General features: G+C 48.3%; 3 protein-coding genes and 1 pseudogene across 3 annotated transcripts; all 4 read right to left on the bottom strand.

Annotated features, from left to right (window-relative positions):
- Positions 1-10,629: 10,629 nt before the first annotated feature.
- On the bottom strand, positions 10,630-18,354 carry LOC142432168 (sialic acid-binding Ig-like lectin 10). Its single transcript, XM_075537277.1, has 11 exons — positions 18,315-18,354; positions 17,850-18,230; positions 17,474-17,758; positions 17,133-17,180; positions 16,757-17,014; positions 16,507-16,554; positions 16,132-16,389; positions 15,743-16,033; positions 15,380-15,473; positions 15,149-15,260; positions 10,630-11,353 (listed from the first exon to the last, which is right to left on the bottom strand). The coding sequence occupies exons 1-11, from the start codon at positions 18,352-18,354 to the stop codon at positions 11,093-11,095; spliced, it is 2,076 nt and encodes a 691-aa protein (XP_075393392.1). The 3' UTR covers positions 10,630-11,092.
- Positions 18,355-31,215: 12,861 nt separating this feature from the next.
- LOC142432638 (sialic acid-binding Ig-like lectin 14) lies at positions 31,216-34,846 on the bottom strand. Its single transcript, XM_075537858.1, has 6 exons — positions 34,807-34,846; positions 34,359-34,733; positions 33,574-33,648; positions 31,625-31,882; positions 31,391-31,526; positions 31,216-31,258 (listed from the first exon to the last, which is right to left on the bottom strand). The coding sequence occupies exons 1-6, from the start codon at positions 34,844-34,846 to the stop codon at positions 31,216-31,218; spliced, it is 927 nt and encodes a 308-aa protein (XP_075393973.1).
- A 13,300-nt stretch (positions 34,847-48,146) lies between these two features.
- LOC142432636 (protein Mis18-beta pseudogene) lies at positions 48,147-49,692 on the bottom strand (annotated as a pseudogene).
- A 10,616-nt stretch (positions 49,693-60,308) lies between these two features.
- Positions 60,309-64,921, bottom strand: LOC142432466 (sialic acid-binding Ig-like lectin 6). Its single transcript, XM_075537704.1, has 8 exons — positions 64,873-64,921; positions 64,413-64,784; positions 63,974-64,252; positions 63,737-63,784; positions 62,480-62,734; positions 61,740-61,827; positions 61,335-61,416; positions 60,309-60,482 (listed from the first exon to the last, which is right to left on the bottom strand). Exons 1-8 carry the CDS (start codon positions 64,919-64,921, stop codon positions 60,309-60,311), a joined length of 1,347 nt encoding a protein of 448 aa, XP_075393819.1.
- Positions 64,922-70,717: the final 5,796 nt, after the last annotated feature.

The following is a 70,717-nucleotide window of genomic DNA, read 5'->3' as shown; positions in this document are numbered from 1 at the left end:
TTATACACTAGTGACTGGACTTTTACTACAGACTGTTGCTTCCCTGAAAGATCAAGATTTTGGACTTGTCAATGCTACAATGTGATTGGAATGTAATTGATGTCTCTGTAACTCCTTACTGATACAATGTAACATTGCACAATTGGGATTTGATTAAGAAACATTTGCAAGGGTTAAAAAAAAGACAGAGGGGAGGATGGGGCTTGGGAAAGCGCAGTAACCAATAAGTTTCAGGGGGTTGCTCTCTGCAGCCTTGCCTGAGAGTTGGAGGTAAAGGGTCCCTTTCTCTGTATCAGGAAGACATACCCAACAACCACTTCCGTCAGCTCCCCTGGATGAGCTGTTATCATCCTTCCACAACCTTGAACCATGGGATGTGTTCGTCCTGTCCCATTTGCCTGAGGAAAAAACAGCTGTCCCCCCACCCTGACCCCCACCCCACAAACCTACTGCCATCAAGTCAATGCTGACTCATAGCTGTGGGAAACTACCACGGAGGGAAATGGGATGCAGAGTTTAGTCCATGTATTAGTCTGGGGACTTTAGAGAAACAAATCCACAGAAACTCATGTATAAGAGAGAGTTGTACATAAAGGTTAAGTGTGCATCAAGAAAACATCCCAACCCAGTGCTGTCCAAACCCACAAGTCCAACATTAACCCAGATGTCCAACACCAGTCCACAAAGTCCTCCTCCATCTCACAAAACAGACACAATGATGCTGACTGCAGGAGGAAAGCTGAGTCAGTGAACCTGTAAGCATCTCAGCACTGGCAGGGGTCTCCACAGGGCTGTTGCAGCACCCAGGGCTGCATCGGGGTAGGTCCATGCGGCTTCTCCTTGGGGATGTCTTGCAGGAAGTGAGCCTTGCAAGCTGAAGCAGGGAACTGGCTAAGGCAGCTGCACCCTGGTCTGACTACCAGAAAGCAAGAGGCCCGAGAACTAGAAAGGCGAAGCTCACTGAACCATTTATCCCTCCGCCTTTCAATTAACCCCACATGTGTTTATCAGCCAGGTTGACACAATAAACTAACTAACTCATTCCCTACCGTATAACAGAGGGAATCTGGAAAGCAGGTTTTCCATGGTAAGAAAGTCCCCACTTTGGTAAGTTACAGGGAAAGTCCAAGTACATGATCCTGCTTTAAATATTGTTGCCACAGATTCTCCCCCTGAACATCTGTGCTGTCTTAAAATGAGCACATGGTTGATTTAATCTACCTACAGAAGCAGACATGGTCGTTTTGTTCTCTCTTCCTGCCGTGACACCCAACCCCTCTTGTACCTTCCCCCAATGCAGGTATTAGGTTTCCTCACCTGTGAGCTCAGGGACCTTAATGTAGATACTGTCCACCTTGTGACGCAAGTAACCACTGAATATGCATGTATTCAGGCTACCTGTAAATGTCCCAAGACAGTAAAGGTTCTCTCTCACTTCTCCCAGTTCTGCGTGGTCCATCCAGAGGAGCTGAGGTGAGCACATGACCATGTAATGTGTCTGATCCCATTATTGTAATGTCTCTTCTATTGCTCATGCACTCGATGATTTTAATATAATATTTATACATCTCAACCACACAATTGTGCTTATTGAACCCATGATTAGCGGTGGGGGGGGGGGCCGCTGGCACCCCAACTCATACCGCAGGAGTCAGAATCTTAATACACCCACATTTTGCAGTCATTGACCCTTGGTTGCCCTAGCAACAGCTCTTTGTCATTTCCTCCCTCACGCCAAAAGTGATTCAGAGTGGAGGGAAGGAAGCAGACTCACTTGACCTTTGTACAGCTTGCAGGGAGTTCTCTTTTTAATCGGGACTCTTTCTCAAATGCACCCCACTCAAAAACAAGCAACACCAATGGAGTAGGTGCTGACTCATCTGGGCACTGCAGGACAGAGGAGAACTGCTCCCTGGGGTCCCTGAGGCTGTAGCTCTGTACTTGTGGGAGCCAGCCTAGGGACGGTGGTGTAATTGAAAGGAATAAATACATTTAAAAGGCAGAGAAAGGTGTTTAGGCGCTCACCTACCTCCACATAGCCAGGTCGGAGAGGGAGAGAGGGAGAATGGCTTCTTTCACTAACTTATATAGTCATGGAGCCTGCAAGCAAACCACCCACCAGCACCAACCACAGACACCTACCTACATAACAAGGGGGGGCATTATCTGGACCCTAGAGGTCCCTGAGCTCACTGGGGGTGTCACCTAACACCAGTGCTGGGGGCAGGTACAGGGGAGTGACAGTCCCCTGAGCAGGGAGAGCAATAGCAACCTGTCTGCTCCTGTGGCTAAAGCTGCCGGCTGGAGAATTTCTAGCCAGGTGCTGGTAAGAGGTAACATGAAGGCAGCGCTATGATGGGGGATAGTGATTTGGGGGATAGTTTTTAATTAGGAGAGTGTGTCTGGGACTCTCCTCCAATTCACCTATGTGAAGTCCTCCCTCCACTCCGGACCCTGGCCTCCCAGGTTTCCTCGATCATGAAACTAGAGAATGGGTCGGTAGACAAACTCTTCCTGGCCCTCAGTTTCCCGCCTATACCAAAGCCAGTATACAAAATAGTTGCACTGCGGGTTCTTGGAGTGGAACCGACCAATAAAATCACCTCTTTTTCTCCTGATGGGACATCAGAGGGGGACAGAGTCATGTTTAAGGCTCACAGAGCAAAGTAGCAGCATTGGGTTTCAAACCGCCACAGACCCAAGGATGGATGCGCGGGGCAGGACCTGCTACTTCCTATCACGGGAGTGGAGTCCGGATGGCGCCGTGGGTTGAGTATCAGGTGGCAAACCACAAGGTTAGTGGTTCAAACCCACCAGCTGCTCCTCAGGGACCGGATGGGACTTTCTACTCACTTAATGTGTTAGTCGTCTCGGAAACCCACAGGGGGCAGTTCTACCTTGTCCTATCGGGCCACTCTGAATCTGAATCAAGTCCAGGGCAATGTGTTTGCTTGTTTGGTCTGGGTGAGGTGGCTCTAGGGACTTGGGTGTCACATTGGGCCAAATGACAAGCGGGTAACTGAAAGGTCAGTCATGCAAACGCACCGGTGGCTCTATCTTGTTTGGAGACCTGTAGGCCTATTTTTTAAATACTTTTATTAAGGGCTCTTACAATCCATACATTCATCCAGTGTGTGAAGCACATTTACACATATGCCGCCATCATCATTTTCAAAGCATTCTCTTCCCACTTGAGCCCCTGATATCAGCTCCCCATTCCCCCCCTCCTCCGCCCACCCTCTTTCACGAACCCTTGGTAAGTTATAGATTATTATTTCCATATCTTACATCGTCCTCTGTCGCCCCTCATCCACTTTCTCATGATTCATCTCCCTGGGAGGGGGTTCTAGATTGATCCTTGTGATCAATTCCCCCTTTCTCCCCACACCCTCCCCTAATCCTCCTGGTATCTCTACTTTCATTGTTGGCCCTGAGAGGTTTATCTATCTTGGATTCCTTGTGTTTCGGGCTCTTATCTGTAGCAGTGTGCGTGCTCTGGTCTAATCCAATTTGTAAGGTAGATTTGAGGTCATGGTAGTGAGGGGGAAGGAAGCACCAAAGAACTAGAGAAAAGGTGTGTGTTTCATTGGTGCTATACTGCACGTTGACTGGCTCATCTCTTCCCTATGACCCCTCTGTGAGGGGATGTCTAATTGTCTACAGATGGGCTTTGGGTATCCACTCCATGTTGGCCTCTTTTTTGAAATGCAAAGGCCAAGTCCTTCGGTTCTGGGCTTCTCCAGCTTTCTGCCAGACAAAGAGTAACTGTCCCCAGCAGAGCTTTCTTTGAGCCAAGTAGGGCTGTGAGCTCTGGAGTGGGAGGCAACCCAGCCCCAAACCAAATTCACTGCTACCCTGTCAATGCCAACTCATCGTGACCTTACCGGGCAGGGTAGAATTGACCTGTGGGTTTCCAAAATGGCATGAGATCCAGCCTCACATCTAAATGGGTCCTAAGAGATGGATGTGTAAGTGAAGTGTGTTAGTCTGGGTACTTTAGAGAAACAAATCCACAGAAACTCATGTATAAGAGAGTTTTATATAAGGGTTAAGTGCACATCAAGAAAACATCCCAACCCGGTGCTGCCCAAATCCACAAGTCCAACATTAACTCATATGTCCAACACCAATCTACATAGTCCTCCTCCATCTCATAGAACACGTGTAATGATGCTGAATCAGTGAATGTATAAGCATCTCAGCGCTGGCAGGGGTCTACACACGGCTGCTCCAGCACCCAGGGCTGCATCAGGGTAGGTCCATATAGCTTCTCCTCAGGGATGTCTTGCAGGAAGTGAGCCTTGCAAGCTGAAGCAGGGAACTGGCTACGGCAGCTGCACCATGGTCTGGCCATCAGAAAGCAAGAGGCCCAAGAACAAGAAAGGCAAGGCTCACCAAGCCATTTATCTCTCCACACTTCAATTAACCCCATATGTGTTTATCGGCCAGGTTGGCACAATGAACTTTAACTAACACATGAAGGAAAGAAATTAAGAGACAGACAAAAGTTTTGGGGTTCTAACCTCCGACTTGGTTTCAGGAACCAGGTCTGAACAGAGAGAATGTATTCTTCACATCAACTTATATAGTCTCAGGCATGCAAGCCCCCTAATAACAGATAATCACATATGCACATACATAACAATGTGGGCAATATCTTAACCCTAGAGGCCCCTGAGCTCATTCTAGGAGTAATCTAACAGTGGCAGGGGTTGGGGGTGGAGTGGGGAACAAGGAGCCACAATAGCAACATGTCTGCTCCTATAGATAACACTGCCAGCAAGATAGCAATCAGCCACATGCTTGTAAGAAGTAACTGTATGGAAGAAGCACACCAGCCAGTGTGATCACGAGGTGCCAAAGGGACCAGGTATAAGGCATCATGCAAAATATATATATATATATATATATATATATATATATATATATATATATATATATATATATATATATATATCCCATATTGAATGAAGGGGGAAGTGCAGAGTGGAGACCTAAGGCCCAAGTGTTGGCCACTGGAGATCCCCTCATAGAGGGGTTTAGGAGAGGAGATGGGTCAGTCAGGGTGCGAGGTAGTACCGATGAAGAGCACAGCTTTCCCCCAGATTCTGGATGCTTCCTCCCCCCAACTACCATCATCCGAATTCTACCTTGCAGGGCTGGATAGGGCAGAGGTTGTACACTGGTGCATATAGGAGCTGGAGGCACAGGGAATCCAGGGTGGACGATACCTTCAGGACCAAGGGTGTGAGGGGTGATGCTGGGAGAGTGGAGGGTGAGTGGGTTGGAAAGGGGGAACTGATTACAGGGATCCACATGTGACCTCCTTCCTGGGAGAGGGACGGCAGAGAAGAGGGGGGGAGACTCTGGATAGGGCAAGATATGACAAAATAACGATGTATAAATTACAAAGGGCACATGAGGGAGGGGGGAGCGGGGAGGGAGGGGGAAAAAAAAGAGGACCTGATGCAAAGGGCTTAAGTGGAGAGCAAATGCTTTAAGAATGATTGGGGCGGGGAATGTATGGATGTGCTTTATACAATTGATGTATATATATGTATGGATTGTGATAAGAGTTGTATGAGTCCCTAATAAAATGTAAAAAAAGAAAAGGAAAAAAAAGAAAGAAAGAAAAGAAAATGATTAGGGCAAAGAATGTACAGATGTGCTTTATGCAATTGATGTATGTATATGTATGGACTGTGATAAGAGTTGTATGAGCCCCTAATAAAACGTTTAAAACAACAAAAAAAGAAGTAACTGTAAGTTAGCACTATTAAGGGAGGATATGATGGGGATTGATTTTAGTTATGAGAATGTGATTGGGACTCATCTCTAACTCACCAGGGTGAAGGCCTCCCTCCACCCAGAATGCTGGCCTCCTAGGCTTGCTATTTATTTGTTTGTTTGTTTTCCCCCGGGCTTCTTAAAACATGAGAAAAAAATGTGCCTGCATGCACTCTCTTCTCAGACTTCAGCTTCCCACAATATTCTTTACTTTACGGGAGTTGAATGCCCCATCTTTCTCCCAAGGACCTTCTGGGAGTCAGACTGCTGACCTTGCGTAACAGCTCATAATAGACCTTACTAGTCTCCCCAGGCATAACCACAACACCACTAGGGCTCTTCCTCTGGGCACAGAGGAGACAGGAAAGTAGGGGATAAGGAGCAATCTCCCCTTTCTTTCCCCGGATGACATTCACTTTCCGTCTGGTAAGAGCTGAGTCATTCATCCAGTGGCTAATGAGTGGGTTCTGACTCAGAGCTGGGTACAACTGTCCCTGCTCCCTGCGGGTCCTCAAGGCCGTCAGTCTTCATCTCTGCAGCTTCACCCTCACCAGTCTTTAACCCGAGTCCCGTGGACAGGCTGGTTGCAACCCGACATACCACCAGGGCTCCTTGGCTTATTCACAAAACCTAAAAAAAAAAACCAAACCAAACTTATTGCTATTGAGTTTATTCTGACTCATCCTAACCCTACAGGGCAGGATAGAACCGGCCTTGTGGGTTTCTAAGGCGGTAACTCTTTCTGGGAGCAGAGAGTTTTATTTGAATTGCCGGTCTTGTGGTCTGCATCCCAACTCCTAGCCACTGCAGCTCACTTCCGGGAGGGGCCTACGGGGGTGGGGTTTGGGGGGTCTTGTGTACTTGAAAGGCAGAAATTAAAGAGACAGGCACAAGCTGAAGGGAGTTCACCTCTGCGGTGACTTCAGAAGCCAGATGGGTGCAGACAGAGAGATTATATTTCCAATAAGAGTGGTTATACCCTCGGGGCAGGCAAGCACCTCCAATTACAGGCCGTACCCTAAACTTAAAGGTCCCTGAATTTACTGGAGGAGTAACCTATCACCAGTGCCCAGGGCAGGTAAGGGGGAGTGGCTGTCTTCAGAGCCGAGCACACGTCTGCCCCTCTAGTTAAAGGTACCAGCCAGAGCAGCATCAGCCACATGATTGTACGAGACAACATTATTATGAGAGGATAGGGTGGGGGTTCACTTTAGCTATAAGAATGTGATTGGGATTCTTCTCCAACTCACAGATGTGCAGCCCTCCCTCCACCCCAGAATTCTGGCCTCCCAGGCTGCTTAACCTAGGAGCACAAAGAATTCATGTGTCCACACACTCTCCTCCCGTTTCTCAGTTCCCACCCTGCACCAGGGCTCTTTACTCATAAAAAACCCAAAACAAAACTCAGAGACGGTGGACAATGTAAGATATGACAAAATAATAATAATTTATAATTTATTATCAAGGGTTCTTGAGGGAGGGGGAAGCAGGGAGGAGGGGGTAAAACGAGGAGCTGATACCAAGGGCTCAAGCAGAAAGCAAATGTTTTGAGAATGATCAAGGCAACAAATGTACAAATGTGCTTGACACCGTGGATGGATGCATGGATGGTGATGTGAGTTACACGAGCCCCCAATAAAATGATTTTTAAAAACCCAAACTCAATGCCACCCAGTCGATGTCTGCCAACTCATAGCGACGTGATAGAACCGCGTAGAAGGGGCTCCTGCTCCGAGACCGTAGCTGATTTAGAAAGTCCCGCCTTTCTGCCTTAGATGGGCTGGTGGTTTCAAACTGCTGTCCTTTGGATCGTAGCCCGATGGGTCACCACCAGGCCCCCAGGGGTCCTTGTTCACAGAACATTATACATCTGTTCTTCACTCCATCTGGAAACCACACCCACCCCTGGGTGTCTTTGGCTCTTTCTCACCCCGGCTGTGAAAGAGTCCCAGCGGGACAGTGGTTAAGCACTGGGCTTCTAACCGAAAGCCTGGCGGTTTCACCCACCAGCCACTACCGTTTAGGAGTGACAGGGCTGTGTGGACCCCAGGGAAAACTAGATCCCACTCATAACCCCCTTGTGTGCAACCGAACAAAACTTCTGTGCCTTCCTGGTCTGGGGGTTACAGAGTTGGGCTGCCAACCACGAGGTCAGCTGTTCAAAACCACCAGCCTCTCCCAGGGAGAAAGCCAAGGCTTTCTACACCTGGTGTGTGGGGTTACAACTTGATAGAGTGGAGGGGTGGAGTTTAGCCTGTCAATCGTGTTGCAGCTTGATGACCTCGTGTGGAGACTGGACAAGATAAATAAATTTCTGTTCCTCACCCATCTGCTCCCACCCTGACCCTTCTCTGCCTTTACCTTCCTGTTGAAGAGCCACACTGGGAGCTGCCAGTCCTGTGATGCCGCCACCACCCTTGGATCCACAAGACTCTGCACCCACCAACCAGTGATCATCCTGCATTCTGCATCATTGCATGTGGTTGCATGGGTCTTCTGAAGAGGGACTTGTGGACTAGGATCAGACTTGTGGACTTGCTCTGGACTGGGCAGCGATGTTTGCTTGATGTATAATTTCTTCTTAATATAAAGCTATTTCATATATATATATGTATATATATATATATATATAATATGAGTGTGACTGGATTTGTTTCTCTAGTCAACCTGGCCTAACACATCTAGTAAAGAGTTACAGTCTCAGAAACCCACAAGGGCAGTTTTACGCTGTCCTATAGGGTCGCTCTGAGTTGGCATCAATTTGATGGCAGAGAGTTTGGTTTTTGTGAGCATCATGGTTATGTGTTGGGTTGCTAACCACAGGTCAGATGTTTAAAACTACCAATGGCTTCTAAGGAGAAAGGTGAGGCAGCCTGCTTCCCATAAAGAGTTCCAATCTCGAAACCCCGGAGGGAAGGGTTTTGTCGGAGGAAGCCAGCCTCTGACAACGGAAGAGTCAGTAGGCACAATTGTACGGTTATAATATGTAAAGATTATAGTAAAGTCATCGAGAACAGGAAAGATAGGAGAGCGAATGAAATAAAGGAGTCAGACACGTTTTAGGGTAGCTTGTTCACCTCAGCCCCTCTGGATGGTCCACATGGAACTGGGAGAAGAGAGAGTGTCTTTACTAGCTTGGGACATTTATAGGTAGTCATAACACATGCATATTCAGTAGTTACATCATAAGGTGGGTGGAATCAACAGTAAGGCCCCTGAGCTCCCAGGTGAGGAAACCTAATACCTGCATTGGGGGAACGGGTGAGGGGGGCTGGGTGACGTGGCAGGAAGAGAGAAAAGGATGTCTGCTTCCATAGGGAGATAGAATCCACCATGTGCTCACTGTAAGGCAGCACAGCTGTTAGGGGAGGGTCTGTGGGAACAATATTTAAAGCAGGGTCCTGTACTTGGACTTTACCTCTAACTGACCAAAGTGGAAGCTTTCCTACCGTGGAAGACCAGCTCTCTGGATTCCCTCTGTTAGAAATTAGGGAATCGAGTCCCGGCCCTGTTTCCCTCAGTGTTTGTTTCCCACAGGGTCTGATTCTCCCCTTTCCTGTAGGGTCCCTATGAGTCTGAATCGAATCCATGGCCATACGTTTGTCTGTCTTTATGGAAAGAGGGAGGGAAGGACAAAGGAAGCTGGGGGTGGGGGTGGGGTGTATCGTGGCTGTCTGCTTCTGTAAAGATTGTCTCTGAAACCCTCTGGGGACAGTTCTAGTCTATTCAGTCCTACAGGGGGGCTAAGAGTCAGAATCGCCTCAACAGCAATCGTTTGGGTTTGGTCTCTCCCCTCCGCGCCCCCTGCTCCCGGGAGTCCAGCTTAGTCCAGGGTCCCAACACTGCATGGGCCCCCAACCTCATGGGATCTTCTTCTGGACCAGTCCTCCTCGTCACCCAGCTAGTTCTTCACCTCTTGGTGACCTCTTAGCTCTTTCTGGACCTCTGCCTCTCTTTCCTCTCCGCCATCACTTGGGCGGTTCTACTTTGTTTCCGCCAGGCAGGGCTTGGCAACGTTTTCTCTGTAAAGTACCAGGTGGTAAATATTTCACGCTTGGCAGGCCAGTGACTCAACCCAGCCACTGTAGGGGGAACACAGAATCCCCGGCCTCAGCCCCCAACACACACAAAATCCCCAAACCGTTGCTGTTGATTCTGATGCAGGTCCACCTGGTCCCTTACAGAGCAGAACAGAGCGGGCCCCGTGAAGTTTCTCTGGTCTATCTTCTTGACAGAAGGGGATCCCCAGGCCTTTCTTCTGGGCCACCACCAAGCATTTGCCATAGCCAGGAACCCCAAGCGGCCATCCAACCCAAACCCCCCACCGCCAGTTGAATCAATTCCAATTGGTAGCGACCTTATAGGACGGAGTGGAATTCTTCTGTAGGATTCCTGGCATTATAGATCTTCATGGAAGGAGACCTCCTCGCCTTTCTCGCCAGAAGACCGTTACCCTTTACAGACTAGGAAACCTCCTCTTTCTCCCACTGAGCTGCTGGTAGCTTTGAACTGCTGACCTGACTGTGGGCACCCCAACAAACACTATGCCGCCTGGGCTCATGAAAACAACCATTAATCACACACACACACACACACACACACACACACACATGCACACACACACACCCTCAATGCCATCGAGTTGATTCCACGGTGACCCAAAGGATAGAGTAGAACCGCCCCTGTGGGTTTCCGAGATTGTAACTCTTGATGGGAGCAGAGAGACTCATCTTTCTCCTGTGGAGCAGCTGGTGACTTCGAACTGCCGACCTGGTGGTTAGCAGCCCCAAGCGTCAGCCGTTACATCACCAGGGCTCTTTAGAGCAGCCGTGGGTAAGGTAATACATAAACAGTTGTGCACACTTGGGTTCTAATAACTTTATTCTTGGGCACGCGAGTGAAAGTGTCGCCTGAGAGTCATGTATCATGAAACACGGTCCTTTCGGTTTTTGACATTTCTCTGCAGCCATCTCTAGCGGGCCGTACAAAAATAGTCAGCGGACCAGGCTGGGCCTGTGGGTCTGGATGTCCGGGTCTTTCTCTGATGATTTATCAAGGCCCTTCCACCTTTGAGTGTGTGAGACCCTGCGTGGGTCGGCAAGGAGAACACCCACGTGTTTCTGAAGAGGGTCTCTCTCGCTTGCTTTCCAGAGCAAGGCCACTCCAGATGGAAAGATGGGGCTATTCCAAATGCTTGGGATGAGAAGGCTCATCCTTGGAGGGTCAGAAGCAAGAGACTTGGCACTGCCTTTCCGATGCCTCTTTGTCTCTCTCTCTTCCTCGGTGGTAGCCTGGACCCCCAGCCCTAGAGCCCAGCAGAGCCTCGGTGGAATGTGACCTCTGCATACTCAGTATTGGTGTCCGTGGGCTCCGGAGCCTCCCACGGCCTGAGTCCTGGGAACTGGACCGATGCATAGTGTACCTCCTCTGCGTGGTTCTTGGATCCTGGGTCTTGCCTGGATGGTGTCCATCCTGGCTGTGTGCGGTTCTTTGATTCTTCCAGGAGGCCAGCCCCTGGAGGAGGGAGCTGGAAAGGACTGCTGGGTGGGACCTTCCGATTCTGAGCCTATAGGAATGACGAATTTTCTATCATTCGCTCAGTCAACATATTTCATCGCCTACCCTGTAGCCAGATACCATTAGGAGCTGAAGATATTACCAACCAAACCCACTGCCATCTAGTCGACACCCATTCACAGCTGAGTAGAACGGCCCCCTTTGCGTTCCTGAGATGTGTGCATCTTTCTGGGAGCAGATGGCTCCTCTTGCTCCCATGGAGCAGCCGGTGGGGTCAAACCACTGACCTTGTGGTTAGCAGCTCAACGAGAAGCCTACTATGCCGCCAAGTTTCCTTAAGGATACAATGGCAGGGAATAAAAATAAAATCCCCATTCTGTACCCCACCACCACCATCACCCCCGCCCCCCATCTTCAGCTGACATTCAACCTTGAGGCAGGCAAGAACAGATCACCAGCAAACACACATATACTGTTAACTCTCAAACAGCTTGGCCGTTCAGGGTCCCCATCTCCCTCCCAATAAAAAACCCCCAAAAGCATGAGCATCGTTTACAGATGACCCTTGAACAACACGATTGGAACTTTGAGCACCCACGAATCCTCGGAAGATGAACCTCACGCGGTGTCCTCAGCAGATACCACGCTTCAGTTCCCAGTAATAAACAACAAACAAGCACACCCCCAAACTCACTGCCAACGAGTTGATGCTGACTGCTGGTGGCCCTACAGGACAGTGTAGAACTGCCCCTGTGGGTTTCTGAGGCTGTCAATCTTAACAGGAGCAGACAGCCTCGTCTTTCTCCTGAGGATGAGCTGGTGGTTTCCAACTGTGGACCTTGTGGTTAGCAGCCCAACACATAGCCCACTCTGCCACCAAGCATTGTGCTCCTATGGTACTTGTGCATCGACCAAGACGCCGTAACTCAAATACAACAAGGGGTCCTGAGCAGTTGAAAGTGTGGGAAGATAAGCAGCAAGGGTCTCTCTTGGGACCATCCTTCTTCAATGGGCATATAATCCCAGGAGGAGCTGGGCTATAGGAAGAAGAACTTGACTTCAGATTTGGAGGAAGATTCTGGAACAACCTCGGAGCTGCAGATGAGGCAGCCTCATTTTGCTGAAACTAAAGAAGACCTGGAGCACTGACTGATGAAGATCAAGGGCTCTTGCTTTCATGATAGAAGATCTCGCCGTAAAGAAAACGATCCTCACAACTGGGCCAATCAGCAATGTTAGGATAAAGAGAGCAGAGGCTAGAGGGTAGAACGGCCCCTGTCAGTTTACTCTTCATGAGAAGTAGGAAGCCCCATCGTTCTTATGAGGAGCGGCTGGTGGTTTCAAACCTCTGGCCTTGCAGTCAGCAGCCCACTGAGTATCCTGGGCTACTATGTCACCAGGGCTCCTTAAGGTACAATAGAAGGGCAGTGAAAAAGAGGAGGCTCTTCAACGAGATGGATTGACACAGGGGCTGCCCCAATGGGCTCTGACATAGCCACCACAGGGAGGATGGTGCAGGACCGGGCACTGTTTTGTTCTGTGGTGTACGGGTTGGAATGAACTCATTGGCACCTAACAACAACAATAACAACAGTTTTTGAGTTCTTCATCACTGCTGTTAGGGTTAGGTGCTGTCCAGTCGGTTCTGACCTGATGTACAACTGAAGGAAACACCACCGGGTCTGGACCCCATCTTCACAACTGGTTCTCAACCTTCCTAATGCCTCGACCCTTTAGGAAATGGTGGGGATGGGGGTGGGAGGGAATCAACCCAGGGTCAAAGGAACAACAAGTAAACTAAAATCAAAGGAAGGAAGGTTGTAGGATGCCTAGTGGGTCTCAGTCAAGGGCAATGTAGCAGCGAGGAATTACTAACCCTGAATGAAGGCCAAACATGATGGTGGGAAAAGAGGGAAGTAAAAAGGAAATAGAGGAAAGAACTAGGAGGCAAAGGACATTTATAGAGGCCTAAATATAGGCATGTACATATGTAAATATATATATATATAATGAATGGGGAATAGAACTATGTACTCATATCTATATGTTAAGAATTAAGGTTGAAGATGGACATTGGGCCTCCACTCAAAAACTCCCTTAACACAAGAAGACTTTGTTCTAACAATCCGACATTCTGTGATGCTCACCTTCCCAACAAGATCACTGAAGACAAAATGGGTACATAAGCAAATGTGGTGAAGAAAGCTGATGGTGCCCGGCTATCAAAAGATATAGCATCTGGGGTCTTAAAGGCTTGAAGATAAACAAGAGGCCATCTAGCTCAGAAGTCACAAAGCCAACATGAAAGAAGCACACCAGCCAGTGTGTCAATGGAACTAGGTATCAGGCATCTAAGAACCAGAATAAAACCATACCCAATGTGAATGAGGGGGAGTATGGAGTGGAGACCCAATGCCCATCTGTAGACAATTGGATATCCCCTCACAGAGGGGTCACAGGGAAGAAATGAGCCAGTCAGGGTGCAGTATAGCACCGATGAAACACACAACCATCATGACCTCAATTCTACCCTTCAAACGGATTAGACCAGAGTATGCACACTGCTACAGAAAAGAGCCCGAAACACAGGGAACCGAGGATAGATAAACCCCTTAGAGCCAACAAGGCGAGTAGAGATACCAGGAGGATTAGGGGAGGGCGGGATGAGAATGGGGGAATCGATCACAAGGATCAATCTAGAACCCCTTCCCAGGGGGATAAATAACGGGAAAGTGGGTGAGGGGCAACGGAGGACAATGCAGATATGGGGGAAATTATCTATAACTTATCAAGGGTTAATGAGGGAGGGCAGGCAGGGAGGGAGGGGGAAGGAATGGGGAGCTGACATCAGGGGCTCAAGTGGGAAGAGAATATTTTGAAAAATACTTTGAAAATGATGATGGCGGCATATGTGCAAATGTGCTTGACACATTGGAGGGATGTATGGATTGTGATAAAAAATGTAAGAGTCCCCAATGAAAGCATTAAAAAAAAATACAGTTCCATGTTGTGGTAACCTCCCCTCCCCCCAACCATAACATTATTTTCGTTGCTACTTCATCACTGTCATTTTGCTACTGTGATGAATCGGGCGACCCCTGTGAAAGGGGTTCGATCCCCAAAGGCGTCTTGACCCACAGGTTGAGAAACGCTGGGTTAGAGCCATTGTTTCAGGCACACTGCCCATCCCTGTCTCCTTAATCCCACTAAAGGCCAACCCAAGCCCCCGGCTATGGATGGAGTCTCATTCCACTCAGAGAGACCCTGTGGGATGGATGGACAAGCACTACCCCACCGCGTTTCCAAGGCTGTCTTGGATGAAACGACCTTGTCTTTCTCCCTCTGATCAGTTGGCGGGTTTGAACGCCCACCATTGAAGTTAGCAGCCCCCTGTGCCCCCGAGGCTCCTATGGAGCTTCTAGGGTAGCGTGTAGGATTGCCCCATAGGGTTTCATAGGCCACAGGTAAAGGTCGTCAATCTGGAACCAGTAAGGATTCTACAAAACCCAGCAACACCCCGTACTGGAAGATGACCGCCCCCCAAATCCCTACCAGCGTTCCACCCTGTCCTACAGGATCACCACCAGGTGGAATGACTCGCAGGCCACGGTTTGATCTTGATGAGGGCAGTCCGCCATGTCTTTCTCCCGCAGAGCGGCCTCGTGGTACCCACTGTGCCTTTTGCTTTGCAGCTGAGCGCTTAACCCATCTGAACCGTTCTAATCCCGCAGCCAGCTCTCCGGGAAGGAGAAGTGGGGTGCTTGAAGAGGCTGAGCCACGTGGCCTATGGCTCACGATGGGGTTCCTGAAAGGAAGAGGAGGGGGAGCCCCACCACTCACTCACTCGAGAAGCGACGCTGGGGTCCACGTTGACGTAATCCAGGACAGAGCTGCCCCTGGAGGCCCGGGTCTGCAGAGCTCCGGGCTGGGCCCACTTCTTCCTCAGGGTCTTCACGCTGCGGGAGGGAATGAAGAGGTCAGCTTGGAGACACACACACACACACACACACACACACACACACACACACACACACACACACACACACCCTCTCCTTCTGCACGGCTGCTAACTCACAGTATCAGGATGAGGCAGAGGAAGAGAAGGCTGGCGATGCCCGTCCCCAGGAAGCATCCCTTGGAGAAGGCGCTGGAAACGGCTCCCTGGTCATCTGAGCAACCAGAAGGCCAGCTGTTGGTCACGTCCTGCCCTTTCTCCTCTTCTAACCCCCTACGTCTACATCCCTGCCCACACATTTTGCTTGGTGCCCCACCCCCCGCCCCGTACCCCTTCCGGTCTGCTGTCGGCTCAAAATCCCTGCTGTCAGGAGTCCAGTCTGTCTCCTCCACAGCCCCAGGCCCAGGTCCCAGCTCGCTCTCCGGCCACACCACCCTGACCCCAGCCCCACCCTGCCCCCTCCGCCCCGGCCACCCCGCAGACCTCCACCCGGCGGGGGCAGGATGGTGAGGCTGTGCGTCCCGTGGGCATTCCGGGCCTCGCAGTGGAGTGCCAGGTCTGGACTGAACCCCGCACGCACGCTCAGGGAGCTGTTGGCCCAGGTCCTGTCGGAGCTGGAGGTGACCGTGACCGAGGCGTTGGGGCCAGTAGCCTCCACCAGCTGGGTCCCAAGCCACCATCGCAGGGTAGCGGCGGGCCGGGCGCGCACAGAGCAGCTGCAGCGCAGACCCTCAGGCTCCCAGGAGCAGAAGGGACCAAGCAGCCGAGGGGGGTCTGAGGGTAAGGGAAGGGCTCAGCAGCGGCCCCTCCCACCAAGGCCCCAAGGTCCCGCCCCCAGCCCCGCCCCGCTCTTCCCCCCACCATGTACTCACACAGCACAGAGAGGTGCAGCGAGACCTGCTGGGCGCCCAGCCGGTTCTCAGCTTGACAAGTGACCTCCCCTTCGTCCTCCTCCCGCACCTGAGGCAGCTCCAGGAGCCCGGGGCCCGAGGCTGCCGAGGGGCTCAGGGCGCGGCTCCCCCGGACCCAGCTCAGCGAGGCGGGGGGGCTGCTGTCGGCCACACAGACGAGGCGCAGGGACTGGCCCTCCAGCACGGGGAAAGACGAGCCATTCCGGAAGTTCTCCAGGACTGGGGAGGGGGGAGAGGAGCGCAGCTGAGGGTCCAGGGACCTTTGCAGCCAGGATTCCGGACGCCCCGCTGGGCTGTGGCCTCTGGCCACCACCACCCCGACCTCCCACTTCATACCCGTCCTGTTTGCTTGGGAAATGGTCACTCTCAGGTTCTCGGGAGGGTCTGAAACAGAGGGGGTGGGGGTGCTGGATCACCTGCGGAGCCCCAGAAACCACCGCTCTGCGATCCAGACAGGTGGGGACCCGCTGCCATTGCTCTGGGGGCAGACCCCTCCCTGCTCTGTGACCCTCACTCCAGGACCGGCCCCCACCCCCGTCCCTGCCACCATTGTCCCCTCTCCGGGAAACCCGCTGCCCACACTCACATTGCACAGAGAGGTTCAGCCAGCTGTGCTGGGAGCCCAGCCTGTTCTCCGCTTGGCAGGTGTAGCGCCCCGCATCCCTGGCCCCCACCTGAGGCAGCTCCAGCTCCAGAGGGCCGGACCGGGTGAGAGAGGACGTGGAGAGCACCCTGTTGTCCAGGACCCAGCTCAGCATGGCAGGGGGCTGGCCGTCTGCCTCACAGCGCAGGCGCAGGTATTGGCCTTTCTGGACTTCCACGGAGTCTCCTTGGGGCTGAGGGGCTGGAGGGGAGAAAGGAGGATGGGGGTCTCACTCCCTATCACCCACAAACCGTTTTTGCTCCCCCAAAGAGTGCTATATTCGCTTTCGCAAATCACCACCGTCCTTCCCCGCAGGTACCTGATGCATTGGTCTGGGAAATGCTGATGACAGGATCCTTGGGGGCATCTGCAAGGAGAGTGTGAGCCGACTTTGGGAGAAATGGTTTCCCCACAGTCACAGAGAGCACCCCGGAAAGGAGGCATGACTGTCCTTGGCCTTGCCTGGGCCCATGCAGCCAGCACCAGCTGGGCCCAGAAGAGTGGCCCAGCCACCTCCCAGGGTGAAGGCAGCTTCCCAGGACACACCGCTCCGCCCAGGTTCCCTTCCGGACCCCATCCTGTTGGCTGCTACAGCCGTTTCTCACCTCCCTGTAGAGATTGCCTGTCCCCAAACCCCCCAGAGTCCTGCCCCTAACTCACGGTCCACCTTCAGCTGGATGGTCCTTTCTGCGCTCACCCCCCTGTTGGAGAATCCCACTCGACAGGTGAGCTCAGTGTTGTGGTACTGGAGTCTTGGCGTGAAGGTGAGCTCAGAGAAGGGGGAGGTTTGTGGTTCAGGTTGTTTGGGGTAGAGAGCCACCCCTGTCCAGGAGAGCGTGGGTTTCGGACAGTCTGCAAATACTCCAGGAAACAGACAGACTAGCTTTGCCGGGCGTCCAGGCTCCAGGGTCGCAGGGATGAAGACATCCGGCTTCTGTGTCAGGCCTGGGTCAGAGAGAGGGAGATCCTAGGCCCAGGCCCACTGCCCGACCTCACAGTCTGTCCCCTGGCCACCCGGCTGGGCCGGCTCTCCTACCTGTCACTTCCAGAGACATCATATAGTATAGGTAATTATATTTCAGAGTTCCTCTCTCCACTCGAAAGAAGTATCTGGCTGTGTCCTCCCTCCGCGCATCTCTGATCATCAGCGAGCAGTTCTGGTTCTGGGGGTCCCCGAGCAGCAGAAATCGGTCCTGAGTCCCCAAGTAGACCCGGCGAAGTGGGTGGTTTGTGGCCACTGGAGCCCCAGAGATACTGTCGGTCCCTTCCCGGAACCAGTAGCCGTAAGCTGGGTCAGAGTCCTTCCAGCCTTCCCAGGGGTAGTTAAAGGTGCAGAGTATGGATATGCACAGGCCCTCCTGCACCGTGGCCGAACGCTGTACCTGCAGATTGTATCTCCAACCCTGGACCAGGGACCCTGAGGGGAGACAGAGGCTTGTCCTGCGACACACATACATCCACCTTCACCCCCTGAGACCCCTCTGGTTCTCAGGCCACTCACCCCCCAGCAGCATGGGCGGCAGCAGCAGCAGCAGCAGCATCTTGGAAGCAGCTCATGGCCCTGACGCCGGGGCTGAGTCTGGGCTAGGTCAGAAGAGGAAGCTGCAGGCGGAAGCTGTGCCTGGGGACTGAGGCATGAAATGAACTTCTGCTCCAGACACCCTGGGACCCACACTCAGTAGCCTCTTTATGCGACAGCCTCCCCTCCTCCCCCCCACCCCCCGCTCCACCCCATGAGTGCTCGCCATCTTGCTGGGTGGGGCTTGGTTTTGGGCCTTGCTGAGCTGGACCTTCCTGTGTACCTCTGCAGGGATGGGGGAAGAGAAGTCTGGGATCCAAGTAGAGACTGGGCTGGGGTGGAAGTAGGGGTCCTCCCACTGGGCTCTGGACCATTGAGGAAGCAGAACTGAAAGCCCACAGTGAGCTGTCTTTTCCCAGGTTCTGTCAGAGCCCTGGTGGCCTAGTGCTTACCAGTTGGACTACTTAGCCTCAAGGTCAGCAGTTCAAGACCACCAGCTGTTCCGAAGGAGAAAGATGGGGCGTTCTGTGTCCATAGAGGGTTAGAGTCTCTGAAACCCATTGGGAAGTTCTGCCCTGTCCCATGGGATAGCTCAGAGTCTGAGTCAATTCAGTGGCAGTGAGCTTTGGCTTGGGTGGTGGGAGCAGGAGCCAGGGGGCAGGGGGAGGGGCATTCCTGCTGGGGCTTGTCTTCCTAGATGAAATGCAGGACCTCCAGTTTGAAGTCCACTTTCAGATAGGCAATCCCACTTCAGCGCACGTCATAACGTAACATTCAAGTCATGTGTGTGAAGTCCTCAAACTTCAGCTGGAGCACAGAGAAGCATCACCAGCAAAGCCGGTTCTTATGAAGGAAAGTCAGACACACCTGCACTTCCCGACCTTTTTTACCAGTGCTTTTTAAAAAAATCATTTTATTGGGAGGTCATACAGCTCTTATCACAATCCATCCATCCATCCGTTGTGTTAAGCACATTTGTTGCCATCATCATTCTCAAAACATTTGCTTTCTACTTGAGCCCTTGGTATCACCTCCTCATTTTCTCCCCTCCCTCCCTGTCCTCCCTCCCTCATGAACCCTTAATATTTTATAAATTATTATTATTTTGTCATGTCTTACACTGTCCGACGTCTTCATTCACCCACTTTTTTTGTTGTCTGTCCCCCAGGGAGGGGCTTATATGTAGATCATTGTGATCGGTTCCCCCTTTCTCCCCCGACCTCCCCCTTTCCCTCCTAGTATTGCTATGCTCATTATTGGTCCTGAGAGATTTATCTGTCCTGGATTCCCTGTGTTTCCAGTTCTTATCTGTACCAGTGTACATTCTCTGGTCTAGCCAGATTTGTAAGGTAGAATTGGGATCATGATAGTGGGGGGTGGGAGGGAAGCATTAAAGAACTAGAGGAAAGTTGTATGTTTCATCGGCACCCTGACTGTATCATCTCCTCCCCACAATCCTTCTGTAGGATGGATGTCCAGTTGCCTACAGATGGGCTTTGGGTCCCCTCTCCATACTCCCCGTCATTCACAATGATATGTTTTTCTGTTCTTTGATGCCTCATACTTGATTCCTTCCAGACCTCGTGATCACACAGGCTAGTGTGCTTCTTCCATGTGGGCTTTGTTGCTTCTCAGCTAGATGGCTGCTTGTTTATCTTCAAGCCTTTAAGATCCCAGATGCTATATCTTTTGCTACCTGGGCACCATCAGCTTTCTTCACCATATTTGCTTATGCACCTGCTTTGTCTTCAGCAATCTTGTCAGGAAGGTGAGCATCATGGAATGCCAGTTTAATAGAACAAAGTATTCTTGCATTGAGGGAGTAATTGAATGGAGACCCAATGTCCTTCTGCTACCTTGATATTAAACTTATAAATATATGCACATAGATCTATTTCCCCATCGTCATATATAAATATATCTCCATATGTACATGCCTGTATTTAGACCTCTGTAAATGCCCTTTGCCTCCTAGTTTCTTCCTCTATTTCCTTTGACTTTCCTCTTGTCCCACTATCATGCTCAGCCTTCATTAGAGTTTCAGTAGTTCCTCTCGGTTACATTATCCTTGATCAAGCCCTATCAGGCCTCCTACACCCTCTTTGCCATCGATTTTGGATCACTTGTTGTTCTCTTGTCCCTGGGTTTGTTAGCACTCACTTCCTTTCCCCTGCCTCCCCCTCTCCCAAGTCCCCCCAGAACTGTAGGTCCCATTGTTTTCTCCTTGAGATTGTTTATAGCATCTATCTTATCTAGATAGACTTGCAGAGATAATAATATGCACACAAAAAACAAGATGGAGCAAAACAAAGCAACAAAGCAACAACAAAAAACAATGACAAAAAAGAAAAGCCTGTAAATAGTTCAAGGTCTGTTTGTTGACCTTTAGGAGTATTTTCCTGTTACATCTGATGGGGTACCATGCCCTGGCCCCAAAGTCTATTGTTGGTATTCCCTCGGGACTTCCTTGTTCTGCTATCCTTGCTGTTCTGCTGCACACCGTTAGTGTTTTTCCTTGGTGTGATGGGGTTAGAACAGGCACAAGTCCCCCTTTTTACCAGTTCTAACACTAGCCTGCCTGCCCTCACCACTCTCTACTACTGTGTTGGGCTCAGTAATCCATTGCAATGGCTGTGCTTACCGTTGGAATAGTGTTGGTTGTGGGAAACAGAACCGGGAAGAGAGTGTAAGAGGACAGACTCTCAACACTCATACATTAAGGAGTCTGGGAGGCCACGGCTCCCATGGAGGGAACCTTCACGTTTGTGGGTTGGAGATGCAACCCACTCACGTTCTCCTAAGTAAGCTTATTCCCCACGATGACCTCCCATACTCATGCCAAACCTTAAGTGTTGTTTGCCAGCACATGGTCACTGACTATACACTTGGAGGTCAACTTCTTGTAGGTTATCTGCCTGAAGGTTGTCAGCCATCTAGTGCAGTCAGACCCTATTGTCTGTCCCACCCTAAGTAGAGCCTGCTACCTTCTTATAAGGTTAATGGATTGTTTGCCTGAAGAAGTTCTTAAAGACATGTAAGGTCAAGCAACTCAGGGATGTACAAGTTTGGCTGCCATCTTGACTCTAGAGTCCACCTGTCTTGTTCCATATGCCTTCCTGTCACATGTCCCAGTACCTCCCCTTCCTATTGTGTGTACACCCCTACCTAGTACTCCCACTGTTATGTGTATGCCTTGAGTACAACTCCTTCCTGCTATATATGTGTTTACCGTGGTCTCCGTGCCCCAGATTATATAAAATTCATGAAATTACATTACTCACTCTCTCGGAGCAGACCTGGTTCCTGAAATCATGACTTCGAAGGTGAGCCCTTGCAGGCTGTATCTTGTTTGATGCCTCTTTAATGTTACTCCTCAATGACACAACCTTCCCTTGGACCCATTCGATTGTGGGGGGTGGTACCCCACAGTCAGTAGGGTAGGTACCATTGAGTTGATTCCAATCCATAGGAAATAGATACACAACAGAACTGTGGGAAGGGCCCAGGAAGAGAATGCATGCAGACAAATTCTTTATTCTTGTGATTGAGGAAGCCTGGGAGGCCAGGATTCTGAGTGGAGGGAGGCCTTGACATTTGTGAGAGATGAGTCCCAGTCACATTCTTCTAATTAAAAACTATCCCGACAATATCCTCCCTTAACAGTGCTACCTTCATGTTACCTCTTACAAGCACATGGCTGATTGATATCTGCCCAGCACTTTATCTATAGGAGCAGACATGTTGCAGTTGTTCTCCCCTCTCACTCACCTTTACCTGTCCCCACCACTGGTGTTAGGTTACTCCTTCCATGAGCTTGGAGACATCTAAGGTATTGCCCACCTTGTTACATAGGTCTGTGGTTGGGGGTGGAGGGTGGGGGCTTGCATGCCCCAAGACTATGTAAGTTGCTGTAAGAATACATTCTCTCCTCCACTCAGACCTGGTTCCTGGTGCCCGCGGTGGAGGTGAGAACCCCAAAACTTTTGTCCCTCTCTTAATTTCTTCCCTCCAATTACACAACCATCCCTTAGGACTCATTCTGGATATGGGCTAGATTGCACACAGAAGAAAAACGACTGCCCAGCCCTGCCCAATATCCGCAATTGTTCCTGTGCTTAAGCCGATTGCTGCAGCCACTGTACCAATCCATCTTGTTGAGAGCCTTGTTTTTGTTTGTTTGTTTTGCTATCTCTCCGGTTGACCGAGCTTGATGTGCTTTTCCAGGGAATAGTCTCTCCTGACAACATGTCTAACACACGTGAGACGAAATCTTGCCATCCTTGCCTCCAAGGATCAGTCTGGCCCTTACTTCTTTCCAGACAGATTAGTTTGTCCATTTGCCAGTCAACAGTACTTTCTCCAGCACCACAATTCCAATGCATCGATTCTTCTTCGGTCTTCTTCTACAGTTGGGGGGGGGGGGGGGGTGGTCTGTTACAGAAGCAACGAGGCACAACTTGGGATCGGAATCAGGAAAAAGCAGGCAAAAGTCTCCCTTCTTCAGTGCACGACAGTTTTCTCAGCTCTTCTGGGCCATGCAGGACCTACCATCTGTGGCTGCTGGTTTTATAGCTGGTACCGTCTGGGCTTGTCACTAACTTCCGTGTTGTAGTCCATGTGACAGTTCTTTGCGAAATGTCATGTCTCCTTTCCTTCTCCTGCTGCCCCTCAGCTTCTGCTGCTACTTGTGGGAAACTGAGCACCTTGGAAGAAAATGTATGTGACCTGCCCCCAGCCCTCATGACCAGGGAGCTCGGCACACCCTCCTTAGTGAGAGAGACACGCCTCCACAGCCTGAGGTAAAGAAAGCCCCTCTATGCATGATCTTCTAGGGAGGAAGTTTCTCCACGGAGCACCTGCACGCCATGAATGCTTAGACAAAGCTGTTTTCTACAGCTGCTGGCCTCCTCTCATACGTATGTTTATCTTAAAGAGCGTTTGCTACTCCTGTTACATGCTGCGTGCTCTCTTTGACGTATACCCTTCCAAGACCTGGAACGTTCAAGACAATTGCGTTGCCCATTTGTTTGATGTACGTGATTAATAAGAAGCTTGCATGGATCAAGAGCTATCCTATCCCACTGCTGAATAAACTCGGGACGCTTCTCTTGGTTCTTGCTTCTCCCAAGAAGACGGCGAGTCCCCTGAGCCTGCTATCTTGTCTTTTTCGTTTTCTTTAATGGCCCCCCTTGCTCCACAGGACAATTTCGACTGCGGTGCTGGGCCCGCACAGCTCTCTTCTTGTTTCTTTCCATCTGAAAAACCTCTGTAGGGCTGGCTGCTTATATACACAACTCCTTGTCAATGTCAAGGCATGGCCCCTCCCAGCAGAGGATCAGAAACTGACCAGTCCCCTGGCTGTAGGCCGCTCACTCACTCACTCACTCAAGGTCAATGAGTCCATTCTGATACACAGCTACCCTACAGGACAGGGTAGAACTTTCGGAGGTTGTAATTCACCGCAAGAGTAATAAGCCTCATCTTTCTCCTGCGGAGTAGCTGGTGGTTTCGAACAGCTGATCTTTTGGTGAGCAGCCCAGAGTGAAACCCACTATGCCACCAGGACTACAGCGCAAGCTGTAAGGTTTTATGTAATGTTGGCCCTTGGTGACAAATGGAGAAAAGATGGAAGTGGTCAAGGATGGGGTACCAGCCCCTCCGAATGGGTCCAAAGGTTCGGTTGTGTAATTGAGGAGGAAATTAAAGAGACACCAGACAAGACAAGGCATACAAGGACACACCTCTCAGTCATGACTTCAGGAGCCAGGTCCACACACAGAGAAAGAATATATTTCCAACCAAGGCTTATATACCCTCGGGAAGTGTAAGTCCCCCCCACCCCCAATTACGGGTAGCCAAATACAGAACAAAGTGGGCTGTACCCTAATGGTCCCTGAGTACATTGGAGAAGTAACCTCACACCAGTGTCCAGGGCAGGTAAGGGAGAGTGGCTGTCTTCAAAGCCTAGAGCAGCGGTTCTGAACCTATGGGTCATGACCCCTTTGGGGGTTGAACGACCCTTTCAAAGAGGTTGTTTTGTCATCACATCAGAAGCATATTTCCGAAAGTCTTCGGAACCGAGACACCGTTCCTCTATCCATCTCCAGGCAGGTCTACCCCATGCAGATACGCCCACCTATGAGTACCCGGTGTGAAGACTGTGACCCACACTACACCATTCTTCAAGACACAATGTCACTGGTTTGTCATTAGAAATAAATTTTTCACAATATATAATGACATATTGTTATTGTGATGGATCATTATGCTTTTAATTATGTTCAATTAGTAACAATGAAAATATTACATTATGATTCATGACAGTTGCAAAATGACAGAGATGAAGTAGCAATGAAAATAAGTTTATGGCTGGGGGTCCCACAACTTGAGGAACTGTGTGAAAGAGTCGCGGCATTAGGAAGGTTGAGAACCACTGACCTAGAGAGCATTAGCACATCTGCTCCTGGATAGATAGCACTCAGCCAGGTGCTTGTAAAAGGTAGCTTTAAGGTAGCACTATGATGGGAGGATACAATGGGGAAGAATATTCATTATGAGGATGTGATTGGGACTCATCTCCAACTCACAAGGGTGAAGGCCTCACTCCACCCAAGAACCCAGCATGCCAGGCTTCTTAATCAATGAGACTAAGTAGAGGAGACTTAAGGATTCACCCATATAGTTCTGTTCCCCACAGTCAAGGATTTCTTCTTACTTGGATCCACAATCAATGCTCATGGAAGCAGCAGTCAGGAGATGAGATGATTCATTTTATCAGGTAAATCTGCTGCACAAAACCTCTTTAAAGCACTGAGGAGCATGGCCGTCACTGGCTCAGGTGTGCCTGACCCAAGCCATGTTATTTTCCGTGGCCTCGTACGCGTGTGAAAGTTGGTCATTGAATGAAGAAGGACAGAGGAGAATCAGGTGCGTGAATGATGGTGCTGGTAAAGATCATGGAAAGTACCACCAGCTTCCAGAAGAACAAATACATCCATCCTATAAGAAGTCTAGTCAGACTACACCTCACAAGCAAAGATGGTGAAGCTCTGTCCCGTGGACTTTGGTCATGTTATCAGGAGAGACCAATTCCCTAGAGAAAGACCTCAGACTTGGTAAAGGGGAGGGACAGTGAGAACGTGGAAGATCCTCAATGCGATGCCTCGACACAGTTTCTCCAACAGACCAATTGTGAGGATGTCACTGGATGGGGCGCGTTTTTTGTTGTTGTTCTGTTGTGCCTGGTGCTCCACTATGAACTGGAATGACTTGATAGCATCTAACAACAACAACAAAGATGACAGCTAGTGTGTTAGTCTGGGTAGACTAGAGAAACAAATCCATGGACACACATACGTGTGTAAGAAAGAGGTTTATATTCAAGAGCAGTTGAACATGGAGAAAACATCTCAGCCCAGTCCAGATCAAGTCCGTAAGTCCAATATTAGGCCATATGTCCGATATCAATCTATAAAGTCCTCTTCAGACTCACGAAACACATGCAGTGAAGTCAAATGCAGGATGATCACAAGCTAGTGGGTAGAAAGTCTTTGGGTCCAGTGGCACTATAAACATCTCAGCGCTGGCAGGGGTCTCTCTGTGGATTCTCTGACTTCAGAGGTCTGGTTGCGTCCATGTGGCTTGTCTTCTGCAATGTCTCCCAGAGTAGCAGAGAGAGGTCTCTTCTGCCCTCAAGGAGGAAGTACCGGATTTCCCAGAATTCTCGGAAGGCCATGCCCACAGAAGTCTCATTGGCTAACTCCAGATTGATAGCCTAGACTCCGCCCCTACACTCTTCATCCTTAAATTGACATCAGATTAGGTGACGACCACACCTAGAAGGGCCACTGTAACTCATTCGCTACATTGCAGGACCTCACCAAAAGTCTCTCTGTACCGATCTTCCACCTCACTGTCTGTATCTACCCCACTGTTCTGGGCTCTGCTTCTCACATACGCCCAGCACGTTCCTGCCTCAGGGACACACGGTACCTGCTGTTCTCGCTTCCAGAAATGCTCTTCCCATGGCTGCAGCTTCTGCTGGCTTCAGTTTCAAGGCCGTATGTATTCGTTTCCTGGGGGTGCTATAACAAAGAGCCACACGTGACCGAAAGGTATTTCTCACAGTTCTGGAGTCGAGAAGTCTGCCATCAGGCAGGACCATGCTCTCTCCAAAGACGCCAAGAGTAGATCCTAAGTGGTCCCTCCCAGCTTCCGGTAGCTCCTGGTAATCTTTGGAGTTCTTTGCTCTATACAGTCATCACTTCCGTCTCGGCCTCCTTCTTCCCATGGTCATTGCTGTGCGGGTGAGATTGTCTCTGCTGTCTGTCTCCTTTTCTGATAAGGATACTGGCCAGAACTGTGGGAAACAGAAAGTTTTCTCCCAAGTCGTCTCCCTCCAACGTAAGTTAGACTTAGGACACTGCTTGCAGCTAATGGTAGACAATTGTCAAGCTACCTCCCTGAAGGCAGTCAGTTGCTGGACTACTGTCTGGTCCCACCGCAAGTAGAGCCCACTCCCTGCTGTTAAGGACAGTGGGTTACTTCCCCCTAAAGGCTTGCAGCCATCAGTCTGGTCCCTGCAGGGTGGTCTTACACCCTACAGATAACAGTTTCTATAGTGAGCCGGAGAACAAGTTAAACTAGCTAAGTGACATCCAAAATTAAGCTGCCATCCTGAATCTAGGATCCACCCATCTTGTCACATGTGTACCCCCATCCCCTCCCCTTTCTATTACATAGATACCCCTAGATCACCCCCTCCCATTACAGTATTACCTATAGCACAACCCTTTCCTGTGACGTATGTCCTCACCTGTAATTAGGGGGCTTGCATGTCCCCAGAGAATATAAAAAGCCTGGGCTAGCATTAAACTCTCTCTCTCCCTCCACGTGGACCACCAAGCAGGGCTGAGGTGAGCATGCTCCCATGAAATGTGACTCCTTTATTTCAATTTCTTCTCTCTCTCATGCTCTCTGTGACTTCACTGTAACCTTTACTTATTATCGCTGTACAATTGTGCCTAGCGGACTGGTAATGATGTGTGAGGGGCTGGTCAGCCCTGGCACAGATTGAATTACTCACCCTACTCCGTATGGCCTCTTCCTGGCTGAACTGGTTCCACCAGTAAAGACTTTACTTCCATTTAGCGTCACATCCTGAAGCTCTGAGTGTCAGCCTATCTTTTGGAGGACACGATTCAATTCATAAGACTGTCTCTTTAAAATCACCTTTCTTCTGATTTAAAAGAGGGTGGGGGAGGAGGGCAAAGGCCATGAACAGGCACTTTACAAAGGGAGAACTTTCAAGTGTCCAACAGACCCAGGAAAAGATTCTCAAGAAGATGCCAATCAAAACGACAACGAGATACTGTCACACTCGTGTCGGGGGCCACCGATCTGAAAAACAGAGCACAGCCAACCACAAATACTAGTGAGTATGTGGGCAGATCAGAACTCTTAGCTGTTGCTGGTGGGAATGCACAATGGTACCGCCACTATGGAAAACGATACGGTGCGTACTCAACAAATCAGATCTAGTACTACCACACGGTCCAGAAACTCCACTCCCAGGTGCATACCTCACAGTCCCAATAGGAGTAATGCTAAAGGGTGTGTGCACACCTATGTTCGTTGCTGTACTATTCTATTCACAATACCAAGAAACATGGAAACCGCCTGAGTGCCCTCCAATTGATGAATGGATAAGCAAACTGTGGTGCGTAAAATAGACGAGGACACGGGCATAAAGAAGGGCGGCAAGTTCATGATACAAATAATACAGATGGCCCTGGGGGGGGCGGGCGAAATGAAGCACTCACTGAGGAAAATATTGTACAGTCCAGTGTGGGCTACCAACCCCCACCATCAACAGGCCCAAGGAACGGTGGTGTCATTGAGGGGCAAGATTAAAGAGACATCAGACAAGATAAATAAGCACCTGAGTGCTCACCTCCGGGACCCTCATGACCTCAGAAACCAGATCCATGCAGAGAGAGAGTGAACATATTTCCAACCCAGGCTTGCATACTCTTGTGGGGCATGCCAGTCCCCCTAATTACTGGTAACCACATAAGGAACAAAGTAAGCTGTACCCTAACTCTAAAGGTCCCTGAATACATAGGAGGAGTAACTTAACACCAGTGCCTTAGGCAGGTAAAAGGGGAGGGGCTGCCTTCAGAGCCTAGAGAGCAATAATACACGTCTGCTCCTATAGATAAAGCTGCCAGCTACACAGCGAATCAATCTTATGCTTGTGAGAGGTAACTTTAAGGTTGCACTACTATTGGAGGATATAGTGGGGAGCAAGATTAATGATGAGAATGTGATTGGGACTCACCTCCAGCTCACAAGGGTGAAGGCCTCCCTCCACCCCAGAGACCCAGCCTGCCAGGCTCCTTAATCTATGAGACTACAGGATTCATCTGTTTACACTCTCTTCTCTGTCTCTGCTCCCCACAGCCCGTCTTTTAGAAGAAGGTAAATAGACTGGAAAGCATTGAACTGCTCACTGTAAGGTTGGTATTTCAAACACAACAGCTGCTCTGTGGGAGAAAGATGAGGCTGACTGCAACCATAAAGATTTACAACCTTAGAAACTCCAAACAAAGTCCCCAAGACTGATAATCTACTTGATGGCAGTGGGGTTGGGGATATATATATATATATATATCTTTATGGCCATTGAGTTGGTTCTGATTCATAGTGACCTTATGAGAGGGCTTCAGAAAGTTCACGGGAAAATTGAATGAAAAGATAATGATCTCACACACACACACACACACACACACACACACACACACTGCAAACTTTTAGGGTCTATCCTGGGTAACTACCAATGTTTATTCATTGGTGGTTACCGGAGAAGGAGAGGAGAGGATTCACAGGTTGTAGACCCTTGGTTTTTGTGATGGAAAAATTGCACTGAACAAGCATTGCTTGAACAAAGTGAATGAGTGAAAGTGAGAGAGAGAGAGTGAGAGAGAGAGAGACAAAGAAGCCTTCCCATATCACACGAAGTTGTCCCTATTTCCCCACCTCAACACCCTCCTGAGTTTTCTGTGATTTCTTTGGCCCCTTCAGAACTTTCTCCCCCTCTTCGATGGGACCAGTGTGTGGAACAGAAAACACAGGGAGGAAGTGAGAGGAACGATGCTACATGGTGGGGATTACAATCAATGAGCTGAAACAAAATGTGTATGGATTCTTGAATGGAAAACTGATCGCTGAGTCAGCTTACACTCAATTCACGAATAAAAGGAAAGATTGCGGTCATTTTCATTCTGTCTGTAAATTACGATTGTGCCGTTTTCACTGCACATCCACAAAGCTGAGACTTGGCGGCGGGGGAGCTTATTAAAGCAATAACTGACCCTCTCACCATCACCATACCATCCTCCTCCTCCTCAGGTTTTTGAGAGAAAATGCGCAAATCATACAGACATAAAATAGTTTTTTTTAAAGCTAAGGAAGCTTAAATGCTAGAGGCGAAAAACGCCATGCGTATCTGACATGAAAACTTCACCGGATGGGATTAACAGCAGATTCAACATTGTAGAAGAAAAGCTCATGGACCGTTAGGAACTAGCAGGTGGATCTACTTCAACCGAATGACGTTCATAGAAGACAAAGGGCCACGGAAAGGTGAAAGATATTCAGAGCCTTGTGAGATGACATCAAAAGGCCTAGCATGAGGAAGACTGGAGTTCCAGATGGAGAAGGGCGCGGAATACAATATACGTACTTACATCAACATTGGGATTCATCTCTGCAAATTCGGTAAGAACTCTGGTGAAGCAGTGGTTGAGCAGTTGGTTGCTAGCACAAAGGCTGGTGGTTCAAAGCCACCAGCTGATCCTCAGGAGAAAAGGCTTGGCAATCTGCTCCCCAATAAACCGCAGCCCAGGGTGGGGCAGTTCTGCTCTATTCTATGGGGTCCCTAAGAGTCAGGACCAACAGCACACAACAATGCAAGATGAAGTCCCAGATCCAACAAATGTAACAAACTCCAAACATAATAAATTCGCATAGAGACACACACCAACACACACCAACACGGCCTACACCAAGGCTTGCATTCATCAAGTAAAGTCAACTCTTACTGAGAAAATGTTATAACCAGGCAGAGGAAAAGATGAACTACAAATAGAAACATAAAGACAAGCATGAAGCCAGAATTCTCACAAGAAACGAGGCAAGTCAAAATAATTTAGAGTCCAGGAAGAGGGAAATCGTTAAGCCAGGAACCCGAAGTCATTGAAAATACCTTCCCAAAGCTAGTGTAAGCGAAGACTTTCCCACACAGGAGCAGAGAGGATTGATCACAAATGTGCCTTGCCTTCATTACGAAGGACATATAATAAAATCTTCAAGCAAAAATAAAAGGAGACTAGAGAGAAATTTGCGTGTAGACAATTGAGAGAAATTTGCATGTAGACAAAAAAAAGGAAGAACAATGGAAAGGGTTCACTGATGCCTAAATCGAAAAACTCTTCTTTTTTCTAATTGTGTTTTTTAAAAAATTTATTATTTCAAATACAAGCGAGATGTTAGGAGGTCCATATGTGGAATTGGAGTAGGGGGCTTACCAAACACACATTGAGGCAAGCGCCCTGAGGCAGTATAACTCAACATGAAGAATAAAAGTATAAATCCTTATTCCCAACGTCATTCCCAAACATTAATCTAGAACCAGGGTAAAAAGAGTCCTGGAGATGAGAGGGGAAGGGTGAAGAGGGGCTGGCTCTGAAGAAGGGACAGGACCAAGTTATCCAGTATCTTCTTGTTCCGCAGGTCTGGGCAGGGAGAAGGTGGCCTAAGGCTCCCCCAAGCATCGTGCAGGTTTCAAGAGCCCAGTCCTCAGCCCGGCTGTGAGGGAGGAGGTTCAGCCAGACTTTGCATCCTTGTCTCCTTGGGAGCCTCTGAACCTAGGGGGACACGCAATTCTCAAATCAGCAGTCAGTCCTGTGGAAGGTTCTCTCTGGAGAGGCCAAGGTGTGTGGCGCCATCAGAGATGTTGGAGGCTGGAAGTCGAGGACACGTTGAGAGGAATGTCTCACCTGGTGTAGTAGATCCAAGTGATGGCATAGGTCAAAAGGAAGCCAGCGCCCATGATGGCCCCCCTGAGCAGGGTGATGACTAGAGGCCAGGTGCCACCCTGTTCCGCAGAGACACAGGGGCGGGCAGAGGAGATGCCTAGGAGAAAGGGGAAGAGAGGGATGAATTTTTCTAAATCCACACTGCAGCCCTGCTTCCAGCCCCATCCAGAATGCAGGTATCCTGACCCAACTCACCGGACACAACCAGGCTCAGGGAGACCTCATAAGAGTCCAACAGGTACTGGGCCCGGCAGGTGAATTCTCCTCCATCCCCGGGTACCACGCGGGGAAGCTCCAGGACCCCTGGATTCAAAGGCTGGGAGGGACTTAGTGTTAGGCTCCCTCTGGACCAGCTCAGCGTAGCAGGAGGGTTGCTGTCAGCCTCACAGACCAGACGTAGGGACTGACCTTCTGGGACTTGCAGTGAGGTGGCATTGTTCAAAACCTCTGGAACTGGGAGACAGCCAGAGGGATAAGGCTAAGACACCCCTCTCACCCTGTCCTCCCACACGGAGGAAAGTGTTGTGAATGGAATGGTGTCCCCGGGGGGAGATTTGTTTCACTCCTAATCCCCAGTACCTGTGAGTGTGACGGAGTTGGGAGAGACCAGCATCACCAAGTTATGATAAGGTCCCACTGGAATAGGGTGCACCCTAAATCCAATAGGTCTGTGTAAGGAGAGGGGAAGACACCGAGGGGAAGAAGGCCACCGGTAGAGGAGGGCAGAGGTGGGAGCGACATATCTACAAGCCAAGGGGCATCAAGGTTTGACAGCAACAACCAGAAGCTGAAAAGAGACCAGACGGGGTCTTCTCATAGAGCCTTCACAGCAAGGACAGCCCCCCGCCCACCCACCCCAGACACCTTTCATTTCAGACGTCTGACCTCCAGAGCTGTCAGCAGATGCATTTCTTTTTAAGCCACTCGGCTTGCGGCATTTTGCTATAGCACCCCAAGTACACGCATGAATGGAGAACAGCATCTCTGAAGACTCAGGGGGAGAGGGATCTCAGAGATCCCAGGACAAGGCCAGCTTCCTGGAGGAAGAGGGCACTGAGAAATGAGTGGGTGGAAATAGAAAGAAGAATTGCCTATATCGATGTATGGAAAGGCATCCCAGCCGGATGGAACTTGATGTGTGCGACACGTGTAGGTCTGACCACTTGTGGGAAAAACATGGGAAGACCAATACAGGGGTGCACTGGGACTGTCTCCTGAGGCTTTGGGAAGCCATGGGTGGGCTCCAGCAGAGGATGAACAGGGCCAAGGTCATGGGCCTGAAAGAGAGGGATACTCTCCATCTTCTCCTGGATTGGGTTCCCATTGAGGTCTGAGCTAAAGCCCACTGAAGCAGGTGAGACTGGTAGACCGGAAAGGTGACTGGTTTGATGGTCCAGGTGAGAGATGGCCAAGGACTTAAGCTGAACTTGGGATGGGTAGAGTTGGAGGAAGAAAGTGACTTGACACATTTTTCAGGAAGTCAAGTTTGCAAAACTCACTAACTGACTCATGGATAGGGTTGGGTGAGACAGATATCTATGACTTCCAGCATGTCGACTTGGGTAACTTAGGCGGGAGTGGGGGGCGGGGGCTCCTAAGCAGTAACTGGTTGTGCTCAGGACAATCTGGCCCAGACAGAGGTTTTTGAGGGTTTTCAGGGCCGAGGAAAGATTGGGGACATCAAGATGGACAACAGAGTTTTATGGAGAGAGAGAGAGGCCGAGGAAAGATTGGGGACATCAAGATGGACAACAGAGTTTTATTCAGAGAGAGAGAGAGAGGGGAGGGGGCAGAGGCTCAGGGTGGGTTGTAGAGGTACCACATACTTTGGGCTTCTTACGGGAAATGGAGATGAAAGAGATGGGGTGAGGAAGAGACTCTGCTGGGAAAGAGTGACAGGAGAGAGATCAAGAGAGAGGGTACAACCAACAGGGATGGTGGGCTGTCAACCAGGACTTCGGTGACCCTGCAGAGATTCCTAGCAGGGGTGGGGGCAGGAGGACTACAATCCAACAAGAGAGGATCTGAGGGTGATAGGCTTCTTTCTGTTAGATCTTTAGCAACACCCCCACTTATCTGAGCTCTGAGTCCCCAGCTCAGCTGAGGATGGCACAGACCCCAATCACTTCCCAGCCCTCTCCCACCTGGGCTGTTTCCCTGAAAGGCATGGAGGGTCAAGTTCTCCGGAGCATCTAGAAGAGAAATTAATAAATGACTACCTTCAGTAAGATAGGGTAGGAGTGGGTAAGATGAGGGAGGCCTGACTATTCTCTTCATCTTGGCCCAGCCACGCCCCCAACCAGGGTCCCCCAGTACCACAGGCTATGCACTCTTTCCCCGGCCCCCCAACATCCACTGCCTTTAGGAACCCAGGTGTCTCTGGTTAGCACTCACAGGACACATTGAGTTGGATGGTGCTCTCCAGGATCACACCTGCTCCAGAGACGATCACTTGACAGGTGAGGTTGGTACCATGGTGATGTGGCTCTGGGGTGAGGGTGAGCACCGAGGAGTGAACAGTCTTGGGGCCTGAGGATGTGATGGCCACCCCTATCCAAGTATAGGTGGGGAGAGCCCCCCCTTTACCGGTCCATGGTGCTGTACAGGTTATGTTCTTGGGTTGTCCAGATTTTAGGTTCCCTTCCATGTGGATGGTCAATGGCTGTGTCAGGGCTGCAGCGAGAGAGAGCGGGGGGCGGGGGGGCAGAGAGAGAGAGAAAGCCAGGCCCCAGTGTTGAGGATCCCTGAGTGGGCTTCTAAGAACAGCCTCTGCTTCAGGATGGTCTACTCTTCCCTGTCCAACCCCAGCACCCTTTTCCTCTTGATCTTCCCCAGAATTGGAAGCAAGGTGTCCCATCTCACCCTTCTCCTGGGTCCCATGAACCTTCCCCTGCAGGCTCTCTTGGACCCAATTGCTTACCTGTCACGCGTACATAGAGCAGGTTATCTAGGAAATTGTATTTAACCAAAGGGCCTCTCTCCAGTCTAAAGAAATATGCCCCTGTGTCCCTTTGCTGCGCATCTTTGATTTCCAGTGAGCAGTCATGGGTCTGGGGATTTCCGAGGAGATGGAATCGGCCCCGGGTGTTTTCCTGCACTTGTCTATTTGGGTTATTTGTGGCCACGGGAGCATCTTTGTACACATGATCCCTGTCACGGAACCAGTAGCCATAGGCAGGGGTAGAGTCATTCCAGTCTTGTGAGGGGTAGAAGACAGTGCAGGGCACATGAACGCACAACCCTTCCTCCACCTTTACGGGACCTTGCACTTGCAGTATGAATACGGCATTCTGAGCCAGGGACCCTGTAAGAGACAAGGATCAATCAGCTGCAACTCCTGTTCCAGCCCCCAGTGGCTACTCCCCTCAGCCACTCACCAGTCCCAAGCAGGAGCAGCAGCAATATCAGCATCAGCATCTCTAAGGTGGAGGTTCTCAGGCTTCCTCTGTCTGAGGATAAAAGGGGAAGTCGGGACAGAGAGAGAGGCATGGGATCCAGCCCACTTCCGGATGGGTCCTAAGGGACAATTGTGTAACTGAGGGGAAGAAATGAAGAGGCAGACAAAAGGTTTTGGGGTGCTCACCTCCTCTATGGTGCCAGGGACCAGATCCGGGTGTGTGTGTGTGAGAGAGAGAGAAAATGTATTCTTACACCAATTTACATAGTCGCGGGCATGCAGGCTCCCCTAATTACAGGTAACAAAGTGAGCTGAGTTCACTGGAGGAGCAACCTAACACCAGTGCTGGGAGCAGGTAAGGGGGAATGATTTCAGGTTATGGTAGCAGAGTTTTGTTTTTAATATATCCATTTATTCAAATGACAGAATCTGTACTTCAGAGGTAAATGTAGCTCAAAAGGTATCACCTTCCCAGAAAACATGCATGTCATACTTAACTCTCTTCCCTCTAGTCAGTTCCAATTCACAGAGACCCTGAAGGACAGAGGAGAGCTGCCCTTGTGGATTTCCGAGACAGTAAGTCTTCATGGGACTAAATAGCCTCATCTGTTGCCTGCTATGAGCTTTGAACTGGTGACCTGGTTGGTAGTAAGCAGCCTAAGTCATAACCCACTGTGCCACCAGTGTTCCAGATGAGTGGCCTAGACATAAAATTAACATTTCAAGTTAACCTTACATATTACTTTGTGTAGTATAGAGCTGGCACATCCTTGACACATGGGACGCAAGAGTACATGTCACCATGTTTGAAATAACTCTTCCAATGTTATGTACAGCAATACTCACTTGACCTTGAAATACAGAGTTTTGCCTGCTTATTTAATATTTGTAGAAACCAAATCTCTGGTCAATACGATTTATATTGTTCTAGATTATTAATTTAAAAGTCAGAAGGCATTTAGTGGCATATAAGATAAAATCCAGTAAATTGGTGAACAATAAAGAAGTTGGACCATGTTCATGGATTGAAAGATGACATGTATGCAGATCTTCAATTTTCACTGAGTTCTATAAGTAAATTTTTAGAATCTGTCATTTATATTAAAAGGCATCCACTTCAGGAGCATGTTTCTGAGTTTTGGCAAATCTAAACATCTCTTCTATGACCTCCACTGCGCTAGTCCGGGTGGACTAGAGAAACAAATTCAGAGATGCTCATATGTGTGTAAGAGAGAGCTTTATATAAAAGAGTCATTGTATATTAAGAAAACATCCCAGCCCAGTCCAGATCAAGTCCTTAAGTTCGATATTAGCCCAGATATCCAATACCAATATATAAACTACTCTTCAGACTCACACAGCACATGCAATGATGCCAACTGCAGGAAGATCACAGGCCAGTGGGTGGAAAGTCTTGTGGATCCAGTGGTGGTGAAAGCATCTCAGCGCTGGTGTGGATCTCCATGTGGCTCCTCCAGCTCCAGGGCTCTGGCTCCATCAGTGTAGCTGCATGTGGCTTCTCAGCAGGAATGTCAAGCAGAGAGAGGGTATCCCGCCCCCAGGGAGGAAGTCAGGTGTTCCCAGAGTCCTTAGAAGGTCAGGCCCACCCAGAAGCCTAATTGGCTATGACCTCATTGACAGGCTAGACTCCACCCCTTCACTCAAATTGACAAGAGACAATGGAACTGCTACATCCATAATCAAACTGTAGACCAGTTCTACTACCTCGGGGGTGTCCCCCTACCTTTTTGTAGCTAACCAGTCTTGTCTCAGGCTCCAGCCTCATTGATCTGCTTGCCTCATGGCAGATTAGCTTGGCTGCTTACAAAGATCCTATCATCTTCTTGGTGAAGTTCATGTTTAAAATACGTTGCCCAGAAAAAAATGATTAGGGCAAAGACTGTACAGATGTGCTTTATACAATTGATGTATGTATATGTATGAACTGTGAAAAGAATTGTATCAGCCCCAATAAATTGTTAAAATAAAAAAATTAAAAAAAAATATTAAAAAAAGCAAAGAAAAAAATAAATAAATAAAATAAAAAATACGTTGCCCATTTGTCGGTGAGTGTTTTGTTTGCTTATGGTTTTAGTTCTATATGCTGGACACAAGTCATTTATCGGTTCCCAGTCTGTAACTTTTCTTCTCGCTCTTTAAAGAATGCCTTTTACATAACACTAGTCTCTATCTCCAAAAACTTGTGGTGTGTGTGAGAGGACCCTCTAGTTCGGGGGTTCTCAACCTTCCTCATGCCACCACCCTTCCATACAGTTCCTCGTGTGGTGGTGACCCCCCAACCATAACATTATTTTCGTTCCTACTTCATCCCTGTCATTTTGCTGCTCTCATGAATCATCGTGTAAATATCTGTAAGTCAGGGTGTATTTTCCTTGTGATGGATTGAATGTAATTAAAGCATAGTGATGAATCACAAAAGCAAGATGTCATTATATATTGTGAAATATTTATTTCTAATGACAAATCAATGAAATTTTGTCTTGAAGCATGGTGCTGCATGGGTAACCGTCTTACTATAACAGCAGTAAAGTACATTGCTACATTTTGGGACAGGATGCGTAAAAAGCCAACGTCAGTGCAAAGGTTGAGATAGCTTCTTTCTCACCAGATCAGCGTATCTGCACGTGGGGGTTCCCACCTGGAGGCGGATAGAGGAGCAGTGTCTTTGTTCCTAAGACCATCGGAAATACGTGTTTTCTGATGGGCTTACGCAACCACTGTGAAAGGGTCATTCGACCCAAAGGGGTCGTGACCCACAGGTTGAGAACCGCTGCTGTAGTGTGTCAGGACTTGGAATAGGGTAAGGAAGGGAAAGATAAAGAGCGACCTGGAGGAAATTCTGGGGGCTTCAAAGGTCATATGGGCAGGGGTTCGTTGAGTATTTCTGGAGAAAGTAGAGATAGAACTAAGAAGGATTCAACATTGCCCACTCCTCCACCTTGGACCCTTGCTTCCTCATTGACCACAGGGACAACTGCCCACTCAGGATGCTGTGACTGGTGGTATTCCTTTTCAACCCATGAGAGATCATGCCCGGCCTTCTCCCTCAAACCAGTCAGCACAATAAGCAGCCAACCAACCATTTCAACCTACAATTCCACCATCGTAGCCTGCATCTCCTGTCTTGTCTGTGGCTTCCTGGGGGCTGTGTTCAGTGCAAGAGGAGACAGATGTCTCCCCATCTGGCTGAAGTTCCTGTTAGGGCGCTGAGTGGAAGGAAGGGGTCACATCAGGACAAGAAGTGTGCAATAGGGCCAAGAAGAGAACTGGGGCCCAAGGTTAAATGGTGCTTATGGTATGCATTACCATATTTCCATAGACCCACTTCTCCCTTCTTCTTAAGTTTATTTCCATTAAAAAATTATCAATGGTAATACTTAGCCCTTTGGGGTAAAGGCAGTATCCTGAATGAAATTCTCTCCAAGTCCTTGCTAATCTCCAGAATCTGGGAATGTTACCTTTCGTGGCAAAGGGACTTTGAAGATGGGGTTAAATTGCGTATCTAACAATAGGGAATGTATCGTCCTGGGTGCAATATAGCCACAAAGGTCCTTACAAGCTGTGACTGTTAGGCTTTTTGTGCCAACGGGGCTCCCATAGGTGGAGTTTAGCCTGTCAATCAGATCGCAGCTTGAATGGAGGGCAACCGAGATAAATGGCTTGACCCATGGTGGCCGCCCCCCAGCCCCACCCCTCTGCTTTTACCTTCCTGTTGACAAGTCACCTGGAGTCACGGTGAGACCTGGGAGAGCCCTGGAGATGCTTCCACTGTCCCTGGATCCACAAGACTTTGCACCCACTGACCTGTGATCTTCCTGTATTTTGCATCATTGTATGTAGCTGCATGCGTCTGAAGAGGGATTTATGGGCTAATATTAGACATATGGACTTGATTTGGCCTGGGAGGGGATGTTTTCTTGATATCCAATTACTCCTTGATATAAAGCTCTTTCTTTTCTTTTCTCGATCATTTTATTGGGGGCTCATACCACTCTCATCACAATCCATCCATCCATCCATCCATCCATCGTGTCAAGCACAATTGTACATTTGTTGCCCTCATCATTCTCAAAGCATTTGCTTTCTACTTCAGCCCTTGGTATCAGCTCCTCATTTCCCCCTCCCTCCCCGCTCCCCTCCTTCATGAATCCTTGATAATTTATAAATTATTATTATTTTGTCATGTCTTACATCATCTGACGTCTCCCTTCACCCACTTTTCTGTTGCCCATCCCCCAGGGAGGGGGTCATATGTAGATCCTTGTAATCGGTTCCCCCTTTCTACCCCACCTTTCCTCTACCCTCCCTGTATCGCCACTCTCATCACTGATCCTGAAGGGATAATCTGTCCTGGATTCCCTGTGTTTCCAGTTCTTAACTGCACCAGTGTACATCCTCTGGTCTAGCCGGATTTGTAAGGTAGAATTGGGATCATGATAGTGGGAGGGAGGAAGCATTTAAGAACTAGAGGGAAGTTGTATGTTTCATCCTTGCTACATTGTACCCTGACTGGCTCGTCTCCTCCCCATGACCCTTCCATAAGGGGACATCCAGCTGCCTACAGATGGGATTTGGGTCCCCAGTCTGCACTTCCCCTCATTCACAATGACATGATGTTTTGTTCTGATGATGCCTGATACCTAATACCATTGGCACTTCATGTTCACACAGGCTGGTGTGCTTCTTCCATGTGAGCTTTGTTGCTTCTTTTTTTTTTTTTTTTAGGTTAGGTGTCCCACAGGTAATGTAGCTTGCAAATGGAGGTGTTCCTTGGTCTGATGATCAAGGAATGAGAGAGGGTGAGAGAGAGTGAGAGAGAGTGAGAGTGAGAGAGAGTGAGAGAGTGTGAGAGAGTGTGAGAGAGAGAGTGTGAGTGTGAGTGTGAGAGTGAGAGTCAGAGAGAGAGTCAGAGCGCTTTGTTGCTTCTGAGCTAGATGACGGCTTGTTTACCTTCAAGCCTTTAAGATCCCAGATGCTATATCTTTTGATAGCTGGGTACCATCAGCTTTCTTCACCACATTTGCTTATGTACCTGCTTTGTCTTCAGCATTCATGTTGGGAAGGTGAGCATCATGGAATGTAATTTTAATAGAACACAGTATTCTTGCATTGAGGGAGTACTTGAGTGGAGGCCCAATGTCCATCTGCTACCTTAATACTAAAGCTATGAATCTATGCACATAGATCTATTTCCCCATCATCATATATAAATATATTTACATATGTACATGCCTGTAAAGCTCTTTCTTACACATATATGAGTGTCTCTGGACTTGTTTCTCTAGTCACCCCAGCCTAACACACAAGTGACAAGGAGGTCAGACGAGTTATGGTCAAAATCAAAGTTATTGCCAGAAAGTATGCTCCTGACTTTGAACATGAAGGCAAGAGCCCAAAGCCAAGTAATGCACCTGGGCTCCTATGGCTGGAAGAGACAAGAAGACAGATTCTCCCCTAGAACTTCCAGAAGGAAGTCAGCCCTGACCACAACTTGATTTTAGGACCATAAGATCCACTCTGACTCTGCTCTGCATAACGGTTAAACAACTTTGGTTGGTTACAGCAGCAGCCAGAAACCAGTACACTGGATGCCTCCCGATAATTCTATAGTAAACATACTATTAGTTTCTCAATTTTATGGGAAAGGAAATTAAGGCTCAGACTTACAGGAAACGAGTCCAAGTAACAATAATAAATGTAGGATGCAAACTAAGGAGAACGCAGTAGATGTCTCTCTAAGGACCAGATCCAGAGGTAAGTGGATACAAAATAATGTCCAAAGCAGACATGAGCCTTGACTTCATCCATCTTACTTCCTGCCACAAGAAACCGACAATGAACCTCAACGTCAGTGATAAGTAAATAAATATCTACCTCTGATTTATTACATAACTGTCTTAGTCTGGGTGGACTAGAGAAACAAATTCACATATATATATATATATATATATATGAAAGAGTTTTATATAAAAGAGTAATTGTATATTAAGAAAACACTACAGCCCATTCCAGATCAAATCCATCATTGTGATATTAGCCCATAGATCTGAAAGCAGTCTATTAATTCCTCTTCAGACTCACGAAACACATGCAATGACTCAGAATGCTGGAAAATCACATGCCGGTGGGTAGGAAGTCATGTGGATCCAGTGGCGGTGGAAGCAGCTCAGCACTGGCAGGGGTCTCCACGTGGCTCCTCCAGCTTCAGGGCTCTGGCTCCATCAGCGTGGCTCCATGTGGCTTGTCAGCAGGAATGTCTCACAGGGAGAGTGTGTCTGACCTCCAGTGAGCTATTTATCTCCATCACGCCTCCAAATGAAGTCATCAAGCTGCGACCTGATTGACAGGCCAAACTCCACCCCTTCACTCTTAATAGTCTCAAATTGACACCACATGATGTAATCACTACAATAATGAAGCCTAATCAGACTTACCTCTGCTTGCCGGGAGACCCTGGGAATTTGCAGGAATGGTCATTCACTCCCAAAATACGATGACATTTATGGGGTTAAGGGATGAGAACGATGCTGGTCAAAGGTCCACTGAGCTCCTCCAGGGACAACCCATTTCTCTGTTTCTCTTTACATCACAAGTGCTCAAAAGGTTGCCTACGCTCACTCTCCCTTCTCCAGTTCTCTCCGAAACTCATCTCCACCCTTTTCCCTCCACGCTACCAGGATCACCAGGTGTTGCTAGACACAATTGGTTGTTTCTCAGTCCTCGTTCGACGAGACTCCTCAGTCACGTATGATCCTGGGGTGAGAAACATGAAGAGAGTGCATGCGGACAAATTCTCCATACTCAATGATTCAAGAACCCTGGGAGGCCAGGCGTGTGGGTGGAGGGAGGCCTTCGCATGAGCGGGTTGCAGAAGACTCCCTGGCACATTCTCCTAATGAAAAACCATCCCCACAAGATCCTCCCATAGTAGTGTTCCCTGAATGTCACCTCTTACAAGCTCATGGCTGATCACTATGTGGCTGGAGGCCTTGATCTAGAGAGGCAGATGTGTTTCTCTTGTTCTCCCCTCTGCCTGACCCTCGGGCTATCCTTAGGTCTCTCCCCCAATGAGCTCAGGAACCTCTAAGGTTGTGATACTGCCCACCTTGTTATATACGTAGCTAGTGAGGCTGGCCTGTCCTGAGATGATATAAACCTGTAAAAGAATATATTGGCTCTCTCTTTCTGGTTCCCGATGGCATGGAAGAGGTGAGCCCTTGCTGGCCTTCTGTGTCTATTTATTCCCTTCAATTACACAACCGTCCCTCAGGACACATCTGGATGTGGACTGACTCCCACAGCCTCCCTCTCTTCAAGCTGCCTCCTCACTGGCACCCAGGACGGCACACCTTATAGCTTCTTCCTCATGAGACTTCCCCAGGCTCTTCTCCATCTGCCTTCATTTCCCTCACCCATCATCATCACATCACACTAGCCACACACTTTGGCATCACCAGCCCGGGCTTCTTTTAGGACATTCAGACCTTTATATTCAATACCTACCTGGCATTCCATCTAGAGGTCACATGGCTCCTCAGACTAACACCCTCGGGGTCCTCTATGTAACCTATTTCCACCTTTCCATTTAGTAGGCGACAACTTCTTGATATCCTCCTAGCTCTTCTCTTTCCCTAAATCCTCACCTCCAATGGAAAGTCCCCTTAACTTGATCTTCAAATTAGAGCCAGACATGTCTCCTCCTGACCAACACTACCTCCCGCTCCAAGCCTCACTACCTCCTGCCCGGAGCATCTATTAGCATCTTCCCACTCGTTCTCCCGTCGTCCTGGCCCCAGTCTAGTTCCTTAATAGAGCAGCCATGAGAATACTGCTAAAATCTTGGCCCTGTGATGCTCCCCTCCATTCACGGGTTTCTGGACTCTTCCATCTGTCTGTAAGACCCCACCTGGTCTGTACCATCCTCCCAGGTGGTCTCCTTTTCTCTGTTCCAAACTCTTGCTTTCTTATCATCTGTGTCTGCCTGGGGGCCAGCATACTGTGTACACTCCCTCTTTTTCCTCCTCCTGGGATTTGTTGGCCTTAGACCCTCACTCTGCTCCTTATAAGACTGACTGTGGAAAATCGCCCTCCCCTCTCAATGAATGTCATTCTCCTTTCCTCGAATTATTTTCCTCCAAACATACCACCATCCACCGTGCTGTAGTTTTATTTATTAGTTTTGTCTCTGTGCTTCCACTGGTTGCCTCCACAACGATCATCCTTGAGGGCAGAGCATTTTGAGGACATGTCTACCAAGACACCTGCACCTGGGACAATGCTGGCACATAGTAGGTGTTTCATAATACTTGGGGAAGGCGTTGACAAATAAAGACCCTGTTCAAAGCCCCACACTGAATGTTAAAATAGGCACACACGTGCACATGGATATATGTATAAACCACACACGTTCACGGCTATAAATACAACAGGGGTGACAGTTGTGGTAGCTACATCATCTGGTGTCAATTTGGGACTAAGAGGATTAAGAGTGAAGGGGTGGAGTCTAGTCTGTCAATCAGGTGATAGTCAATGAGGCCTCTGTGTGGGCATGGTCTTCTCCTAAGAATTCTGGGAGCTCTTGTGTTTCTTCCTTGGAGGTGGGAGACATACTGTCAAGACTCGCTCACTGAGAGACCCTCTACTGACTAAATAAATGGCAGTACGCTGAGAGATCCCATTTCCTGAGAACTGGAGGAGCCAAGTGGAGACCGCTGCCAGTGCTGAGATGCTTCTACCACCACTGGGTCCACAAGACTTTGCACCCACTGGCCTGGGATCTTCCTGCATTTGGTGTCATTGCATGTGTTGTGTGAGTCTGAAAAGGCCTTTATAGGTTATTATCAGCCATATGGGCTAATATCAGGCTTAAGGACTTGATCTGGACTGGGCTGGGATGTTTTCTCAATATTCAATTGCTCTTGTATATACACACATGAGGCTCCCTGAATTTGTTTCTCTACCCAGACTAACGCAATAGTCCAGACTGATCTTGAAGAATGGAAAGACCTGTGTGGGCAGAAACGGGGAAGGAAGGGCACTGCAGAAATAACTGCATGTGGAAAGTCACAGAGAGCTTGGTCAGGTTGAGTGTGGTGAGTTTTAGGACCCCCAGAGAGCAGAGATAGATGCCCCCATCCAGGAGAAGATGGGGTGTCTCCCATTCACAGTTCTCGGGAACAAGGAAGGTCAGATTCCTGGAGTGACTAAATTCCAGGACCCTCAGAATCTAGTTGTAGTGGGTTTAGGTCAGAGTTGATGGGAGACTAGGGGATGCAGGACCCAGAGGGAAGATTTCCAAGATGTGTCCCTGAAAGACACTTGAAGCTCAGACCCAGATTCTCCCAGTTCCTAACCTAGTAGACTTTATCTAGCATCCTCCCAGCATGGGGTGCAGGGGGTCCTCTTCTAGCCCTGTCCTGAGGCCCATGTTAGTCTCCTGTTCCTTTTCTGTTGAATGCACAAGCTCTAAGTCAAGCTCACTGCCATCAAGAGCTCATGGAGACCCAACAGGACAGGGTAGAACTGCCCTTGTTAGTTTCTGAGGCGGTAGCTCTTTATAAGAGTAGAGAGCCCTTGTCTTTCTCCCACAGAGTGGCTGATGGTTTTGAGCTGCTGACCTTGCAGTTAACAGCCCATCTCGTCACCACTACACCAGATCTGTCACATACAAAAAGAGCTGCTCAAATGCATACCTCCATTTCAGACTTCCTCTCCTTGTATGAAAAAAAAAAAAACAAACCTCTCTATCCTGGCACCTCTGGTGGCCAGGGAGCAGTCACTGGTCCTGGGAAACCCTTAGGATCACACAGGGTCCTGGATCTCCTCCTACACTTTTTAATTTGGATTGCTTGTGGCCACCGGGGCATCTTGCTCTATGCCGATCCCTTCCCTGAACCCGTAGGTCAGAGCTATTCAAACCCTGGATGTGGTGGGAATCATAGCAGGATGTGGGGGTGCACAGGCCTTCTTATACCATCACTGACTCTCGCGTTCAGAGTAAATCACAACTGAGGTCTTAAAAGTGCATCTAAGATGCAGGTATTGATCTCTTCCCATCGGAAAACAAACACACACACACACACATACACATACACACACACACACACACACACACACACACAAGAAGAGTTCAGGAAACCAAAGACCCAAGGAAACACTTAGTCCGGAGGACGAATGGACCATGTGAGCCAAAGCCTCCCCTTGGCTGAGCCCGGAAGTCCGAGATGGTGGCTGACAGCCATACGAGATCTCAAGAGGAGGCGGTGAGAGGGAAGAAAGCACAACACAATCCAAAACCATAAAAATGACTAGACTTACTGGTCTGATGGAGACTAGTGGAATCTCTGAGACTGTGGTCCTCAGACACCCTTCAAACCTGGAACTGAAACTGCCCCAGGGAATCACCTTTCAGCCTAACAGTAGCTAGGTCTGTACAGTGGACAATAACACCCAGAAAGAGGGTCCTATTTAGGACAACAATCACCACAGGGGACCAAAAAAGGCAGCCTCTCCTTAAGCCCAAAGTCCAGAAGGCAGGAAGGGCCAGAAAAGCAGGATAAAAGGAAACGGGAAAGCCAGGAGGAAATGGGAATACGTCAGTTGAGCTGGACATCGAGGTAGCCTACTCAAGTCGTTGGTGGTTCAAGTAGTTAATGATCCCTGTCAGCTGGGAGCTCAGCTGCTAAAACACTGAGCAGAGCATCTCCATGTCATATCCCGTGTATCCTGGACTCCTCTCGGCGTGTTGTTGTTGTTAGTGTAGTCGAATGGGTTCTGACTCAACTCGATCCCATGTAACAACAGAACAAAGCCCTGTCTGGTCCGGCACCATCTTCCCAATCACTGTGATAGCTGAGCCCTCTCAGCACAGTGGCTAGTGTCCATCACAGGCAACGTCAAAAGATGGAGCCTCCCAAGACACTGAAACAAAAGCTTCAAAGCTTCTTACCGTTGGATGCTGTACAATACCACTAACCCTGATTCCTGGGTTTTTCTTTCTTTCTTTTTTTTTTTACTACTAAAAGGAGAAAAATTGATTTATTGGCCAATCGTTACACAATTGCTGTATGTGAGAATAATAGTAGCCAATAACGTCAAACACCTCCTCTCCCCCCAAGAATTTATTTCAAAGGACAGCATTGAATCTGCACCTCCGGGAGAGGGACATATCTGATGGGAGCAGATGAAGGGGGAAGAGGAGAGAGTGGAGCACATCCTGGTCCACCAGGCCGTGAGGACGATGCTCCCAATTAGAGCAGCCAGTCCACAGAGAGGACCACATGGCCAGCCCCACTATGAAACATGACATCCCTCACTGACCCATAGCCTTACAGAGGACAACAATGGAGACACAGTGTGGGAACTGCACCTGATCTGATCCCGCCACACCAAGGCAAAACACTAAGGGAGTGCAACAGAATAGCAAGGGAATGGAGCGACGAGGTCCTCAGGGAATGCTGGAGGTGGACTTTGGGGCCAGGGTGTGGTCCCCCAACAGACTGGACTGGAAAACACTCCTAGAGGCCAACAAACAATCCTTGAACTAGCTACAAGCTTTTCTTTTTTGTTGTGTTGTGTTTTGTCATTTGTTTGTTGTTATTGTTGCTTTGGTCTATATTGTTGCTTGGTTTTGCTCTGTCTTGTTTTTGTGCATGTTATTATCTCCACAGGTCTGTCTAAATAAGATAGGCTGGATGAACAATCTGTAGGAGAAAACACTGGGACCAACAGTTCCAGGGGGACATGGGAGATGGGGGAGTGGGGGGAAAGTTAGTGGTACAAGGGAAAAACAAGTGATCCAAATTGGTGGTGAGGAGGGTGTGGGAGGCCTGGTAGGGTATGATCAAAGGTAATGTAACCAAGAGGAATTGCTGAAACCTAGGTGGGGACTGAGCATGATAGTGGGACAGGAGCAAAGTCAAGGGAAATAGAGGAAAGAGCTGGGAGGCAAAGGGCATATATAGAGGTCTAGATAAAGACATGTACATATGAAAATATATTTATATATGAGGATGGGGAAATAGATCTATGTGCATATATTTATAGCTTTAGTATTAAGGTAGCAGAAGGACATTGGGCCTCTACTCAAGCACTCCCTCAATGCATGAATACTTTCTTCTATTAAATTGGAATTCTATGACGCTCACTTTCCCGACACAACCGCTGAAGATAAAGCAGGTGAATAGGCAAATGTGGCGAAGAAAGCTGATGGTGCCTGCCTATCAAAAGAGATAGTGTCTGGGGTCTTAAAGGCTTGAAGGTAAACAAGCGGCCATCTAGCTCAGAAGCAACAAAGCCCACATGGAAGAAGCACACCAGCCTGTGCGATCACGAGGTGTCGAAGGGATCGGGTATCAGGCATCATCAGAACCAAAAATCTCACCATAGTGAATGAAGGGGGAGTGCAGAGTGGTGACCCAAAGCCCATCTGTAGGCCACTGGAGAGCCCTTACAGAAGGGTCTCAGGGAGGAGAAGATCCAGTCAGGGTGTGATGTAGCAACGATGAAAAATACAACTTTCCTCTAGTTCCTAAATGCTTCCTCCCCACCCCTCTATCATGATCCCAATTCTGCCTTGCACGTCTGGCTAGACCAGAGGATGCACACTGATACAGTTAGAAACTGGACACACAGGGAATCCAGGGTGGATGATTCCTTCAGGACCAGTGGTGAGAGTGGTGATACTGGGAGTGTGGAGGGAGGGTGGGTTTGAAAGGGGGAACTGATTACAAGGATCTATTGTGACCTCCTCCCTGGGAGACGGACAGCAGAGAAGGGGGTGAAGGAAGACGTTGGACAGGGAAAGCTATGACAAAATAATATTTTATAAATTATCAAGGGTTCATGAGGGAGAGGGAAGCTGGGAGAGAGGGGGAAATGAGGACCTGGTGCCAGGGGCTTAAGTGGAGAGCACATATTTTGAGAACGATGAGGGCAATGAATGTACAAATGTGCTTGACACAATTGATGTATGTATGGATTATGATAAGAGTTGCATGAGCCCCCAATAAAAAGATTAAAAAGTCAGTCCTCTTTTCCGACCAACTATCCATCTCTAGATGATAGCACACATGGAACACTGCTCTCTAGTCTGTAAATGTGGAGTCAGAAATGTTTATTGAAATAAATATGAGGAATCTGATGAGAAGCTAAAATATGTTACGACAAATAGCCACGAAGCCCTCGTGAAAGGCTCCTTAGTTTCTCACCATCTATAAACAGCTCCACGAATCATTTGGAAAATCAGCCTCAAGGCAAATAACACCCCCCCCCCCACCTGCGTGCCCTAACCCCCTGCTTTCAGTCAACCACTCCTGAGAAAGACCAAGCAGCACTAGTCGTGGAAGAGCACACTGAAGCTGAAGATAGTGCGCAAGCCCTGGTTCTGGCCCAGTTTTCTGGCTTGGACTCGCCAAGTACTGCTTCCTTCAGGATCCGCACTAGGGAATGGAAGCGAGTGCGTGTCTGCCGAATCTCCTCCTTCAGCGCTGGAGTCGTTTCTGTGAGGGGCACGCTGTGAATATCCATCTCAGAGGCGTTTGCGACGGCTTCTGCTTTGAAGAGATAGCAGCACCCCACTGTATCACTGGAAAGGAAAAGGGGACCTCTCAAGGCAGCAAAAGTCGCATGGGTAGAAATAGAGATGGAAACCAATGGCAACCGCACAGGAGCCCCAGAATAAAAAGTTGTCAATACTGTTACTGAGTGCACCCTCAATGCCAACTAATAAGGGTGTTTCCAAATGAACTTGGCTTGTGGCTCTGGAGAAGACCACGGCCCCGAGAGCTGGCGACAGGTCCCAGGTGAGGGGCAAGGAGTTGGCGAGCATGGCATAACACTGCGCAGTGGAACACGGATCACCTCTCCGGCTGCAGCCACGACGGCAGCGAGTGGCCAGCTGCCACTTCCTGGGTTTTTCTTCTAACTCCTTTACATCCAAAATTTGCATGCAGTGGTCTTTTGCAGACTTCTCAGAATTTTCTGCTGCCACCCTCCTAGCTCTTGCAAATACAGAGCATTTTCATCCCCACCACTACCCCTAAATGTACTTCCTTTTTCCCCTCTCTCTTAACATACGTCATTGGAAAGGGATGACTAGTCTTGCCCTGATGCCAGTCTTACAGGCAAATTTTTCAATATTTCGCCATTAAGTATGATGTTAGCCGGCATCAAAGAGTTCGACAACAAAGAAAGTGTGAACATGATGGTGGCAGTGATTGTGCAATTCTGCCTGATCTCACTGAAATGTGGGTTGTTATAATATCTGTAAGAGCTCCCAATAAAATGATTTTTTTAAATATGATGCTAAAAGTAGGGTTTTCATTGTGTCTCTGATCGGTGTAATGCGATGGATTGATTTTATATGGCCTTTCTAGCCATGGCCCTGTGAGCCCCACCAAAGGATTTTGTACGAGTCAACTGCCATTGAGTGCATTCTGATTTACAGTGGCCCAGTGGGACAGAGTAGGGCTGCTTCACGGGGTTTCTGAGGCTCTAGGTCTTTATAGGAGCGCACGTCCTCATTTGCTTCAGGGGAGCGATGGGTGGTTAGCAATCCCATACTTAGCCCGATCTCGGCCACTATTGCTGACCGTCTTTGAATTGTACCACCAGTTCAATTCTGACTCACGGCAACCGTCTGTACAACAGAACGAAATACTGCCCGGTCCTGTGTCATCCTCCTATTTGTCATCATGTGTGTGCCGTTGTTGCAGCCACTGTATCAATCCATCTCGTTGAGTGTCTTCCTTTAAAAAATAAAAATATATGACCCTCTACCAAGGATGCTCTTCTCTAAAGCCTGGTGCGTCCTGCAGCCGAAATACATGCAACGAAGCCTGGCCATCCTTGCTTCTAAAGAGCCACCCTTGTTTGAGGCAGGTACGTCTGTTCGTCTGGCAGTCCAGGGTCACTTCATATTCTTCCCCAGCACCTTAATTCAAGTGCACCCATTCTTCTTTGGTCCTTCTTACTCATTCATTATCCAACTTTCACAGGTGAAGGAGGCCGTTGACAAATACCGTGGCTTGGACCAGGTGCACCCTAGTCAGCAGAGCCAGACAATTGCTCGTTAGCACTTTAGGGAGGTATTTTACAAAGGCGCCCAATGCAATACGCTCATGGACATTTTCTTGACTGCTGCTTCGGTGGGTGCTGATTGTGGATCCAAGCAAAATGAAATCCTTGGGCACTTCCTTCTTCCTCTGTGTATCATAACGTTGTTCTCTGGTTCCGTTGTTCATTGGTTCCATTTTGAGGATTTTTGTTGGTTTTTTTTTACATTGAGGTGTAATCCACCCAGAAGGTTGCGGTCTTTGATCTTCATCGGTGAATGCTTAAGTGCCCTTGGCTTTCAGCAAGGAGAGTTATGTCATCTACATGTCACAGGTTGTTAAGGAACCTTCCTCTAATTCTTATACCGAGTCGGATTATTTACTCAGCATACAGATCGAAAAAGTATGGTGGAAGGATACAACCCTGACTTCATCTTACCTGATTTTAAACCATCCAATGTCCCCTTGCTCAGTGTGAATGACTGTCCCTTGATCCCTGTAGAGCAGTGGTTCTCAACCCTCCTAATGCTGCAACCCTTTCATACAGTTCCTCATATTGTAGTGAACCCCCCAACCATAAAATTATTTTCCTTGCTATTTCATAATGGTAATTTTGCTAGTGTTATGAATCGGGCGACCCCTGTGAAAAGGTCGTTCGACCCCTAAAGGGGTCGAGACCCACAGGTTGAGAACCGCTGGTGTAGCATTTCCACAAGAGCACAATATTCCGGAATTCCCATTCTTCCCAACGTGATCGTAGTTAGTCATGATGGACGTGGTTGAATGTCTTCACATAGTGCATAAAACACAGGTAAGCATGCTTCTGCTAGTCCCTGCTTTCAGGCAACATCTCTCCGACCTTAGCAGGAGCATCTTTCTTTCCACATCCTCTCCTGAATCTGGCGTGAATTTCTGGCAGCTCTCTGTCAGTGTACTGCTGCAACTATGCCTAAATTGCCTCATCACATTTTTACTCGGGTGTGCTATCAATGAGATTAGTGAATAATGTCTACGTTCGGTTGGGTCACCGTTCTTTAGAATGGATAGAAATATGGATATGTTCCAGTGAGTTGGCCAAGGAACTGTCTTTCAAATTCCTCGGCATAGATGAGTGAGTACGTCCTGTGCTGCATCAGTCTTTTCAAATCATTTCACTTGGCATTCTATCCATGGAGTCTGGTTCTTCCACAATGCCTTCAACACAGCTTAGACTTCTTTCTTCAATGCTTTGCTATTTTCTCTTGATCATCTGAGTAGGACTATGTAAATAAGGTGATTGTAACCTACCCAAGGGATCTGATAGCTTATTATCAATGTGGTAGTCACCTAATCTGGTGTCAATTGAAGAATTCAGAGTTTAGGCTGTCAATCTGGAGATGGCCAATGAGACTTCTGTGTGGGCATGGCCTTCTCCTGAGAATTCTGGGAAATCTGAGACTTCCTCCTTGGAGGTGGAAGACGTTTCCATATGGGCTAATATCAGACTTATGGACTTGATCTGGACTGGGCTGGGATGTTTTCTTCATATATAATTACTCTTTATATAAAGTTCTTTCTTATACACATGTGAGTGTCTATGAATTTGTTTCTCTAGTCTACCCAAACTAACACCCCCAGGACCCCGACAGGGAGATCATCCTACAATGAAGACACAGAGGGATGGAGATAACACAAGGTGGTGGAGCAGCAGAGAAACAAAGGTAGCACAGGTGGTGCTTCCAGGACAGAGCTAGAAAGCTGAGCACATTGGGGCAGGAGATTCTCTAGCAGAATGTGGCGCCCCCAGGTGCTTAGAGCTGGAACTAAAGAACTTTGTAACAATTGCTTGATCGGGGCAGAGACTGGCTGAAGGCCCCAAGAGACCCAAGGGATTCAAGGCCAGGGAGAAGCCTGCCTATGGGTACAGCAGGGGGAAAACTACCTTGAGATCAAAGAACTGTATCCTGAGTCATGTTGGATCCTGAATTGTAACTTGCGACTTATCAAAAGCAGACAAACAAACAAACCCATAATTGTGAGTATTATCTGAGTTCACTGTGCCATTGCAACACATTATCAAACCCAGTAAAGGGGTCGAGTGCTTTGGGATAGACAGTTGGGGTCAGAATTGTTCAAATTAAAAAGAAAAATGTTGGAGGGTGGAGTGATTGTCTGACCTCTGCCTAACTGGAATCAGCCTTGGGCTATTGATGCTGATAAATCTCCTCCCCTCATGTGACAAGGTGCTGCCACCACATTATCTGTACCATTTGATTGAAGACGAGCTTTTCTAGTTCAAATACACTGACTTCATTTTAAAATAAATCATAAATGAGCGGTCATTTTTCATATCCTTTTGTAACAATTGTAAGGCACCTCTGATATTTTAAATGGTGTTCACGTAGTGAATTGTATGGACTTTTTATGTTTTGAAATTTTTAATTTTTATTAAGTCATTGATATCACGTCAAAGGGGCAGTTTGGGCCTCCCTGAGGGACTCCAATGGTGTCCCCATTTCATGTTGAATTTTAGAAACACAACGGCTCTGAAGGGGCAAGCTCAGGCCTGCGGGATGGAAGGGGAATGGTTCCCAGTGATGCTCCTATAGGGCAGCCCTGGCTGCCTTCAAATGAACAGTAAGTGCATTATCCTTATGGGAAACACTCACGCCTTGGCACAACTTGCCTGGCCTATTTCTCACCGACGCGGTTTTCAATGTTCCTAACATGTTTTCATAATGAGCCAATGTGATCATCTTGTGTTCTTTGAGAATATCTATCGAGATGACCCTTTGGAATTCCTCCCCGCCTCCCAAAAAGTCACTATAACTGTGCTAGGCCAAGTTGACTAGAGAAGGAAATTCAAAGACGTTCATATATGTGTAAGGGAGAGCTTTATAGCAAGAGGCAACTACATATCATGCAAACATCCCAGCCCAGTCCAGAACAAGTCCTTAAGTCCGATACTAGTCCATAAATCCCTCTTCAGACTCATGAAAGCCACATGCAATGATGCAGAATCCAGGGAGAGTACAGGTCGGTGGGTGCAGAGTTGTGTGGCTCTGAGATAGTTAAGGTTTATTGTGCCAACCTAGCCAATAAACACATGTGGGGTTAATTGAAAGGAGGAGAGAAAAATAGCTCGGTGAGCCTCATCTTTCTAGTTCTCGGGTCTCTTGCTTTATGATGGTCGGATCAGGGTGTAGCTGCATTAGCCAGTTCTCTGCTTCAGCTGGCAAGGCTCACTTCCTGCAAGATGTCCCCGGGGAGAAGCCCCATGGACCTTCCCCAATGCAGCCCTGGGTGCTGGAGCAGCCGTGTGGAGACCCCTGCCAGCGCTGAGATGCTTACACGTTCACTGATTCAGCTTTCCTCCTGAAGTCGGCGTCATTGTGTGTGCTTTGTAAGATGGAGGACTTTGTAGATTAGTGTCAAACATGTGGCCTAATGTTGGACTTATGGGCTTGGACAGCACCCGGTTGGGACGCTTTCTGAATGTACACTTACCCTTTCTATAAAACTCTCTCTTATACATATGCGTCTCTGTGGATTAGTTTCTCTAGTTTACCCAGGCTGACACAGGATCCAATGGTGGTGTCTCTGGCAGCTCTCTGAGTGACTCTACAGCAGGAAGGTGAAGCAGAGCGAGAGGGAGGTTCCCAGGATGCTCCTTATGAGGAGGTCACGCCACAAGGAGGCACCATCAGGCTGTGATCCGATGGACAGCTAGACTCCACCCCTACACTTCAAATTGGCACGACATGTCACTACCACAACAAGCCGAGCTGCCCACTCAGCCTTGCAAGTAACTGGCCCACGAAAGTCCCTCGGAAGTCACTATTTTGATTGGACCTTACTTGTGGAAACACCTGTGTGAACCACAGACGAGAGTGCTGTTGAGAGAATTCATCTGCAGCCATCCACTGATTTCAGAGACTTGTCTAAGTACATTGTGTTCAAAATTCACCTGTGCACCCATTTCTGACGTGTGTGCGTGAAATGCATGCTGGATTAAATACGCTCGTGTAAAATTGCTTCTATGTTCATAAAAAGTATTGGCCTGCAATTTTCTTTCCTTCTTCCTGCCCTGGTTAGGTTTGTGTGTCAGGCTTACACTTTCCTTCATGAGATGGTTTCTCCCTCCTCCAGTCCCTAAGAAAGTCTGGAGGAGTTTGGGACTATTGCTTCCTGAAATCTTTCCTATAATTCCGCATGCGGTGGCATCGTGATTAATTACATCATTGCCTGTGGTGGATGGCGATGAAGAGCTTATGCAGTAAGCACCCCGAAGGGTCAAGTGGCAATGGTGATTCGTTGCTATGGTAACAATAGTACCCACAGAGATGGAGCGAGAGACGGTCGGATCCTAACTGTCCTGGAAAAACTGAGGGAAAACAAAGTATAAGCTCAGATCTTACCTCTGGAAAACCACATAATTGGGGGTTTTGAGGGGATGTTTACTATATTTAAGGAGCCTTGTTTACATGGTGGGTTTGGGTTAGTCCCAGTTGACTAGAGAAACTAATCCAGAGACCCTCATATGTGTACAAGAAAGAGCTTCATATCAAAGAACAATTGAGTATTGAGAAAACATCCCAGCCCAGTCCAGATCAAATCCATAAGACTGATATTAGCCATTATGTCTGATACAAGTCTATACTCTTCAGACTCATGCAACCCATGCAGTGACACTGAATGGAGACCAGTGGGTGGAAAGTCTTGTGGATCCCGTGGCAGGGGAAGCATCTCAGTGCTGGCGTGGGTCTTCAAGTGGCTCCACCAGTTCCAGGGCTCTGGCTCCATCAGCTTAGCTCCATGTGGCTTGTCAACAGGAATGTGTAGCAGAGAGTATGGGTCTGGGCTCCAGTGAGCTATTTATCTCCGTAGCACCTTCAAATTAGGTCATCAAGCTGAGACCTGATTGACAGGCTAAACTCCACCCCTTCACTCTTAATAATCTTAATAGACTTAATAGTCTAGTAAGACTTAATAGTCTTCACTTTTGATAGACACCAGTCTTCACTCTTAATAGATGCCACCATGCACATTGAGCTGGGAACTGGAAGTTCAATGGTTCGAACCCACCAGCCGTTCCTTGGGAGAAAGATGAAGCCGTCTGCCCCTGATACACCTTAAATTCTTGTGTATTAGAGCTTAAATTGTGAGTACCCGGTTTGCAGGAGGCTATGGGTGACAGTGAAAGCCCAAATTTCATTTACAGAGCCCCATATGGACTAAGCTTCCATTGAGTTGGCGTGGGCCATTGCCCAAGGATGTGAACAGACTTGTCCCCAGAGTGTAATGGGGACAATTCCAGATATAGTTAGGTGAAAATTTAATATTTTTTGTTTTTTTGCATGTATAATTCTGTGCCATTGAATTTTTAAAATCGTTTTATTGGGGGCGCGTGCAACTCTTATCGCAATCCATACATCCATCCATTGTGTCAAGCACATTTGTACATTTGTTTCCATCATCATTTTCAAAACAATTTCTTTCTACTTGAGCCCTTGGTATCAGCTCCTCATTTTTCACCTCCTTCCCCAGTCCCCCTCCCCCATGAACCCTTGATAATTTATAAATTATTATTATTTTGTAAAAATTTAATATCTTATCTTGTGTTTTTCCTTTTAACCAATTCTTAACTTGTTCTGGTTTTGATTACTTTCTGCCATCTTTTTTTCCCCTGTGTGTCATTCTGTTGATGGTGGTGGTGGTGGTGGTTTTGTTTTTTAAAATTATTTTCTTTGTATGAAATGCAGCATAAGTAAATCTATAGACAGCAACTAGATTAATAGTCCCTTAGGGTTAGGACATGGGGCAAATAGAGGAAAATGGAGAGCTAATAATAATGGATACAAGAAGAAGAAACCATCTATTATGGTGATAAATGTACACCTCTCTTTAATATATCTAAACAATTGAATCGTATGATACCTGCAGTATATGTCAATGAAATGTTTGTGGGAAGAAGGAAAATAAAAAGATTGTCAGCCTCAGAAGCCTGAAGGGGCATTTCTGCTCTGTTCTACAGGGTCATTTCAAGTAGATGACAATGGATTTGGGTTATATGATATTTGCTCAACTGCTCTAACCTGTTCCTAAAAACGTCAAGGGTCTCAGGAGACCCTGGTGCAGGGAAAGACTCGGGGCTTCAGTGTAAAACACTTTACAACTTGGAATTGATAACTCACAATATCCAACGATAACTTGAAGTGTCTGGGGCAGCTTAAACGGTTGAGTGGAGTCATCGATTGTACGCCATTTTTGTTTCAAAGGGATGTCTCCTTTTTTTTTTTTTAATTGCACCTGGTCTTTTGGAAAAAGAGCTCCCGATTTATTAATGGACCAAGGCACAGACTGGATACCCGGCCATAGCACCTGAAGTAAGTGTCCATCGCGACTCACCAAGCCCAACGTTTGGGTATGTCCGTTATCAAGTGAAGTGTGTCTATGACCCTGGGTTTCGACAGTTCAAAACCAAACATAAACCAAACTCACTGCCATCAAGTCAATTCCGACTCATCGTGACACTATGGGGCAAGGTGGAATTGCCCCCTTTGGGTTCCTGAGGGTCTAACTCTTTACGGGAGAACAGACCCACTACCAGAGCTCCTTCGGCAGTTCAGAAGGCACCAATAGGCACATAAGTAGGTGGCTTAGAATCCTACCTTGCCTTCTCCTGCTAGATTTTCCTGTTTATAGCACCTCCTGGAATAGCACCTCTAATCTCATGGGCAGCCCTTTAAGACCACCATCTGAAGAGGAAAGCGTGAGACCCATCTTGCCAATGATTTGGCACAATCAACCAGCCCGGCTGGAAACGAACCATGAGAAAGCCAAGAGAGTGAACCATGCAAAGATGGTGCTAAAGGAGAACGGTCCCCCCCGGAACAAGTTCTTCTCCACCTTTGGTTGTCCCTTTGGTCTGAACCATGGCTGGAGATTTGGGCAACACATTTTTTTTCTCCCTAAACTGCCTGGCTCCTAGGGATCCGTTAGGTCACAGCTGAGCAGTCCCCAAAGGTTTCCAAGTCGGCTTCTTAACAGAGCTGTACCGTAGCAGACTGTCCCATCTTTCTCCTGCTGAGCACTGAACTTTTGGCTAGCAGCCGCACTCTCTAATCATTAAGCCAACAGAGCTTTTTTCCATAGTTGAACACTTCCGTTTTATCAAATCTTTGGAAGTGAATAGTTATTTTTAAAAGATATGTATGTAGATATATTTATTTATTCCACATTGAGTTGTAAACATTTTCATTGAATGTTATTCCTAAATGAATGTTCCTTTCTCTCAGGACATTTAGAATGGCTTCCCACTGTATTCACACTTCCAATATTGCTACTGACAAGTCAGCTGTCCGTCTAGCCAGGGTCTTTTCAAAAGAAAATAACTCCCAGTTATTCTTAAGAATTTCCCCTCGGGGAACCGATTACAAAGATCTGTATATAACCTCCTCCCTGGGGGATGGACAACAGAAAAGTGGGTGAAGGGAGTGGTTAAGATATGACAAAATAAGAATAAATTATAAAGTATCAAGGGTTCATGAGGGAGGAGGGAGCAGCGAGGGAGGGGGAATAAATTAGGAGCTGATCCCAAGGGCTCAAGTAGAAAGAAAAGTTTCTGAAAATGATGATGTATCAAATGTACAAATGTGCTTGACACAATGGGTGTATGTGTGGATTGTGGTAAGAGTTGTACAAACCCCCAATAAAATGATTTAAAAAAACAACAACAACAGAATTTCCCCTCGGATACATCCAGAGACTGTGGGATGCAGCGTCAAGGTGGAGGATAGATTGCTTCGGCCTGATCACGTATTTTTGACCCCATCGGTTGTCGATTTCTGGGCAAGGCTTTGCACTTCGAAGATTCAGCAAAGATACACGAAATTGCTTTGGAAGGAAAGAAAGGCTCAAACCTCACACGAATCCCAGTTCACAGATCGATACCCAGACCACCTGAAACATCTCTATTGAGCTGAAGAGAAAAGGCTCAAGAAGGAAATCAGAGACGCTCCCCAGCCTTTGTCAGAAGAACACATGCACAGCCTTTGACACAAGAGCACGCCAGCCTTGACCAGGCTCTGCCCGCAGAACAGAGCAGCTCGGGCCCTCCTCTGCCAGAAGAGCAGGTAGCAAAACAGTGAACGCTTTTGCTACGCTAAAGAAAACGAAAATATCCCAGCAGAAAGCTCAAGAAGAACATACACAGCTACAAACCAAACCTGCTGCTAAGAACCAGGAATGTGAGCAGAGGAAACAGGAGCGAGAGGAAGTGCGGAGACGCTACAAAGAGAAGAAAATGGAAGTGTTCAAAATACTAAGCAAAAAGACTAAGAGGGGTCAACCGAATTTGAATTTGCAAATGGAATAGCTTCTTCAAAAAATACAAGCAAGAAACTAAGTCAGGTACACCCTTCATCAGGGGCTAAAGCATCTGCATATGTCTATCACGCTTTCTGAATGTACCAGGGGACTTCAGATCTTTCCAGGGAAAGTCCCATTGTCTTTTCAGTGCATTTTTTTCCACAAACTTTTTGAAACTTTCTGGTGTAAGGTGCCTCTTAACAACCAGCTAAATATATGAACATAAACTCTGTTGCTACGTTATACTAAGTGTAAAATGCTGCAAATGTGCTTACTTTTTAAACATTTTATTAGGGACTCATACAACTCTTATCACAATCCATACATATATCAATTGTGTAAAGCACATCTGTACTTTCTTTGCCTTTATCAATTTCAAAGCATTTGCTCTCCACATAAGCCCTTTGCATCAGGTCCTTCCCCCACCCCGCCCCGCGTTTATTTTTTAAAAGGAAATTTTCTAGACAGGTTGTACATTACAGGACTTGTTTTTAATTTGTATCTAAAGAAAAGTAGAGCGAAGAGTTGAAAGCACCTTCTATTTGGGAGACAGACTCAAACGTAATATTTTATGTAAAGTCTGGACAAAACGTTTTTAAAAATCAAGGAAGAGCTTTAATGCAGTGTTTGGATGGAAAAAAGAAAACACGAATGTCCCCTCATCTTTGGTTTCCATTGGTGTTCCTCAGCTTCATGGAAGGAACAGACATCATCAGTAGCTGTAAGGGGAAGTGGCTGGAATTGATATAGAATATTGGTGGGAAATGAGATTGGAGAGGTCCGCATGGACAAAGGCATGCTATCCCAAACAGAAAACTAGGAAAGATGCAAACTTTATGTGTGTGGGTCATGGGAATGGCCCAGATAGCTGGTGCGATGGTGTCTGGGGCTTGTCCCTCTGAGACATGGGGGTGGGTGGGGGCGGGGGAGCGTCAGCAGACACTTTCCGGTTCAGAGAAGAGAAACCCTGGCATTCACTGACCATGTGCTTGGTGCCACACCAGCTGTGAGCTGTAGTCTGTGTGCTTTCTCGTGTATCTTGCATAATAACCTGGTTCTCGGTTGCCATCCAGCTGATGCCAAGTCCAAGGTGACACCAGGCGTGCAGAATATGAGGGAGGGGGTCTTCAGAAATGAGTGGGAAAATGACACTGTCCTTTCATGAAACATTGCCAGGAATATTTTTCTAATTTTTATTAGCTTTCTTATATTCAATAATTTCTATTAAATTCCTTATTTTAAATTAACGTATTAGTTTTTATCAATAAATCATTGTATTGGGGGGGGGCTCTCATATATTATCACAGTCCGTAAATCAATTATATCAAGCGAACTTGTAAAGATGTTGCCCTGGTCAATTTCAAGACACTTTCTTTCTTCTTGAGCCCTTTACTATCAGTTCCCCTTTATTCCCTCCCTCCCCCACCCTCGCCCCTCGTGAGCCCTTAATATATATTTTATTGATATTACTATTATTACATATCTTACACCAGCCATTATAGCCCTTCACCTACAATTCTGATATTCATGCCCCTCGATGGGGGTTATACCACCAAGATTGCTATCAATTTCCCCTTTCCCCTCTTTCCCATACCCTCATGGAATCGTTACTCCCATTACTGTTTCTAAGATCACGAATATTTTTATGTTCACCTCATAGACCCGCCCTCTACAAGGTTTTTTCCCAAGACGTCGACCTTTAAGAAGCAGACGGCTTGGGCTTTCTAGTAAGGTAGCTCTGGGTGTCGTTAAATGAGCCTTTTGCAGGATTCAAGGGACACCAAATAACCTACTTTGAAGGAACTTTACGCTCTTGCTGTACAGAACAGTAAAGTGAGGAACAGGGACATCAAGTGACTTGCTCAAGAAGCGACATAGATTGGAACTCTGCTTTCTTGGACATGAGCCTTGTGGTTTCTCACATATCTCAGAGGATTAGTCTATGCGTCCACCCCAACCCCACCCCCACCCCCGCCTAGTAGTACATTCATTTTGAAAGAACCCAAAGCTGAGGGAGGTCATGTACTTTCCACCGAGGGCTGTGGCTTTGGGCAGTTCCTCATTTGGGTGCCCTTATCTCTGTGTAGTCGGTCTCCTCCCGGTCCTTTCGCTTCAGCCTGTCAAAGTTGATGGACGCATAGTGGAGCGCCTCTTCCTCTGTGGAGAGGCGGTCAGCTACAGCCGGGGCTGGGCGGTCTGAAGCGATGTTTGTTGCAAATGGGTGCTGGTGCCCCTGCATGGAAGGAAGAGAATGGTCTCAGCAGCAGTGGAGTCTGGGAGCAAGCATCCAAGGGCCAGAAAGAATTGGGGAGCGATAAAGCTTTTGCCATGTATCCACCTATTTATGACCTTTTTTTTGGGGGGGGCTTTTGTTTAAATCATCTGCTTGGGGGCTCTTAAAGATAGTATCACCACCCACAAATCAACTATACGAAGCAAACTTGTACCGGTGTTGCCATCATCATCATTTTCCAAGCGCTATCTTTCTACTTGAGCCCTTGGTATCAGCTCCTCTTTGTTCCCTCCCTCTCCCACCCTCCCACCCTCGCAAATCTTTGATAAATTATATCTAGATAGATAGATATTATCTTACAATATTCGCTGTATCCCTTCACCCCCGTTTCTGTTATTTGTCCTCCTTGGGTGGGGGAGGGTGTAATATGTCTGCCATTGATATTCATCTCTTTATTAAATACATGAATAATTCAATGATAGAGAGCTAGCAAACAAGGCCATGATTATTTCTGAAGGATCATCCTATTGTTCTGTGTTGAGAAGAGATGAGAGGTGGGGGAGAGAAAATGAGGTCGGCGCAGGGAGACAGCGGCAAGATGGTGAAACATCAGTGCGCATAGACAGACAAAGTCAAAGAAATCAGTCTAGTGCCTACCTGGCGGGAAGACTACACAGAACTTGATGCTGTAAAGACCCATAGGAATGAGACTGAGATGAAACCCCTTTCAGGTCTGGGCCTGTGGGACTGGGGGGTGGCGAAGACTGCGTGATGTTGGGTGGGACTAGGGAAGGCCCTAAGGGTGGGGACCAAAGGCAGTCATGCTGAAGGGCAGGTGTCCCCATCACTCACGTATGATCCCGAAGGCATGTCCAGGTTCACATCATGCACGCCTTCCAATGTCCTAACAGCTTTCTCCCTCTGGGCCTTCACTCTGAGGGAAGAATCCAGGGCCTTTCAGCCTGGTTGTGTGGGATCTGGAGTAGGCAGGTCATTCCCCTGTTCTCCACGAAGAGCATTGAAATAGTGACTGGGGTAGATGGAGTGGGGTCTAGTCTCCGGGTACTCATCCTAACCCAAGAGCTGGGCCACAGGTTGGGAAGAAAGCCCACATGGAACCAACAGATTGCAGTTGGCTTTGAGTCACGACTTTCCTTGTTCAAGGCTTTCTTTCCCCACCACACCAGATTCCTCCCGATGAGGTTTCCACGGCCTGCACACACCCTCTCTCCCCTAGGAGCCCACTCGCTGTCTCACCTGATGACAAGGAAAATGCAGAGACCAAGCAGGGCCGTCACGCCAGCTCCCCCGACAGCTCCTAACCCTAACCTGTGCGCTGGCTCCCCTAGAGATCATCCAAAGTTTGATTAAACACATGGCCTCCTCCCAACCACCCACTTCTCTCTGCCACCCATTTGTATGTCTGACCCCCATCCACAACTACGTCACTTGGTGTCCCCATTTCCCTGTAAACCCTGGGCCAGCCTCTTGGCAATACACCGCACATTCCCCATCAGCCAAAGAAGGGTTAGTCTTATCCCCACCCACTCCTGTCTTGGACTTGGCTACCTCTTGTCTAAGTCCCAACTCTTTGTGGCCCAGGAGCCTTTTCCCCTCAGAGATCCTTGACCTGGAAGCAGTAGGGCAGTGAGATTCTGGGCTTCAAGGCCGTGAGCCTGAGGTCAGGGTTGAGCCCCATTTTGAAGCTGCAAAAGCTACTGACTTGGTTTGCCGAGGTGCTGGAGATGACCTTGAAGGTGTTGCTTCTGTTTCCCTCGACCAGCCTGCCCACAACCCACCAGCACAGGAAGTGGACCAACCAGGACTAGACAGAGCAGCTCTAGCTCCGACCCTTAGCCTCCCAGAAACAGAAAAGGCTAAGAAACTGTGGGAGGCTCTGTGGAGAGGGAGGAAATAGCTTAGCAAGGGGAAAGGGGGGGGTGTTTCCTGCCTCTCTAATTCCATGGAGTCTTTGCCCAAGGTACCCCCAAACTCACAATAAATAGAGACATTCAGAAAAACCTGCTGGCTGCCCAGATGGTTTTGAGCTTCGCAAGTGAACACGCTTCCTTCCCCGGTCACTACTTGAGACAGCTCCGCGTATCCAGTGGAGATGGGGGAGGTGTTCGCGCTTGGAAAACCCCTGAACCAGCTCAGCCTTGCAGGGGGGTTACTATCCACAACGCAATGCAGACGCAGGTACTGGCCTTCTAGAACGGTAAGAGATGAGGCATTTTCCAGGGTCTTGAGGGCTTTGGAAGAGAGAGAAAAATATAGAACGAGAGAGTAAGCAATAAGAGAGATGGGGAGAAAGATGAAGACTGAATCATGAAGAGAGAAAGATGGGGAGAGAGATGGAGAGAGAGTATGAGAAGGAAGAGACGACACCGCTCCTGGGGATGGAGAATCTCTCCCTTCTCTCTCTGCCAAGGTCAAGCCAAGGTCCCTTTCTTCCCAGAGAGTGAGCCAGAGTCCAGGTCTCAGCCTTCAGGTCATTTTCTTTGGGAGTCCCCGGGTGTCTGACCAATGAGCACCAAGAACCTCCAACAGAGATACAGTAAACACAAGCAGTTATTGGGCCAACCAAGAACCTAAAGGAACATCATACCCACCCACTGCCATTGAGTTGATTCTGACTGGTAGTTACCCTGGACAGGCTTTCTGAGGCTGCACGTCTTTGTGGGATCAGCTTCAGCTCTCTCCTGTGGGCCAGCTGTTGGGTTTGAACCACCAACCTTGTGATTAGGAGCCCAATGCTTACCCAACATGATCACCAGGGCTCCTTAGAGGAACATCGAAAATCAAAACCCAACTCACAGACATTGAGTTGATTCTGACTCTATGGGCCGGAGTAGAATTGCCCCCCAGAGAGTTTCTGAGACTAACTCTTTAGGGGAGTAGAGAGCCTGGTCATTCTCCCTTGGAGTGGCTGGTGGTTTCGAACTGCTGACTTGATGGCTGGCAGCCCAAAGAATCACCACACCAAGAAGAGAAAAAAAAAACAAACACCAGAGAAGAGAAGGAAGCGTGAAGGGTAGACCAGCTTCCTCTGGAATTGGCCACAGAGAGTTGTCAGTAAGTGGGAAACTGGCTCTCAGGAATTGACACAAGGTGGGCTTTCGCCCGCCACCCTCCCCCACACCTGCCCTGGTAAGATGGCGTCTCATCTTTGGTTTGTTGAGAACTAAGGTCTGTCAGAGCCGGCAGAGACCTTGGTTCTAGCCTAGACCTGGAGAGGCCCTGTTCTTCCCTACCTGGGCTGCTTCCTTGGAAGATGGTGATGGCCATGTTCCGTGGAGCATCTGTGACAAAAGAGGTAGCAGCCTCGTCATGCAGGATGGAAAAATGGGTAGGCATTGGGTCTTTCCCAGGAAAATAGGTAAAGAGGTTCCTCCTCGGTTGATTACAAAGTCCCAGACATCAAGCCCTGGCCCAGTGACCACCCTGGTTCCGCATCCTCAGAGACCCAGGTGTGCCCAGCAAGCACTCACAGGAGACGTTGAGCTGGACAGTCCTCGTAATGGTCACATCAACTGCGGGGAAGGTCACCTGACAGGTGAGGTTGGTGCTGTGGTCCTGGGGTCTGGGGGAGATGGTGAGCACTGAGGATAAGTGGGTTCTGGGGCCCACAGAGGTCAGGGCAGCTGAGTTCCAGGAGAAGATGGGGGGTGTCCCCTGCTCACAGGCCCAGGCCACAGTACAGAACAAGTTCCTGGGGTTGCCAGACTCCAAGATTTCTGGGATTTGGATGCTGGGTAACTGAGACAAGGCTGGGAAGCAAAGATGGATGATCAGAGCCTCTGAGACTGGTGTTAGCCACCCCAGGGTCTTGTCATCACCGTCCCCACCCCGATGAGGTGCAGAATCCTATTTGCCCCCTCCTTTGGGTACGCTGCGTGCCTACAGCCTTTTCTTGAGCTTCCACCGTACCTGTCACCTTCACTGAGAGTAACTTGTCTTCAAATGTGTGTTTCCTATAGTATGTTTCTATGTGGAAAACATATGTGCCACTGTCTGCCACGTTGGCGTCTCTGATGATCAGGGAGCAATTGTTCCAGGGCTCCCCGAGGAGAAGGAATCTTCCCTGAGCTCCCTTCCGCAGCTTCACTCCTTCTTGGTTTGTGGCCACTGGAGGGTTATGCTTCCCAGGTGCCTCTTTCCGGAACCAAAACAGGTTTGGGACAGATAAATAGCGAGGCCAGGGAGGGGAAATTTTGCACAACACGAGGACACACAGACCCTCCTGCAGGATCACAGAATCCTGTATTTCCAGCTGAGGTCTCCAAATCTGAGTCAGGGTCCCTGGGGTTGGAGAGATGGAGGGGGAATCTCAACTTCAAGCTCCAGCACCTCCCCTGAGCGGAACCCCTCACTCACTCAGCCCACTCACCTCTCCACAGCAGAGGCGGCAGCAGCAGCAGCAGCAGTGTCCCCAGCATCTCTGGCCCCAGGGAGAGACAGTCTGCTTGCTGGCGTGCCTCAGAAAGGGAAGGGGGAGCTATAGCTGTGAGAGGCAGGAAGACAGTGGTCATAAAAAAATGTAAAGTGGGACCGAAAAAGAAAACCCCACAGAAGAGGAAATTCAGACTCATGGGACATCAGATGAGATTGATCACTGGAGCACATCCAATCCCACTTCTGCACATCACAGATAAATCCTCAGGTTCAGAGGCGGCAAGAGGCAGCCAGGAAAAGTGAGAGTTTCTGAGTCCTGCCTCCTGGTCTTACCCATGAGAATTTGTTCTGGGGAAACATGTACAATCGGGCCAGGAGTCTGGTAGTCACTGTCTCAGGACTGGGCTCAAGGTCAGCCTACGAGAGATGGGACTCCAGATGCCTTCTCTTAGATACGCACAAGAAGGGTTCAGGGGAGGTAAGGGAAGCACCGCCTCACTCATTTCACCCATTCACTCAAAAAACAAGGGGCTTGTTATGCACTGAACTGTTTTCTCCCAAAAGACATCTTGAATCACTCACCCTTGGTCTCTTGTGAATGTGACTGTGGTAGTGACATCATCTGGTGTCAACTTGAGACTATTAAGAGTGAAGGGGTGGAGTTTAGCCTGTCAATCAGGTTGCAGCTTGATGACCTCATTTGGAGGTGCTAAGGAGATAAAGAGCTCACTGGAGGCCAGACCCACACTCTCTGCTTTGTCTTCCTGCTGACAAACCACATGGAGCTACACTGATGGAGCCAGAGCCCTAGAGCTGGAGACCTTTGCCAGCTGAGATGCTTCCACCGTCACTGGATCCACAAGACTTTCCACCCACTGGCCTGTGATCCTCCTGCATTTGGCATCATTGCATGTATTTCGTGAGCTTGAAGAGGACTTTATAGATTGGTATCAAACATATGAGCTAATATTGGACTGATAGACTTGATCTGGACTGGGCTGGGATGTTTCTCAATATTCAATTGCTCTCAGATATAAAGCTCCTTCTTATACATCTGAGAGCGTCCATGGATTTGTTTCTCTAGTCTACCAGACTAACACAAAAGGCAAGGAACAGAATCTCTCTCAGAGACTCACAAGGAATCAAAGTGGACAACTGCCTAGTTTGGGATTTCCTGTGGAAATTATTTTAAGCCACACCGTTTGTTGTGCTTTGTTACAGCAGCCCCGGAAGCGAATACCGCCCTCCCTCTGGGGCTTTTTCCTGTTGGGTCCTTTGCTATTTACCGTTTTCAGAGACAGTGTCATATGGCTAAACCTAGATTTCACTGAAGATCTCTTCATCCAAAGGGAGGACGCCCCACTTGTTATGGAACATCTGGTCCACAGACAGAACAACTGTGAGCCCTTGGGTCTCAAGGGGAACCTGGATGGCACTGTGATCTAGATGATGGTTCAAACCAACCAGCCCCTCTTCAGAGGAAAGATGAGGCTATTGGTGCCCATAAAGGCTTACAGTCTTATAAACTCTATATAAGGTTGCAATGATTTGGAAATTGACTTGCTGGTGGTAGTGAGGTTGTGGTGCCTCTGTGTGTGTGTGTGTGTGTGTGTGTGTGTGTGTGTGTTTGCTTGTTGGTTTTGTAGTTCCTCAGGGGACTGAATTGGCCCTGGGGCCTCTCTCAGCTTTGTATGTTTGGGATTTTTTTTTATGTCAATTAAGTGTGAAGGAGATTTCACGAGCCTAATAACTGAGCACAGCGTGTGGTCCTGGATTATATCTTGGTTTGGACAGATGTTGTAAAGGACGTGTGAGGATGCATTGGGAAAATCTGAAGATGTTTGAATGTGGACAGGGGATTCGATGAGTTGAAAGTTTCAGATGGAAATTCAAGGTCCTTCATTTTTCTAAAAAGCAGGTAGCAAACCCATACGTGCTAGATGGTCACATGATTTTTAATAGTCTCTCTGTTTCTGGAGGGGAAAAAGATCTGAAGGGAGATACACGAAGGGATTGACAGTGATGATCTTTGAGTGGTGAGACTATGACTTGTCGTTGCTGTTGATCTACATTTTCTGGTTTTTATACAGCGCGTGTCTCTGTCATCACAGCAACCTGTTGCCATTGAATCAGTTCCAACTCATGGTGACACCACCTATTCTGGAGAAGAACAGGTCCATTGGGTTTTCTAGGCTGTGCTGTTTATGGAAGCAGGTTGTCCTGTGTGGGAGTCTTTTGTGATGCCTCAGAGTTCGATTAAGCATCCATTCTTCACGCTAGAAGTCAAACACAAACTTCTTACACCACCCAAGGGACCTTTGCAAGAACGACAGAAAAGTGGGTCAACGGAACATCGAACAATGTAAGATATGACAAAATAATAATAATTTCTACATTATCAAGGGTTCATGAGGGAGGGGGAAGCGGGGAGGGAGGGGGAAATGAGGAGCTGATATTAAGGGCTCCAGTAGGAAGCAAATGTTTTGAGAATGATGACGACAACAAATGTACAAATGTGCTTGACACAATGGATGCATGTATAGATTGTGATAAGAATTGTACGAGCACCCAATAAAATGATCTTAAAAACAAAACAAAGCCAAAGAATATCTATAATAAGCTATCACAAATACAATCGCTGAGGACCGATGTTGACAATTCAGGAAACTCCACTCTCCCAGACCTTTACATGATCTGCTGGTGGCTACTGGGGGATGATGGGTCCTCGTGGCCACCTCCAGAATTTGAAGATGTAGAGCTGACTGTAGTCCATCCAGAAAACCCCGGGCTTGGGCTAGATAAAGGGGAGGTACCGGATGCACGAATGGTACCTGCACCATCCTGTCGGGAGACAGAGCTCTGACTGCAGCCTCACCCAGTTCCTTCTTCCTCACAGTTGAGCCAAAAGGGAAGCAGTAACATCTCTAGATTACCCTGACTCCGTCTGATGAGCCTGTTGCATTTTGGAAGTGGAAGGCAATTGTGGAATGAGATGAGAGTTGGGGGCTCTTCTTGGATAGAAATGGGTGGTTTCTGTTCCAAATTCAGGCATGGCTGCTGGAGTGTTTGTGGGTCGCTGTCCCATGGTTCTGGGAGTCAGAAATCTAAAAGCAGGGTGTGAGCTATGTCCATCATTTCTAAGGGCTTTGAGAGAAAGCTTGACCAATGTCTCTGTCCCACCTTCTAGTGATTGCTGACTGTGTTAGTATGGGTAGACTAGAGAAACGAATCCAGGAAACTCATGTGTATAAACAAGAGCTTTATATAAAGAGTTATTGCACAGTAAGAAAACATCCCATTCCAGTCCAGCTCAAAGTCCATAAGTCCGATATTAGCCCACAGGTCTGACACCAATCTATAAAGTCCTCTTTGGACTCACAAAACATATGCAATGACACCGAATGCAGGAAGATCCCAGGCCAGTGGGTGGGAAGTCTTGTGGATCCAGTGGCAGTGGAAGCATCTCAGTGCTGGCAGGGGTCTCCACGTGGCTCCTCCAGCTCAGGGCACTAGGTAGCTCCACATGTCTTGTCAACTGCAATGCCTCCCAGGGAGTGAGCGTATGTCCCATCTCCAGAGAGTATTTATCTCTTTAGCACCTCCAAATGAGGTCATAAAGCTGCAAGCTGATTGACAGGCTAGACTCCACCCCTTCACTTGTAAGTCTCAAATTGACAACAGATTGTGTAACTACCACGCTGATGATCCTTGGAGGTCTGGTGTCACCTGTCAATATGTCTTTACACGACATCTCCTTCTGTGTGGTATTGTCTCAGTACCTGTTCTCAACAATTATGAAGACACCTCTCAGAAAGGATCTATGTAAAACAGAGAATGGGAAGAGAGCATATGGGATGAATCTTTACTCTCATAGATTAAGGAGCCGGGCAGGCTGGGTTTTTGGGGTGGAGGGAGGCCTTCACCCTTTGAGTTAGAGATGATACCCAGTCACATTCTCATAATTAGTATTTTCCCCACTATATTCCTCCCATAATCGTGCTACCTTAAAAGTTACCCCTTACAAGCACATGACTGACAGCTCTCTTGCCCAAAGCTTTATCTGTAGGAACAGACATGTTGCTATTGCTCTCCCTGCTCAGGGGACAGTCCCTCCCCCTTACCTGCCCCCAGCACTGGTGTTAGGTGACTCCTCAAATGAACTTAGGGACCTTTAGGGCTAGGGTACAGCACACTTTGTTATGTTTGGGGTTACCTTTAATTAGGAGGGCTTGCAAGCCCCCCACCCCCGGAAGTATATAAGCTTTTGTTGGAAATACATTCTCTCTCTCTCTGCACAGACCTGGCTCCTGAAGTCATGACAGCCAAGGTGAGCCCTTGCATGCTTTATCTGGTCTTATGTCTCTTTAATTTACTTTCCAATTACACAGCCGTCCCCTTGGACTCATTCGATTGTGGAGGCTGATACTCCACAGGGATTAGAACCCATGCCATTCCGATGTGCCGTCATTGAGCCTATGTCCAAACAGGGTCACATACATAGGTCCAGGGGTTAGAGCTTCAACATACATGTGGGGGTGGGGGTGGGTATAATGCTCCTTCCCCCGCTCCCCCAGACCATCACAGGGGAAGTGAAAGGTGAAGTCTCCTGACCTCAGGTCACAGCAGGGTGCACCCTTCCTTTCTCCTCTGTTCTCAGACCCTACTGCTTCTCTGTTTCTCTCAAGAGGGATGGGGACTTTGGAAGTCAATCTTCCCCAGGTGGGTTTCATAGAGACCCTCTCCTGGGACCAGAGTAGTGGAAGACCAAGACTCTGCTAGGACCAAATCCTCTGTCTTAGACCCAGCTAAGCTGAGGGCAGACAGAAGACTCCAGGAAGCACTGAGCGAACTCTTGAGCTCATCTCTGAGGACAGAGCTCATGAGCAGTGGCTGGAACTGAGCTCCAAGCTCAGACACGGGTGAGTTGTTTGAGCTCCAGAAGAGGTAGAACTTAGGACTGGCTCTTTGCCCTCGGTGCCCTTGCAGAAGCCCTCTGAATTCGGCACAGCTCCTCCACCATCGCCTCTCCTAGGAATTCCTCTCGCCTTGTTCTGCTTCCCCTTTGTAGTTGATAAGCCTGCTAGGTCGCCCATTGACAACTCTAGATCCCTGGGGTCACAAAACTCTTTTCTCCAATCTAAGTATGGTCCCCGAGAATCTAAAGACTTGGAATATCTTCCATCACATCCAAAGATGATGACGTAGCCTCCTGAAGGCCATGCCTTTATTTAGTCAACAGACATAGAGGCACAGGTTTCTCTTGTGGGCACACCAGTTCTAAGATAGGTAGGGTTGATATGGGTCCTGGATTCAACACGCCCCCCAAAAAACAAACCTACTGCCATCATCGAGTCGGCGCTGACTCACAGTGACCCTATAGGACAGGGTAGAACTGCCCCAGTGGGTTTCTGAGACTGGAGCTCTTTCTGAGTACAAAGCCCCATCTTTGTTCCAAGAGGCGGCTAATGGTTTCAAACTGCTGGCCTTGGGGATCAGCAACCCAAAGTGTAACTACTGCACCACCAGGGCTCCATAGAGGTTAACAAGCTAGAAGGGAGATGCCCGGGGTTGAGGGATAAAGGGATGGTCCATTTCCAGGAAAAAGCAAGGAATTTGCCTACCCTGAGCACGGTGCAGGTCACACTTGCCAGGACAGCCAGACCGCAGGGTCTGCAGGGCTTGGGTGTCAGTATCTGGGTCAGAACTGGGGGCGCTAGAACAGAACCCAGGACGGGAGGAGAGGGGACCCTAGACATGATCTTGGGTGTGATTTCTGCAATAGCCCCGGAAGTGGCCCCTTGTGGGAAACAGAAAGGAGATTCCCCCGGTTACCCCACCCC

This window comes from Tenrec ecaudatus, chromosome 18, assembly GCF_050624435.1.
Source record: "Tenrec ecaudatus isolate mTenEca1 chromosome 18, mTenEca1.hap1, whole genome shotgun sequence".
Classification (NCBI taxonomy): Eukaryota; Metazoa; Chordata; class Mammalia; order Afrosoricida; family Tenrecidae; genus Tenrec; species Tenrec ecaudatus.
Note: the sequence above shows the minus strand (reverse complement) of the source record. Positions and strands in the feature narration are given on the sequence as shown.

Excerpts from the sequence above, each read along its gene's own strand:
- LOC142432168 (XM_075537277.1), bottom strand. The coding sequence starts at position 18,354 with ATGCTGCTGCTGCTGCTGCTGCCGCCCATGCTGCTGGGGG. Across the intron at positions 16,034-16,131 it reads GCTGCACCTCTCTGTGCTGT|ACCCCCCTCGGCTGCTTGGT; the intron begins GTGAGTACATGG and ends CCTTACCCTCAG. Across the intron at positions 11,354-15,148 it reads ACCCCAGCGTCGCTTCTCGA|GCTCAGAATCGGAAGGTCCC; the intron begins GTGAGTGAGTGG and ends TCATTCCTATAG.
- LOC142432638 (XM_075537858.1), bottom strand. The coding sequence starts at position 34,846 with ATGCTGATGCTGATATTGCTGCTGCTCCTGCTTGGGACTG. Across the intron at positions 34,734-34,806 it reads GCTGCTCCTGCTTGGGACTG|GGTCCCTGGCTCAGAATGCC; the intron begins GTGAGTGGCTGA and ends TGTCTCTTACAG. Across the intron at positions 33,649-34,358 it reads AGATAACCTGCTCTATGTAC|GTAGTCATTTATTAATTTCT; the intron begins GCGTGACAGGTA and ends ATCTTACTGAAG.
- LOC142432466 (XM_075537704.1), bottom strand. The coding sequence starts at position 64,921 with ATGCTGGGGACACTGCTGCTGCTGCTGCTGCCGCCTCTGCTGTGGAGA. Across the intron at positions 64,785-64,872 it reads GCCGCCTCTGCTGTGGAGAG|GGACCCTGACTCAGATTTGG; the intron begins GTGAGTGGGCTG and ends CTCCAACCCCAG. Across the intron at positions 61,417-61,739 it reads TGCATTTTCCTTGTCATCAG|AGTGAAGGCCCAGAGGGAGA; the intron begins GTGAGACAGCGA and ends TTCTTCCCTCAG.